This window comes from Varanus komodoensis, unplaced genomic scaffold (assembly GCF_004798865.1).
Source record: "Varanus komodoensis strain SLA01 unplaced genomic scaffold, ASM479886v1 scaffold8, whole genome shotgun sequence".
Lineage (NCBI taxonomy): Eukaryota > Metazoa > Chordata > Lepidosauria > Squamata > Varanidae > Varanus > Varanus komodoensis.
In genome coordinates this window covers 7,857,582-7,929,670 of record NW_025336481.1, presented here as the reverse complement: position 1 = coordinate 7,929,670, position 72,089 = coordinate 7,857,582, and the positions used below count along the sequence as shown (strand labels likewise).

Genomic DNA, 72,089 nt, shown 5'->3' with positions numbered 1-72,089 from the left:
TGCCAGATATTTTGGACTACATCTCCCAGCTTTCCTGATGGAACGATGGGAATTAACTCTATACTGTAGGGGCTCTACTGGAAGAACGGTGAGGAAGTTATTAAGGTTCAACAAACCTGCAGTGAATTTTCCCAACATCCAAAATCCAGGGCAGTTTTTTGGAACCATTTCAAGGCTTATGACCTTCAGCTTGTAAGGAAGAGCACCCAAGTGTGCAGCCCTGGAGCTTCCTTCCTCAGTAATTCTGTTGACAAGAGCTGTATCTGCTGTGAGAACAAAACTGGTTGCCTTCCCAAAGCAGCTTTGCCCCCTCATCTCTCTGGAAGAGGGAGTGGAGCCCATAAACCTATAAAATCCAGGACAAGAATCATTGTTGCCTTTTCTTCTGGGCTTGATGAAATAAACTGACTCATTGCTCAGCCAGGCAACTTGGGATGTCTACAGGATATTCCTCTGAGCTACGCAGGAGGAAATATGGCCACAGAGAAGAGGAAGCAAAGCTTTCTTTTGCTTGTTTATATTCTGCATCAATATTTCATCATCGTATTCAATGTAATGCACATCATCTTTGACACAGGTGGTTTTATTTCTTTCTAAGTATCCTCAAATATAAAGTGAGGTTACTTGGCTGGACCAGGCCTTTGGGGATTGCTTCAAACTCTTAATACCTCTGGAAGGCATCAGGTTGGGGAAGCCTTACAGTCAACACCTTTCTTTTGGAATAAGCTCACCCATTCAGCTGTCAGCCAATAGGAACATCATAATTAGGATGAGGCAAAATTACATGCATTGTGAATCAGTTTCAGGAAGATGGAAACACTTTCATAAAAGACAGAAGAAATAGGAAAAGCTGGTTAGGATCAAAAGCTTAATCTAGCCCTGAATCTTGCTTCCCAGAGGGCCAACTAGATACCTTAATAGGGAGCCCACAAGCAAGACGAAACCCCTGGGAGTGAGGGCTGCTCCTGCTCAGGTATACTGCTTCTGATGCTGGAGGTTCCCATGCAGGATACTAAAGGATCATGGCTACATCCCCTGGAAGTGAATTCCACAAGTTGGGAGAGGAGATTCCCCATTCAGCCACGCTTTGCTGCCACCCAGAGAAGTATTGGTGCCAAGTTTGCAGAGCTGAATGCCAGGACTTTTACTCGCAAGATATTATATCTGCTTACCACCAGTGAGAAAGTGTAGTGTAGTGGTTAAGGATGCAGGATTGGGACTTAGAGAACTGGGTTCCAGTCTGTACTGGGTGGCTACGGGCCAGTCACAGCTCAACCTATCTCCCAGGCTGTTGTTGTGAGGATAAGATTGAACGCAGGAGAAGAGCTATGAAGGTGCCTTCAGTTTCTTGAAAGGAAAATATAAATATAGTCAACAAGCACCACCACCTCAGGTTTTGCTGATCTCTCTGAACTCACTGGCAATGCTCACAGTACCTTGGAAGGAATGGACATTCTCTGCAACATTGCTGTTGTAATGCTTAGTATTTTGGGTGGTTTGGTCTTGAATGGGTAAGTGAGACCCATGAATGATACGAAAGACATAAATAATATGTGCACCCAGGATCAAGACAGCTGCCTGCATTTTAGGACTCTTCTTGGAGGGAAGGGCAATAGGGACAATCCTGATCACAGAATCATGGAGTTGGAAGGGGCCTAGCAGGCCATCAGGTCCAGCAGCCAGCTCAGTGCAGGCCTCAAGTCTCCCATCCAGATTCCAACCAGGTCTGACCCTGCTTAGCTTCCAAGATTAGGCAGGATCAGGCACTTCAGGCTATAAGGAGTCCCTGTCATTCAATATTGACCACTGCTCCCCCTGTGACTTCCCAGTTTCTGATCCTGCAGAGCACGGACTGTGTCTGTGATTTTGGATTCAGCTGATGAGCCCTCCCATCGCTTTTTATAGTGCTAGCCAAAGCAAAGGCTTTGGGAATTGGAGACTGCTAGATCTTCAGGATCAAGGCTAGATCAAAGGTTGGATTGTGGGGAAATACGCCGGTAGCAATCCATGCTTCGGCTCAAGGGAAAGTCAGTGTGCCTGCCCTGAAGTGACCCAAACAATCTGACCTCCAAAAATACTTGCCTTGATTCTTACACTGGTCTTGCGCACTCTGTATTGATTCCATCTCAACAGAGGGAGGTGTGAATGCATTTATTCCCCCCCCCCCCCCCCCGGCACTGAAAGATTCCAGTGCTCTCTTCCACATAGGAAACCGGCTCTGCCTAGATTTTCCAGGGCTATGTAATTAGTGCACTTCATATAGCCTTCCATTCTCCACTTCCACACCTTCTCAATTTAATTTTGATGCAGGCATTATTAAATTGCAGGGCCAGCAGCCCAGGGATCCTATTTAGAAGAGCCTTAAGATTGAGGCACCAAGGCTATTTCTGCGTTATAGATTTCCTCTGACATGAGCAGCACTTTGTTTGTTTACTTCTTGGAGGGTACCAACGGGTGCTCCCAGGCAGAAGCCTTCTTTCTAGCTTTACCAATTAACCATGGCCTGTTGCCATTGCCAGTCAATCTATTTGCATCCCACATTTTCCACAGTACATTTTCCCTCAAAGCCCTCTACAAAAGCAACAACTGCAGTCACCACCATTACAATCCATTGCAAGACAATATTATCTCACTGACAGTTCACTTAAAACATACCCAGATTTCAATAAACACAACCAAATATGTCCATTTCTGTCCATTAACAGTACCCAGTACCAATAATAACATATGTTCACATCAAAGAATTTGCTAGCAGTGCAGTCCTATCACTGCCTACTCTGAATGGGTCCCCACTGGGTGTAAAGGAGCTTTCTCCCAGGTAAGCATCTACTGGAGAACAGCCTAAAGCAGGGGTCCTCAAAGTTTTTAAACAGGGGTCCAGTTCACTGTCCCTCAGACTGTTGAGGGGCCAGACTATAGTTTGAAAAAAATATGAATGAATTCCTATGCACACTGCACATTAAAAATTAAAATTACTTAAAATTAATTAAAATTTAAAAAAAGAAAAAGTGTTTGCTCCGCTTGCTCGGACTGCAGCAGAAGCCCAAGATGAGGTAGGGAAGAGCATGTCTGTATTCAAGGGACATAGCTACAATGTCCGCGATCATGCTGGGGTGCGGGGAAAATGGGCACGATCATGCTTGTGGGGCGGGGAGATGGACATGATCACACTCGTGCAGGGAAGGCCATCTCCCCCCCTCCCCAGCACAACCATGATTGGGCCTGTCTTCCCTGCGCGGCCATCTCCCCACTAAGTACGCCTGTGCCAGCTCTGAACTTTTGGACTCGCTCAGAGATTGTTTTCTGCAAGCGAGTCCAAAACCAATGAGGTGAGCCGGATCCAGCCCATGGGCCATAGTTTGAGGACCCATGGCCTAAAGAGGCCGACAACAACTTTCTTCATGCACAACAAACTCACAAAGAAAAGGAGAAAGAAAGCAACACAGGGAACTTCAAGAGCAGAAAGGGATGCTCGGCTCACCAAGGGGCAACGAAAGGCACCCTCCATCTCAGGACAATTCCCCTCTGGACTCTCTTTTCACAACGAAGGTGCAGCTTTTGCACAACTGTCTCTGCCGCACAGCTCGGACTGAAGCGGGAGAGCACACGTGCACCCCAACGTCCGTCTCCCACCACTCCTGGCTGTGCCCCTCCATCCTTCCCTTGCCAACGGACTCTTCTCTGTCTCCCAGCCATCTCCTGCCCAGGCAGGCACCCCGTTCTCACTGCGTCTCCCACTGCCACAGCAGCACGCAGAGGGCGAGCCCTCCCAGTGTGGGGTGTGTGTGAAGCACTTGCCTCCGTGCAATTTGCGGAGCTTCCTGCTCTACCACTGGGGCAGGGGATTGATCTGGCCTCCAGGGAGGGCTGGCCCTGCTTGAGCACCACCCGCCTGATTGGCCCTTTTGCTGCTGAAAGGGTTTTCTGCCTTAAGAGGAAAGAAATGAAGACACGGTTGGAACAGCTCAAGAGGGTGATGGATGGAAGAGAGCATCCTCTGCAGACCTCATCTCATTCTGCAAATGAGGCTAGGGTCGTGATTGCTTCGTCAGGGCTATCCCCCTGCATGCAGCCCTTCCCAGAACGGTGCTCACTTGTGTTTCCTCTGTGTGTCTTCCTTTTTGCGGTGTTACCAAATGCAGCTTTTATGCCATGATTGCCCCTTCCACTTGGAACTCTTCTGTGTTTCCCCGCCCTTGTTCTGCCTTTTTTCTGTCCATAGAAATGGTTAAGAGGGAAAAGGTGGAGAAGCTACAGAATATCTTTTGAGTGACTAAGAGCCATTCCTCTGGAAGCATCCTCTTTTGGGAGCTCACAAAAGCTGATTTCTTGGAAAGATCAGAACAGCACAACTCCTGCAGCTGTAAATTGCCTTCTCGCCACAGTTGTGTCTTTTGGAAAGGTGTAGTTTTAACGTGTGCAGTTGAAAGTGCCACATCTTTTTCCTTTGACACTATCTTCCACATTACCCCAACAGTCTGCTCCATGTTCATTTTTAACCAGTCTTTACATTTACACTACAATGAGTTTTTGGCCTATATTTGAAGGAAAAAACGTTAAATATTGAGCTTAACTGTAATTGATTTTAGGCTTGAAGAATTTCTTTGGAAAGGCTGGATATAACTGCCACAGCGGGGATGTACCTTTCTCAGCAACGGCTTATTATTTCCAGCTTTTTGCAAATACCATTTAAAAACTTGTGATCCATTGCAGTTAAGCATTATGGAACAAAGATTCAATTTTTAATGTAATCCATTACAGAATTCTCATTCTTGTTCATTATTTGAGGAGGGACTATGCTAATTAAGTGATACTGTGCTGATTTTAAGAAATGAAGATGCTTCTAAAATAGTTTATTGTCCCTTCCATGCACTGTAGAAGCCCCCAAGTGTTCTTCCTTGCCCAAGAACACTTTTGGCCAGTGGCCAGTTACAGGTAGGGTTGGTTAAACCGAAAAAGGGGAATTAAATCTTTTACACTTGGGAGAATGGACAGGAAGGAGAACCAGGAAGAAAGATGAAGACTGGTGGGTAAACAAGGGGGAGCAGGAAGACAAGGAAATTAGTGAGCATGTTGGAAGGACAAGGAACTAAATGTGGAGTTTGTTGGATGGGCCATCCTGAGAGAATGGCAAAGGGGTTATTAAGGCTCAAGAGGTAGTTAGTGAACTTTCCCAGTGTCCAAAAGCCAGGATAGTTTCTCAAAGCCATGCCCAAGACTTCATGGCAGATAATTGCCTTGGAACTGCCTTCCCCAATAATTTGATAGACAAGGGCTGTTTTTGCTGTGAGAACAAAACTGTTTGCGCCTTACTGACGTGGTTTTGCTCCCAGGAAAGAGGAGTTGGTTCAAACTTGTGTTATGTACTGACAGACTGTGCAACAGTGGAAGAGGGGAACTTTATAGAATCTGTGGTATCATTCATTCTCAGCCTGGGGAGAGGCATAGCTGAGTAGTTTGCCCTGGCATGTTTGGATTCTGGTGGAGGATTCTCTGTCCTCTGCATATGGAATGTATATGTTCTAACATAAACATCTTCAGTTAACAACCTGGCAGCTGCATTAGTCTGAACTGGCAATAGAAGTTTTTGAATCTTCTTTAAAAGCAATGTGATTATTATTGTTGCATTGCATTTATATCCCACCTTTTTTGCTCTCCTGAGGAACCCACGGCAACTCACATAGTTTCATTTCATCCTCACAACAACAAACCTGTAAGGTAGGCTTGGTGGAGAGTGACTGGCCTAAAGTCAGCCAGTGGGCTTAAAGCTAGATCTCCAAGTCCCAGCCCAGCATGCTTAGCCATTATTATTTATTATATTTCTATCCCGCCTTTCTCCCATTGTGGGACTCAGGGTGGCCACATGAGGTTCGCAGGTGGTCTCCCCTCCAAGCTCAGGCCAGCCCCAGACCTGCTTGGCTTCAACCAAGTGGATGCCTTATGTGCTTCCAGACCATACTTGGTCAACCATTACACCATACTGGTTCTTTTTAGAGTGCATTGCATTAATATTATCTGAATGTGAGTGTAAATTTAAAGACAATTGCAAGTTTTGACTTCTATAAGAAAGGGCTAATTATCTTCAAAAAAACAAAATAAAACATTGGTTTAGTTTGCACATAACATGGCTTCATGGTTTATTTAACTCTGTTTATTGCCTTACCCAGGGTTTGTCTGCAGACTATTTAATAAACCACGGTTTGTTTTCTTAGTCCTTGAATTGTGTGTTTCCCTTATCCTTCCTTGCCAGTATCTCAAATGCCTTTGTAGCACTGTACCATTGACACACAAAGCAACTGGGATTTTTTATCACCCTTGTGCAAAACAACCCTTGAACAACCATGGTTCTGGAGTTGCATGTAACAACAACCCATGGCACAGTTCACCCCAAGAACAAACTATGGATTCTCTTCTTAAGTTTGTTAGGGCTATATTAGCACAACCACATTTACTCATCACAAAACCCCAAAATTCAACCATCTAAACCATGGATTAGCATTATGTGTGAACCAAACCATTTTGTCTTTGCAAGGACACACAAATTAATTCTCACCATCTCTTGAGCAAGGATGTTAATCAGTCATTGACGGAAGTATAGCTATTTACTGTTTAAATCCAGATGAGTCAATCTTTTCCCAAAATGTGGACAAATGTTGTGCAAGTCAGAAGAAATGTTATTTGCATGAAATAATGTAATTGCTAAAGGGAGAAGACATCTGCAATATTACAGGCAGAATATCCATGTTTTGATTACCTTATTCATAAAATCATACTGTTTTGTGACCATTCATTTCCTCTTGTTTCCGGAATGATATAAATCAGAAGTTCAGGCTGGTGGCTGAGCATGTTTGACCAAGCAAGCCAATCATCCATCACATTTAAAAAACCAGCAAAATGCCATTTTATTAAATAAAATGACCTTTTACTGGCTTATTTAAAAAAAAACAAAAAACAATATCCTTTTTCATCCCAGCACCTTACTGGCCTTCCAGAAGAATAAGTCACGTGTTTTATAATTTAATAATAATAATTTTAGTTTGTAGTTCTTGATTTCATTACTTTTGCTGAGAGTATGTAGTGTGTTTTCCTGACAACATAAATGAGTCTTCCCTGTTTGAGTGCTCTCCAGCAATGCTGGAATACAAAACCAATCAGTCCAAACTGCCCAATAGTCATGCTGTCTGGGGAAGATGGGAGCTGTAGTCTGACATATTTGGGGTGTTCCTGATTGGAGAAATCTGTTCCATAGTACCACATTATAGTGTTGTCATTGTTAATAATATTAGTATTAATATCCCACCAATCCCAGTGATTGGGACTCTAGACGTTCCTACCAGTTTTTATATGTCTAGGGATAGGTGAGAACTGATAGCAGGAAGGACTACTGTATTCATGCCCTTCTTGTGTTCTTCCTTGAGATATCCAATTGTAGATGTTGGAACACTGGTCTGGTGCATTGGTGCAGGGCCAGCTTCCCCGGGGTCAGTAAAAGTGAGCATGCATGAGAGGGTGCGGGCTGCAAAACCTGGCCAGCCCAACGAAGCTGCTGCAGCCAAGGAAGCCAAGGCCATGTGGAAAATGCCCAACTAGCACATGCTGCTGCTTCTGGGGGGGGGGGGGTATCTAAGGGGCCAGTGAAGACTGGACCAGAAACTGGGAGCCCAAGACCTGATGCCGAGTCATCTGAAGGCATAACAAATTGAAGGATCTACCAGTGACTATTAGCCATGATGGCAAAATGGGAAAAGATCTGACGTTAGAGATTGCTTACACTCTGAATACCAGATGCTGGGGACAACTTGCAGCGGAGGGCTATTTCCTTCCTGCCTTTCTTGTAACCTTCCAGAGGAGGTCACTGGGAAGCCCCTGTTGGAAACAGAATGTCAGGGCCTCTTGCCCTTGGCCTTATCTAGGGAGGATGTTCTGATGCTTGGACACTGGTTGTGAGTGCCCACCTTAGGTGTGCAAGGGAGCGTGACAGGACTGATGGCCAGACACCTGCCAGGGGTGTGCAGCTAGCAGTGGCCCACTGACTGGTCCTTTCATTAGCAGGGTGACTCAGTAATAGCAGAGCCTCCTCAATGGGTGCGGAAGGATGTCTGCTGGGAGTAGGACCATGAAACTGAGGCGGGAATGGGATGGAGCAGCCGGAACTGGGATCAAGAGCACCCCATGCCGCAATATGTTGCTGCAGATCCAATGGCTCATGGCTCATGAACATTCATAGACTTTCCTTCTGCAAACCAGTGGCACTGGGGACACTCCCGGTGACTTCTGCCTGTCTGGTGTGCATCTTTCCAGGAAAGCATTTCCTCCTCTTTACCTTACTGAATTATTTTGCCGTGTGGCTTAACCCCCTGGATATGTAAAGCAGGGATTCTCATCTCCAGGACACCACCAGTCAATCTAAGCTCGCTCCCTTAAGTGATTAAAACACTCCCTGGTGCACGTTCTCCTCTTTGGATCCGTGAGCGCTTTGCAAAGACTCTGGGGGGCTTGCTGATTTAAACAAATTGCCCCGAGGTGTGTTCCTTAACTTCAAGCATCCCAGTGGTCTCTCCACTAACTGCACTTTAAAACACTCTGATGAAGTACTTTTGTAGAACAGAAAATGATTCATGGTGCATAAATTAATCATTCTGATTTAACTTTTGTGATGCTTGAAAGGTATTTGGAGGTTGGAAAGACTTGTCCTCTTGAATGTACGGTCCTCTTGTTTTTCCTCAGCCTGCTAATTATTTTTGTCTGCAGCTGATGAAGCGGGAAATGTTGTGATGCATACAGAAGGAATAAATCCCAGACATGTGGCAGTGCAGCTCTTGCTAAGAGCAACAAAATGGGGATTCAGCCACAACTGTAACTGGAGTCGATGAGACTTAGTCACAACGAACGTTCGCCGGCTTCTGCTTAAAATGGAAAGGGGCTGCTTTTCAGTGAGATACCTTGCACTTTGTTCGTTTGTTTCTAACACCCCTGTGATAACATCACACCAGTCACATCATGCATGTTCAGATGTGCATGCTTTTGCCACATCACATTCTCTAATTAAAAAGAAGACCAGATAGGGCACATGGTTAAGACTACAACTCTTCACAAGCAAAGCAAACACAGGTCCCAGTTAAATAGCCATTCCTCACTTTGGGGTGTGCACTGGGCACACTCACCAATTTAAATCAGGGCAAACACAGATGCACTAATCCCATTCATCATTGTGAATGGTGTAAACCATCCCTCTGAGATGGCTGTCTAGTAGCATCTTGAAAGCCTCTAGTTTGGGAGAACACACAACCTCCCCAGATAATTGGTTCCATTGTTGTACTGCTCTAACAGTGAGGAAGTTCTTAACATAGAAACATAGAAACAGAGCAAGTCAGAAGGGGTCTCCCGGGCCATCTAGTCTGACCCCTGGCTCCAGCCGGCTCTGCTTACGACATGCCCACCACCATTCTTCCTAATGTTCAGCCAAAACCCGGCTTCCTGTAGCTTGAGCCCGTTATTCCTTGTCCTGCACTCAGGGATGATGGAGAAGAGATCCCGGCCTTCCTCTTTGTGGCAGCCTTTCATGTACTTCTAACATGCTATCCTGCCTCCCCTCAATCTTTTCTTCTCAAGGCTAAACATGCATGCCCAGTTTTTTCCACCGCTCCTCACAGGGCTTTGTTTCCAGTCCCTGGATCATCCTTGTTGCCCTCCTCTGAACCCTTTGCAGCTTGTCCGCATCTTTCCTAAACTGTAGTGCCCAAAACTGGACATACAGGTGAGGCCGAATTAGTGCTGAGTAAAGGGGAACTAGTAGTTCATGAGATTTGGAAGCGTTACTTCTATTAATGCAGCCCCAAGTAGCATTTTGGGTTTTTTCCAGCCATATCACATTGTTCACTCATATCCAGCTTCTAATCTCCAGCAATTCCAAGATCCTTCTCATTTGCATTAGTCTTAATCCAGGTACCCCCCCCCCCAATCTTGTAATGATGCACTTGGTTTCTTTCTCCTATGTGCAGAACTTGCCATTTAACCCTATTTGATTTCAGGATTACTTTGAATTTTGTTTCTGTCTTTCAGGATGTTAGCTATCCCACCCAATTTTGTGTCCAATGTTGCCACACACACAAATATCTGGGTCAGGGCTAAAGAGAAGATTGTGACTCTTAGCATCTTGGTTGGAAGCCCTTTTCCAGCTGCTCCCATCTGCAGTAAGATATAGTCATTTAGACATGCACAGGGTAGGCATGTCATGAGCAGAGCTGACTGGAGCCGGGGGTCAGACTAGATGGCCCAGGAGGACCCTTCTGGCTCGCTTTGTTTCTATAGTCAGGGCTGGCATCCAGGGTAGGTCACCTGCCACTGATAAGTCTCCCCAGACTTGCCCCTCCTCTTCATCAATGCAATCTGCTTGTTAGCTTGCCTGCTGACAGTTTACTTATTTTTCCCCTCTTCCCTCCCCATCCTTCCTCCTCCTGTGCTATATACTTTTAGATTGTAAGCCTAGGAGTCTCTCTTGCTAATTGATTGTATGGTGCTGCAGGAGTCTTTTTTAGCTGAGGAGTGAGATAAAATACTTTTGAGTAGAAATGCACATGTTGAACCTGGGATTTTCTTCAGGAGAAGTATGTATTCTCCCTCAGAGTTCTAACCCTTTTCTGATCTTAGGGTTCTTCCTGGAATATAGTGCTTGGTACAAATGTCACTTCTATCAAACATCGTTAGCACTACCATGAATTCATGTAACCAGTAATTTGAAATACAGAATGGGCATCAATTTTAATATTCACCTTTTTGCATCGGTGTTAACTTTCCCCAGGCTATTTTCCTTTGCTCAGTTTGGTGTTATTGCTACATTGTTGCTTGTAGTTCTTCAACCACATACAGGAGCTGGAAGTGTTCATTCTGTCCAACAGTATAAAACCTTTGGGCTCTCTTTAAATACAAGTGTGCATAAATAGAAAGTGCTGAATTTAAATAACAATGTGTTGTTTATCACCAGGCCTGGGCAAAACCTCAGCAGGGAAGGATTAAATAAATGTTTCTGGGAAGCACGTTGAGTTAAATTTCACCACACAATCTTCTAAATGCTACTTTTCTGTGGTGTATCACTGGAACTATACAAAAATTGCAGCTCAACATAAGGTTGAGTTTATCCTTCTTAGCTTGTAAACTATGTGTCCATAAACAGGGATGAATTCGCTTTGTTAATCCGCCCTTAATTCTCAAATGCTCTGGGGTTCACATTCAATTTCCAAATTGTAAAATTCAGCATGCAATGTTTGCATTCCGGTTAATAAGCATTAATGTCCCAGTCTGAATGTAAGCTATTGCTTTGCTCTTAATGACTCTCTGTGTAAAAGCCAGCAGGGTCCTTTAAACACGGCTATTATGGTATTTAAGACTGTGTGTTATATTCAGGTACAACAACACCCCCTCAAAAAACAATTAACACCAATCTGCGGCCCAACGCCAAAGGCAATTTCTGTTTAAGTCAAGCCAACTGTTCAGCGGTGGGTGTTTAGAAGGTGGTTTGCAGAGGTGCTGAAAAGCAAGAGGCCCATGGGAAGCTGCCAATAGGACCATCTAACCCAGCATCCTTGGCATGCAGCTGCTGCTGCTTTTTGGGGCTTAAAGCAAGGCTTTCCCCAGCCTTATGTGGAGAGGCTGAGAACTGAACCTGGGCCCTTTCACATGCAAAACTGGTGTTTGATCATGGGTCTACAGCTTTTCCTTTTCAGACCCTTTCCCCAGTCAAATTTGAGTTTCCTGAAAAGAAATAACCATTCCACAAACTCAAACCCATCACATGGATTCTAAACTTAGCAGTACTTATGAACTTGATATTCAGGGTTGGTTAACCTCCAGGATCCCAGTCCCAGGCTCTTGGCCAGTGTAATGTAGGGGTTATCTCTATATACCACTTGTGGGTTGGGTTGTCAGTGACCAACCCAATGAATGAAACCCCTGTACTCCTGAGCCCCAGTCCAACACTCTAACCACTAGTCAGCACTGCTGCTTGTTGGTTGGCTTGCCTCCTTTATGCCCTGCCCTTGAATCAAGAGAGATTGCGAGGACAGGAGGCCTGGCAGCCCTGCTTCTGACTTGCAGGCTAGATCAGTGTGTCCCCTGCTGTCCCCTGCCACCAGCAGCCCTCCCCAAGAAATGCTGCTCTGTCCCAGCGGTGAAGTACTGAAACAGAGAAACTATAAAACTATAAAAAATATAAAACTATATTAAACTTTTGTAATGCTACTAAGCAGGTTTTTATTTATTTTTTACCCTGAGGGTGTTCACATGGCAAAAAAGCCCCAACCCTCCTGCATTTGCTAAATGATCCATGTAAGACGTGACACAAGCAAAAGGGAAAAGGAGGGAGGGAGCTTCTGTTTTAATAGAAATTGTAAACAAGGTGGCAGCAGTGGGGAGGCAGCCGGAGACCTTTGCCTTCTTCATCCTCTCATGCTCACCGGGCCATTGATCCTAGTGGCCTCTGTGAGGAAAGGGGGACCCAGTCCTTCTGCTGAAAGAATCGGATCGTGTCATCTTTCTGGATGCCTCTTTCTCTTCTGCTCTCCTCTCACCCCGTATGCCCAAATCCCTCTCACTGCAGCTTACTGGACACATTTTATACATGCTGCATCCTTGTGGCAAGCAAATTACTTGCTCCTTCCGGGGAGCTGTGCCTCTCCTTTTGCATTCCTGACTTTGACTCCAGTGCTGTATTGGTTTGGTGGGCAAGCTGGGGGTCTTGGGGACTGAGCAGAAGTTTTTCAAGATCTCGAGCAAAGGGTAACCACCTCCATACCCACCTCTTAGCAAAGTTCCCTCTCTTGCTCTTAACTTGAGAGCAGATGTTAAATCATCTCTCTGCTTAGGTGTTCAGTCAATTTGGTTGCCATAAGCAAAGAAGCCGAGCACTCTGGCCAATCAAAGGAAAAACACATCTTCCTGATTTCAAAGACCATCCTGTGATGTAAACATTCTTGCTGATTAGCTCAGGCAGGTGTGTTAAAACAAAAGCACAAACTGACAATGATCCTTCTTCTTTGGCATCCTAATGAAGCTAATGAAGTCTCCGTGATGCACTAAGAACAATGGAACCATTTAAGTTAATAACAAGTTAGGAGAGAGAACAAACTTGGAATCAAGAGGAGAGAAGGGCAGCAAAAGGGGGAGGAACATGGAGACAAATTCATTTCTCACTTCCTGTACAAAAATGTCTCATTATCAGTGATAATGAGCATTCCAGTGCTTTGAGAATAAAGGGGCATCTTGATAGCTTTTGAATATGCTGATGCTGCAATGCAGAGGGATCAAAGGCCTCCTTTTCCTACCCTTTTCATCCCTTAACATTTTGTGGAGGCTGGAAGTGTATCGGTTTGTAAGTGGAACAAAGTGTCCAAGGCTTCTAGCACATAGCTGTTTCTGCTCCTGATTCATCTTCATCCTTTGCAGAGGAAAAGAAAGATGAAAGGTGTCAGGTGAATGCTAGCGTACTACCATTTAAATCCTTAGAAGGCTAAAAACATGAGTCTTGGCAGGATTAAGACCAAAGATCCAACAAGGGGGTTTCAGTAGGAAATGCAGCAATTTAAAAGAACACTAGAGATTCAGTCGCAAGGTCTATCTGAGAAGAATCAGTTCAGAGACAGGGCAAAAACCAGAAGATCAGGAGGGAAGCAGGCAGGAAGACAAATCAACACGGCAGCAAGTAGAAAGATTTTATTTATTTATTTACTTTATTTGGAGAACTTATATGCTGCCCTATTCTCATAAGCCTCCGGGCAGCTTAAGATGGGGAGATGAGGAGGTGAAGGCAGTATGAAGAATTCAGGTAGCCCTGCAGACAGAATCTCATTACTGTCCAGTCAAAGTTCCAACCTGCTCTAAAGCATGTATAGCAGAGATGGGCAATTGATGACTCTCTAGATGTCTTTTGCCTAACACCATCCATCAGCACTAGCCAATGGTGAGGGCTGATGGAAGTTGTAAGCCAGAATGTCTAGAGAGATTCAAGTCACCCGTCCTTAATTTATAGACAGAGGAGAACAATGGAGAGAGGGAATCAAGCTTGAGTCTAAGAGGAGTAGTCCAGTAGTACCTCTCCTTCCCTCTCCTCTTTGCAGCCTGATTCACCCTCAGGATCTCACTACACAGGCTAGAAGACTCCAAGGTCAAGTCATGGCTGATCTGAAAAATCTGACATGGTAGCTGCAGTGGAAATTCTGGCTTTGGTTGCTGCAGCTTTAGAAATCTTCTGTCAATGCAACACAATTAGTACACACAGAGCTGTATATCCAAGGCCAAGCTACCATGTCTTTCTGCCAAAGAGTCCTTTACAACCATTAAGCGCAAGGCTGCATTCAGAAAGGATTCAAAGAGCAAACAGGAACCTTATTGATGCTGGGGGCAAAAATAAAGTCTAACAGGGAGGCAGTACAATGTGAATGAACAAATGAAATGAACTGCAGAAAAACAGGAAGGAAAAAACCATCAGCCATATCATCAATATGATAATCCAAGCAAAGCAGCTGGCGAGGAGAAAGAGCTTGCAGCTTAGCAACTGGACCACCAGAACCTTTTTGGTAAAATTATGGCAGAGTTCCCAGCACCTTGATATTCCACACCTGGTGTAGGCCACAAGTCAGGTCCTTTCTCCTCTAAACCAAATCCTTCTTCTGAGACTGCAGCATGGTGCGTTGGGTGGCAACAACCGGAAGGGAAACGACAACGCCACGGCAGCAACAACGCACACAATCCGCCTCAGCTGGAGACCCCTTCCAGCATCCCTGTCCATCCTCCACTTCAGTCTTGGTAATGTGTAGACTGGCTTTTATTTGCTTGTTTTGGTGATTCGGTTGTTGGGACCTCATCAGCCTGGCCATCAACTCTTTCCTATGGACTGCTTTAAGTTTGGTATGTGAGACAAAGAGGTGTTTCTTCAGCCTTGGAGTTTTCTACCAGCCACAACTCATTCATGCACATAATTTCAGTGGTCATACCATCTGTATGGACCTTTAACATGGCCATGTGTCAGTTGCAACTCTTTTAAGGACCTTCATAACTCAGCTGTGTCGTTTTTAGTTGCGGGGTGGGGGGGGCAGGTTGGCAAACAGAGAGTGGATTTTTGTATAGAATCATAGACTGGTATTGCTGGAAGGGGCCGGTTAGGCCATTCAACCCAGTCCCTGCCGAGTGCAGACCTCCAGATTAAACCACCCCTCTCAGGTGGCTGTCCAGCTGCATCTTGCATGCCTCCATTGTGGGAGAGGGTAATTGCTTCCATTGGCCTACTGCTGTAACAGTACTTTTTCCTGATGTCCAGTCAGGATCTGGCTTCCTATAACCCCATTATTCCATGTCCTGTCAGGTACTGGTCTATATTTCCCAGAATCCTCCTTTTTGCCCATTTAAAACACGTCACTGTTCTGTGAAAACGGCCAACTACTTTTTGCCTGGAACTGCAGAAGAGAGGTGATTGCTTTTTTCCCTTTCTGCCCAAGAAATACAGCTGGTTCCTGTCCTGAGACAAAACCTGTGTGAGGCTGCCTGAGGTGAGGGCTTTATTGCTGACTCAGCTGCTGAAAACTCTGCTCAATCAGATCCCATTAAAGCAGCAGAGTCGATGACAGCTTAAACAGTGGCTTTATGACATAGTAATGCAATGGATACGTAGGCATTTTCAAATGCCAGTGCGCTTTGCTCTCTGGGTGGGTGAGTTAAGTTCTTTCCCTACTCAACATGGGACTTCCTAACCTACCTTTAAAAAAAAAAGTCCAGCTGTGCTCTTACAGCTTTAATTTCCCTGAAATCATGCATCAGCTGCTTATTTTCTTAATGTGATCTTCTCGCAAGCTCCCAACAGTGCCATATCTGTTTCTCATAGAGGAAGATAAAGATGCAAGGAGAAGCCTCCCTTGCTGTGGTGTTCAGACAATTTCAATTTCACAGAAGGGAAGGAGTGGAATTGTCAATCTTGGGTGGGTGGAAGAAACAGGCATTGGAAAGGAAGTTGCAGATTTGAAAGATTTTTTTTTTTTTTAATAAATGTGGGGTGAGGTTGTTTGTGTCAAGGCCTACATGAGACTTTCCAAAAGTTAATTGTACAGGAGCATGCTGCCTTTCAAGCAGAAGGAACATTAGGAAAACTTTTAAAAGCAACACAATTGAGTGAGGCATGAAGGAAGGGCTTGTGTTTCTTTTTATGGAAAACACAGGAACTTCGCTTTGGCCCCCTGCAATACTTACAGTCACACAAATTACCCATCTTTCATAACTGCAAAGAAGCTTTCTGTGATAAGGAAACCAATCAGCTAACATGTATTACAATGTTCTTCATAACAGAAAGACGATCTTGAAAGAAAGCAGATGGAAACAGGTGGGGTGAAAATATTGCCACAGCTGCTGTGGAAAAGGCAAATGCTATGCTAGGCATAATTAGGAATGGAATGGATAATGGAACTGTGCCAAGATCTTGCTCCCCTTATTCAAATCTTTGGTGTGTCTGCACTTGGGATGCTGTGCTCAGTTCTGGTTGCTTTGCCTGAAAAAGGGAATTATTGAGTTAGAAAGGATGCAGGGAAGGGCAACGAATATGAGTAGGGGGCTGGAGCGGCTCCCCTGTGAGGAGTGGCTATGGCATCTGGGACTGTTCACCTTGGAAGAAAGGCAAGGGAGGGGAGCCATGAGAGAGGTGTTTAAAATAATGTATTGTGTGGAGAAAGTGGAGATCATAGGATAGTAGAGTTGGAAGGCGCCATGAAGGCCATCAGGTCCAACCCCTGCAGGTGCAGGACACCAACTTGCACCATCCCACTCAGGTGGCTGTCCAGTTTTGTCTTGAATGTCTCCAGTGTGGGAGTCTCGATCATCGCAGTTGCCATTTTCTGCCTTTTCCGCCTCTGCTGCTTGTACTGCAGCTCCCACTGCTCCAGCAGTCCATGGGCTGTCATCACCACTGACCTAGATCTAATCGAGGGCCGTGAGCTACAGATTCCCTACGCCTGGTTTAGACATTCAGAGGCACCTAAGCAATCTTGTTTAACCAAAGTCTGCGGGGAGGGAACTGACAGAACAAGGGCAGTACAGTATAATCGAGGGTCGGCCTGGAAGATATAAGGAATATTTGGCCCTGAAGCTAACTAGGTGAGGGAGAAATTTTTCTCCTTCTCGCATAACACTAGAACATGGAGTCATCCCACGAAGCTGATTGGAGGTTTAGGACAGATCAAAGGAAGTCCTTCACACAATATATAGTTAAGCTATGGAATCGGCTGCCATAGGGAGGGGTGATGGCCACCAATCTGGAAGGCTTTAAAAGGGGGTTGGACGGATCCTTAAGGGAGGAGGCGATCTGTGGCTACTAGCCTGGCTGGCTATGGGCTACTTCCTTCACCAGAGGCGGCCTGCCTGCACACACCCGTTGCCGAGAAGCTTGGGCTGAAGGTGGTCTCGCATCCATCCTGCTTACAGGATCCTGTGGAGAGCTGGTTTGCCACTGGGTGTGTGGGGTGCTGGACTAGATGGACCCTGCGTCTGATCTAGCAGGGCTTTTCTTATGCTCTTACAAGCCTGTAAAGTGAACCCACTTGTTCAGTGAAAGCACACAACACTGTCTATGTGAGGCTGTTATATCAGAAGGCAGGTTGGGTGCTGCCTGAATGCTCATTCGCATGTTCCTGTGGGCTGAAATGCGTTTCCTGATTCTAGGAAAAGATGCAGTCAGAATGCATTTTTCCAGGGGGTGCTAGGTCTGGAGGAAAGGATTTTTCTGGGTGATAAGATGTCTATGGAGCAAGACTAGATCTGCTAGGCTGTAGCTTTGCCTTGGTCAAGAGCACAGTCTCTGCACATACCGTTCCGTTTTGCATGAAAACAGCTTGGGAAATCAGGAACTAGGCACAAAGTTGCTGGTGTGGCCAATGCACAAAGCAACAACTGATTAATGCAACACCTAGAGCAGGGACTATAAATGCTTTTAGATTTTTTCCATCAGTTTATTTTACTGGAAGTCTGGGATTCACCCAGCTGTAGCCTCTCCTGCAGAAGACATCCCCTCAGGGTCAATCCTCTGCATAAGGGGAAAATCCTACAGCTTGTAGTCCTTTAAAGAGACTTGTGGTACCTTAAGGACCAGCAATGGTTGGTTGGGTGGCATAGGATTTTGCCCATTGTATCAGATGCATGCATTATTATGCTGCCCTTTAAGTTTATATACAGTGCATATAATGTATGGAATGGGGCAGGGGAGTAAGTATTGTAAAACAGTGAGGTCAAAAAGTGACAATCACATGATCAAAAATCAACATTCACAATGCAGTTTCTGTTTTGCATTGTGTACCAGGATGGAGTGTATCTCCCATGTCCCTTTGTACAAAATCAGCATCTGTTCACCCCAAACCTTCTTCATTTCAGCAAAATAACTCAAGGCAGGACCCAGACTCATTTTGTTTCTGTTATTGTTAATAACTGGGAGTCACAAATCCTTTGCTGTTCTGGTGCAAGTCACCTGGCATTCCACCAGCAAATCCAGATGCATCTTCTGCCCACTCTGATGCGAAGAATGGTTGCAGGGCTCATGCCCAACAGCAGCCAGGAGAACCATGTTCTGCACTGGTCCCGTTCGTCATTCCTTCTGGTTGTCAAACCAAGATCCTTTGAAATGTGACTCTTTTGTTGAAATGTAGCAGATGCCAGAAAAATGTTTGCTCTGCTAGCCTTCTACCAAAGTGGAGGGAGAAGCATCTGTCCATGTAAAGAGAAGTCCCAACTGGAAAGTGCTGCTCTGTCCCTCCTGTTCAGAAAAGCATCTGACTTCAGCCTCAGGGTGGCTCTTGCTGCTTGAGGACAAGGCAGGGAGAATGAGCAAGCCCCTTGTCCTCAGCAGCAGCTTTCTCCGTCGCCAGCTTACTGGGTCAAAGACTGGGTCTCACATCTGCTTCCCTTCTCATCCTGAAACCCTTCCATCTCTTCCAAAGCAGGCCAATTCTCACACATACGCAGCCCAAAAACTTCACTATGTACACTTGACATGTCAGACTCCTCACCCCTCTGCCTCCTGCTCGGAATCAGGCAAATCTATGCGAACAGTGTGCCATGAGCAAGCAATGGGCCTGTCTCTATAAGCCAGAGTTCGTGTAAAAGCTATTATGGTGGGCGAAGCAGCTTCTAATCTTCGTACGTACCTAGATGCATTAATAGAACAGTGTTCCCCAACCTGGTGCCCTCCAGATGCACTGGGCTGCAGCCAAAGCTTGTGCTAGTTAGGATGTGTGGCCCAACACATGTGGGGCTAGGCGAGGCTGCTGGAGGGCTTTAGAGAGGAAGTGATAGTACAAGTAGGCAAGCTGAGCAGAGAGGTCACTACACCTGTTTCCTTTGCTGCAAAATTGAAGTTAGATTTCCTACATAAAGCATGTATGATGTGCTCATCATTCCCAACTCACAGTTGTTTATGGATTCCTTAGGCAACAGTGTGACTCTCCAGTTTGCTTCTGTTGAACGTACTTTATGCAAGTCTGTTTAGAGCCAGGAAAATATGGTATCATTTGAAAAAGTAGAAGAAAATACATTTTTCACATATGAATTTGCACAATCTTGCACAAGGCTCCTTATTTACTGCATCTGTATGCTGTCCATTCCCCAAGGACCCTCTGGGTGACCCCTTAGAGGTTACGTGGCAAACAACAAGGAAGGGGACGCTCTTTGTGTAGTCCCTGAATCTCAGTTCTGTACCCAAAGTGAATGTAGATACAGCGGATTAACACCATTGTGTAGAAAAGCACCAAAGGTTTGATTCTACCTCCCTACCACTAAGGGGAGCTGGTCCATCTTTGTTCTCTGCTATTGGGTATAAATATGGACTGGTCACCTCCTAACCCAGAGACAGCACACAGTCAACACAGGAGAGGAACCATGTACATCCCACAAGCTTTTTATTAGCTACTTATTGCTACATACATTATACTAATGTGTTCAAAATGAACTGACCAATCTGTGAACACTTAACCTTGTAGCTCTGAGTGTTGTCTTCATCCCAGAAATAAAGGATGATGGGAGCTGCAGTGCAGCTTCCATCTGAAGTGCCATTTGGGGGTAGAAAGGTGGGGTACACACTAAACAAACAAATAACCATCATCTGGAGTGACAACGTTCCCCCTTGTCTAAATATTTGCCTTCCAGTCTTCCCTGAGATGAATTCATTTTTTCATGTATTTAACTTCCACACTACCCAATAATAAAAGCTCTCTCTGGTTGACTAGCTAGAAAGGTGTGTGCTTGCCTGGGGAGGCTGAGTGGGTGGAGGAACCTGATTACTTTTTCATGTACTTACAAATACAGCTGCTGTGACTAATAGGCACCTAATCTTCAGCAAATAACCTCATTAGATAGGCAAACCATAGGAAATGTTAGGATCACACATGTCTGCTCAGTAGCTTAAGAAGTTCCACGGGGACACCCTGCCTGCTGCTTCCATCTTTCCCCAGTTTATAGCAAGAATGTGCAGAGACAGAATGGAAAGGCTACCTAGCTTGTTCTGACTGTGCTCTCAATGGAAGCATTTAGCTGTATAAGAAAAATAATTGGGGATCAACATAATTTACTGAAAAATCAGCAAGCTCCCCCTCCCCCTCCCGGCCTCAACAGATGTTTGAGGATGCATTGAAATTGTAATCTGATAACATCTACAGCTGTATTCCATCTGTGTCTGGGAGTTGTAGTCTGATATGTAATGTCTGTTTCCCCATCCCTGAATTACTGCACCAGTGAGCCTGCAGGGGTTTCATCTGTTGGACCTTAACAGCAAGGTGGATTTCTTTAAGTGTATTATTTATAGGGTGTATGTTGCTGGAGAGCAAAATGGGAAGGCAGGTGGGAAACATTGCTCCCGCTCTTTCTCCATCTGTGCTTTCTTCAGTAGCCCACCCTCGGAGTGAAGAAATTGTTTGCTGAGCCCGGCTAATGTTCAGTCTGTCAAGGGGACTGCCTGAAATGGCTTTGCTAAATCAAGTTGAAGATGTCTGCTTCCATTTAGCTGTCATTGGAAAAGGCCTCCACTAAACACACAGGACAAGCTTTCAAAGAACAGAAACGTACAAACATGTGCACATATGCATCATGATCTATCAGCTTTGGTACCCAGAGAGTTTTTCAGGCAAGAACTGAAGGTAAGCTGGAGCTTGAGCCAGGAAGCAGTCCAAAACCAGACTTCTGCAGGCAGGGTGATGTGAAAAGCAGTGTTCTTCTGGAATTGCCTTTGGGCAAAAAATCACAGAGGCACATTATTAGAAACATAGAAACAGAGTGGGTCTTCCAGGCCATCTAGTCTGACCCCAGGCTCCCGCTGGCTCCACTCATGACATGCAGGCAATGTCTGGCATCAGAGGCCTCAAAGTAGGGTTCTTAGCATGCAAAATATTATGGATTCTACCATCATAGCCCATTAGTCTTGCGCCCTTAGAAGACGGGCTTGTACTCTAATGCACTTCAGCGCCACCTCTGCAGATGGCCGGATGGTGGCATTGCAGCTACTGGCTAATCAGGAATTGGGCGGCGCAAAAGGCCAGTGGGGTACCATATGCTTGTCTAAAGCGTTTCACTCTGAGTGGCCTTCTTGGGCACAGAAGAAGCTTTCCTTAGTTTTCCCTGTTTATGGCTCAGCTGCGACCTTATTTTCAGACGAACAGCTCCGATGGGTCAAAAATACAGAAATGGAAAGATAATTTGATTATCGAAGGCTGGCTGTTCTTTGCGTGGAAAGATATTCATTATAATACAGTGCTAACAAATTAAAGGTGTTCTACAGACCATATCAGTCTTGTAGTACAGCTTTTTCTGGCTCTCAGTGACTCCACCAAATTTGAATCAAATATTAATCCAGGCTTTATTCATACTTACTCACAGCAGCTTTTAAAAGATAGCTGAGAAATCAGATAATGAATACATGCCAAGTATTATTATCTTTATTATCTTGTTCAGCCTTGAAGATTGTGAGAATACTCTTCTTGCTCCAACAGTCATGTTTTGGAAAAGTTGTTTTTCATTAGAAGCAACATCTTCTGTAGGGATTAATTTTGAAAAGCAAGCAACTTCACCCAGAAACGTGCTGATCATCCTGCATGTTTTGTTCTGCATGCGTCACTTAAGGTCTGTGTGTTTTCCTCACTAAAGAGATGGAACAAACATATCCTTCCACCACAGCCCACCCTGCCTGCCAACTTTGGTCTTTCTAGATGCTGATTAAAAGCAAGTGGGGAGGATTTAGACTGGGGTCCTGGTGGAAAGGTAGGGATATTGTAACCGTTCTTCCCCAGACCATTTACCCAATGGAAATCATGCCCTCTTCAAGTAGCTGTTAGCCATGGAGGGGAAAAAGTGTACTTGTACCATACCTGCCACTTGGCTACAGACAACGTCAGTGGAATTTAAATTGTGGTGTTTGTGCAGAGGGTATGTTTCTCATCTCCTCATCTAGGAAAGAATATTGTAGATTTGGAGAAAGGCACAGAAGAGAGCAATGAAGAACACAATCCTAAATATGTCTGTTCAGAAGTAAGTCTAATTAAGTTCAGTGGGGCTTACACCCAGATATGTAGGTATAGGATTGTGGCCTCAGTTATTGATTCCATAAGGCAGGAACATTAACTGCAGAGAGTGTTGTGAAATAATAAAGACTAACAAGTATATTATAATTTAAAGGAAATGTTATTATCCATGAATGGAACCTTAAGTATGTCAAAGTAATATACCTATAAACTTCAGATGCCAGGAAAACACAATGAGCAAGGGCTCTTGTCCTCAAGTCCTGTTCATAGACATCCTGGAGGTATTTGTCTAAGCCTGTTCTGAGAATCTAGTAAAGCTCTTCCTACACTCTTATAAGTGAGCAAAAACTGGCTTATTTCTTTCATTGTTCAGTTATTGTTAGTCCAACATTTTTAGCACATGATCAAACATTCAGACACTGGGACAAAAGAGCTTAATTTTGACAGGATCATGTCCATAATTAACTATGTTTGATAGTTACATATGTTTGATGTCCAAAGTCCATGTTTTCTACTTGTCAGGAGTGAGAGAGGGAGAGAAGGGAAATTTCCTTAACAAGGGAAATTTCATGCTCCCTTGCGAAGAAATGCTGTATTTTCTATCCATTTCTGGTTTGAAACATTTGTATTCTGTGAGTGACCTCTGTGTGATGTTCCAGTGTAACAGAGTAGGCCAGAAGCCTGGCGTTGCTACTGAGTATTGGGCATATCACAGCAGTGGCTGCCTTGGTTACGGTTACTATGGAAAGGATGCTTCAAGCTGACAGTTTCAATATGACAAGGAGAAAAAGCTGCTTTGGTTTAACTATGTACCAGGCAGGTTGCAAAGTACTGTTTGGTCAAAGGGTCAACACACTGAACTGGTGATGAGAAGATCCATGATCAGGTCAGGGATTCTGGCCAGGATCTTAAGCAGAGGTCAAGGAGACAAAGGGTACCTGGTGGTTGGTTGGAAGAGAGTAAGGAAGGGAGTGAGCTTTCCAATTCAGGAAATAGTTCTGGGAGAAGAACTGGAGATGGGGGCTGGTTGCTGAGGAGAGGAGGAAGCCACTCTCTGAGGATGGGGTTGTGGTTGTCCTGGTCTTTCTCCTCCCCTCCTCCTAAGTAGACTGACCAGCCAGACTGGCTTTAAAGTAGGAATGAAGAGTGTTGCAGAATTCAGTAACTTAAAAAAAACAAGCAAAGTTAGAATACTGGCATTAGAGAGAAGTGGCTTACGAAGTGGATTGCAAACGGAATTCCTTTCCTTCCTTTCAAAGTGAAATGAGGAAGCCACATCTTCAAGGTTGGACCCTCCTGCATAAAGGCCAGGTGTTTGGAGTATATGATGCTTTGCAACTGGACCACCCCCTTTACTTGACACTGTACCCTGGGATTGCTCACTCTTAAATATTTTAAATATGTTTTTGTCCTCAGTTGCGTGTTATTATGTTATATTTATTAGGTGTTTTATATTGTAAGCCGTCCAGAGACAAACCATAATGGATGGGTTAGAAATACCCAAATAAATAAATAAATAAATATTCAATCCCAGCCTTCCAAATTTAATCAGACTGAGTTCAGTTTGATGTACATGACTGAACCTGACTCCATCCAGATCTTTCTGATGTAATCCATTTGTTCCCATATGGATTTTATAAACTATTTTTAAATTATGCTAATCAGGACTATGCAGAGAAGGGCAGGGTTGAAAATTGAAGTATACATTTAAAATATATGTGGATTTTATTGTGCTGTAAACTGCCCAAAGAGCTTACAGCTACTGGTGGGGGGGGGGCATATAAATCAAATAAACAAGTACACCTTGCTTCTCTATAAACCATGCAATAAACATTAATATAAGAAAATACTTTTATTACATTTCTTACAGACCAGTGGCATTACAAGAAAAGCTTACAACTGAGATTGGACAAATGTGCAAAACAGCAGTTCTTCTCCTTAGATATATTACGTTGTTTCAAGAAGGCAAATTTTGTTAATCCCTACGCAATTTGCCCCTGAAGTGAGAGGCCTATTTCCGGGGACAACAGTTCACGCAAAGGACAGAACATTAGACACAGTGCAGCCCAAAGCATATGCATCAAATTAAGAAATTCCATGGGGTAACTGGATTATTACAATAGTGCATTAATTTGTAGCACTGATCACAAAACACGAGGTATATTTATGACAGCTAAACAATGGTGTTAGTGAGTCTAAAAATTAAGTGCTCTAGAGCAAGAACACACTTCATCACATACATGTGTACTTACAATGATCAGATGAAAGAACTCTTAATTCCTTCCTGCCAGTTGCTAATTTAGAGCAATTTGGATCTGAGTACAAATTGCACTTAATATTATCAGCCTGTAGTGGAATAGCAATTATGATATATATGTAGCTTTATTTTTGCAGCCTTTTCCAACCTGCTCCCCTCAAATGCTTTGAACCAGAACTCCCATCAGCTCCAGCCAGCCTGCCCAGGATGATGTGAATTGTAGTCTAAATCATCTGGAATACACATGGGTGGAGAGGGCTTGCAGAAAACCATCTTATGTTCTTCCAGTGAGCAGCATACATGTATCCTGGAAAGGGTGTGTAGGTACATTAGCAGTCCCGGATTCTGAGGGCTTTTGCATGCAATTTATCTTTGGACTTACTGAGTAGACAAGACTAAGCTGTGTGGCCAGCATGTTTGTGGTTGTAGGGTTTAAAAGGGCCTTTCTTTCTGATGGTGATGTACTTCTCAAGCTAGCGGTATGTTAAAACATGCATGGAACCAGGAGAAATGCCACAATTCAGTGGCCAATTGTATGCCACCCATGTCAAAGGTCCCAGCGTGCAGTTGCCCAGAGAGGCCCAAGAAACGCTCCTGCTGAAAGCCAGAGAGCTGCAGCTGGTCACTGCAGACCAGCTTCTCCTAACCTAGCCCTCCAGCAGCTTCCCAACCAGCATGGCCAAAGGTCTACCTGCCAAACTGAGTAGACCATTGGCTTCGTACAAGGTAGCTTCTTTCTCTCCCATGTGGATGTATCATAGTAGCTGCATCAATGAGCTAAGGGGAAAGCGGATATCCTTTCTATTTTTTTTCAGCCCCCATTGGCTGGCAGCCAGCAAATGTTGTGGGAGTCAGCTGACACAAGCGGTCCAGTGAGGGTTGAACTCAGCAGCCGCCACTTGTTAGTCACATAAGTTTTTGCAGTTTGTTGAAAGTGTGGTCGTTCTGGAGTCCAGCAGCCAGTGGACCTCCTCACCTGATTGAGTTCCTCTGAGTGCTTACTGCCTGGCGACTGCAGGAATGGTGGGGAGAATGAGTTGTCTGGATCAGCACAAGTGCTGTTTTGTCACTGCATCAGGTGAAGTGGAAGGTTTATGAAAACTGTGAAGACGAAGCCTTGATCTCAGAATGCTGGACCTGGGCTGTTGAGCTGCAGAGCACTTGAAGAAGCATGTTGGATCCTTTGGAGATGAGAACTCACCAGAAATTCAGCAATGGGCTGAACTGAGCAATGCTCTAGCTGAGCAATGCTCTAGTGATCAACCAGACAGAGAGGAAGCATCAAGGTGTACCAGTGCAGGAAGCTTTTACAGGGTCCAAACACGGAAGGCTGCCTTAGTGCAGGCAATTTGTCCTTCTAGCTCAGTGGCACCCCATGGTCTCAGGCAGAGTCCAATCCCTGCCAGCACCAGGTGATTGTCTTACCTGAACCTCAGCAATTTTGTGTGCAAACCTTGTGCTCTAGTACTGAGCTGCGGGAGTCCTCTGAGCCGGTGCATGAGCACTCTCACTCATAAAGCCAGGCACAAAGCTCAGGTCTGGAGGACAGGGACAAGGGCTGCAAAGGAGGCTGGTGTTGACAGAGTGGTGTATCCACTCTGCATCTTAGTCTGAGCTTGGAGGACTTAGCAATAATTCTGAACTCTAACCCTTGCACAGTGGGTTCAATACCATGGATAGCTCCTTGAAAGATCTGACAGATACACAGCCCCTCTGGCCAGTTTCAGGAAAGGGATCCTTGCACCCAGTCTTTTGCTTCAGTGGCAAAATTGGTGATTAGAGCACTCATGTATACATCTCCCCATCCCCAGCAGAAAGAGGAAATTCATGTACCTAAAAATTAAATATCTGTTGATCTGTACAGATGCAAGTACAGAAAGGAAATGGACTGCATTTGTACTGTTTTAAATCCAAGATGAATTCTGCTTACCATAGAGGACCTTCAGCTGCAAAGTAGAACGTGTGGATACCCCACTCCAGTTCTGCCTTTCTGTTCATCCCCTCCCCAACACACCAAACACACAGTGGGCAAAGACACACTAGGAGCATACAAGCCATCCATTCTCCCCCAAGGAATGCTGGGAGCCGTAGTTCTGTGTTGGAGAGCTCAGATTCTTCAGAGGAAGCCCCAGTAATGAAACTGGTGGAAAACAGCTAACAGTTTGCCATGCAGGTCTTCCCTTGTAATGATGCAGATGACAGGCCCTTGCTGGCAAAGGTGGGATGGAAGTGGAGGAAAAAAATGGAGCTGTGCTTTTGCAACAACCGTTGAGCCTTTCTAACATGTTGGAGGAACGGAAGCTGGCATAACTCTGTATCTGCCTCATGTGATAGCAGAAGAGCGGGACTGGGGTACACTGGAGTGCAAGCTGTCCAGTAGGATTCCAGTGCCGAGCTCAGTCTGCTTGCTGGGGCTGGCATTAGCCGCACCAGCTCAAGCATCAAGGGAAAGCTTATCCAGATGTCAGAGTTGCTCACTGCCTGATCCTTTTCAGCCTGACTTACAGGATCATCATCTGGTTAACATACAGTTAGATAATTTTAAACTCTGAATTTAATGGGGGAGGGAGTTGCTTTGATTATAGCATGTATTACTCTATTTGTTTTAAAAATCAGAAAGTAATTTTGGTCCCTTCTGCTCAGGGGGACCTTGGCTTCTGCCTCCAAGTTCTGCCTGGATTGGACCAGAGATAACACAAGAGGCAGGTTGGGAAGGGAAAAGAAGCTTTGAGCAAATGGGAAGAAAGTCAGTGTCTTAAAACTCTTGTAGCAACAGCCTTCCTTATTTGATATTTGTTTCTTTTAAGTGTTGACACGACTCTTGCACACAGAAGAATGATGTTTTTTGAAAAAACAAAACAAAGGCATTGTTAAAAGCAAGTCTCTCCTGGAAAATGCCTGTTTTAAAAGGTATCTGTGTTGGAAACGAAACATATGTCTGTATCTGGTCAGTATGACTAGCCAGAGCAAAATGCATCCAGAGGCTGAGAAAACAGTTATTAATGTTGACAAATGAAAACGGTTGCTTTTCCCCAAAGGGATCTGCATGCCGATATTCCTGCTTCTTTGCCGTACTTAAAACAAACAGCTTTAGGCCCGCACCAGGACTTAATGACACCTCTCATATATTTCATCCTTCAATCTCCACATGCTTCACCAAGAGAATTGCTTCAGAACAGAACTGTAAAATTTGCCCCCTGAGGCAATATAATAGCTAAGACGGGAGTGGGAACTGCATTCAGCAAAGGACTCAGTCTCTTGGGTCCTTTTCAGGAAGAACCAAAGGCTAACCCCAAACCACCAAACATGCCAGCGTATTTCAGCTCTTCTTGCCAGCAAAAAAGCTTCATGATAAGCTTTTTGACTTTTTAGAAAGCGGGGAGAAGGCACAAGTTCCTCCAAATGACAGCTAGTGAGGGAAAGGGGTATGTGGCCATCTGAGGAACAGCAGAGAACTGGGAACCCAGATGGGCCACCTTTGGTTCCAAGGAGTGAGGTTCCCCACCACAGGCCGAGAACTGGTACTCTTCGGATTTGGTCTTTGCTCTGCTGCAAACTTGCTAGGTGGCTTCCGCAGAGAAGCCCTTATCTTTCCACTGGAAACATCTACCACAGCTTCTCATTCTACATTTTTTAGGTGAAGCCTGGATGGTGTAGAGCTAGAACAGGCAATTTAAAGCCCCCCATCATCCTTCACTGCTGGCTATGCTGGCTGCAGCCAATGGGAGTTAATCTCCCACAAGTTTTGAAGGACATCATATCCCTTCAGAGAGCCAGTGAGGTGTAGTGGTTACAGTGTTTGACTGGGGACTCAGGAGATCTGGGTTCTAGTCTTTGCTCAGCCATGAAATGTACTGGATGACTTTGGTCCAGTCATGGACTCTGATCCTGAGCTACTGTGCAGGGTTGTCGTGAGGACGAATTGGGGAAGAACCACCAATTAGTGATCCTTGGAGGAAAAAAAGGCAGGGATACAAATGTAACAATAAAAATTCACCTTTATGGCCATGGCTCAGTGGTAGAGCAATTCTTGGCATGCTGATCCCTGTCTTCTCCAGGTAGAACAAAAAAAATCCTGCCTGAAACCCTGGAGATTTGCAGCCAGGCAGTGTTGGCAATGCCGATTCAGCATGAGGCAGCTTCCTATATTTCTTGGGACAGAGGATACGAAACTGTTCCCCCCACACCCCAAACCTGCCTCTTAAGATCTGAACATGACCAGGAATTGACTTGCTGAGTATCTGCAGGTTTTTGCAAAATGGTAATACAAACAAAGAAATGAGCAACCTCAGCTCCCAATCCTACTTTTCAAATATGGGTCTAGAGGGCCAGTGGGAACAACAATGGTGGGGATTCAAGGGGGAAGAAGCCAGCAGGGCTGAGATTAAATCACAGCACCACTCAGTGAGTGTGTGCACATACATGCGTTCGCATGTGTGCTCCGTTCAAACGTGATTGCCCCAAGTGTAATTTCGAGGTGGTACGGTCCAGGACTGCAGGTGGCGCAGTGGTTTAAACCGCTGAGCTGCTGGGCTGGTTGATGGAAAGGTCGTCGGGTCGAATCTGCACAACGGAGTGAGTTCCCGTTGCTCCGTCCCAGCTCCTGCCAACCTTGCAGTTCGAAAGCATGCAAATGCAAGTAGCTGAAAAGGTACCACTTCGGTGGGCAGGTAACAGCGTTCCGTGCACTTCGGTGTTTAGTCATGCCGGCCACATGACCACGGAGACTGTCTGCGGAAAAATGCTGGCTCCCTCGGCCAGGAAACGGAGGTGAGCACCACCCCCTAGAGTTAGGCATGACTGGACTTAATGTCAAGGGGGAACTTTTACCTTTATGGTCCAGGACGAAGTGCACCCCAAGAACATTCTGGTGCTACTTGTTTCATCCAGCATTGGAAAAAATTTCTGGAGGGCTCTTTGCTCAAGAGAGGTTTTGGACATCTGATTTTCATGTCCAAGTCATTCCAATATTTGTGAGGCTGGCAAGTGCTTTGACAGAATGACAGACTGGCTGATTCACTCTCACTTAAAATGTATTTTCCTGAACTGATTCCGGTGTCGTGGTGCAAGATCAGGGGCAGTCACACACCCAAGCAGGAAATCTTCCAACCAAAGTTAAGGTCTTGCAAATCCATTGATGTGTGGGAAGGGAGGGGACTGAACATGTGCAGTCAACACAACATATGTATTTTCTTATTGAAGCTTCAATCCCGTACAGCCTTCCCTGAGAAAAGGTCCCACTGAACTTAATAAGGCCAACTAATGTTAATTTATTATGTAGGTTTTTTTTTAATTTTTAAGCTGAGATGCACCGGGTTTTAATATTTTTATTGTATAATTTTTAAATGCTTATGTTTGTTTTTGTTGTGAGCCGCCCTGAGGCTTTGTTGTGATGGGGGCGGCATAGAAATGTTTTAAATAAATAAATAAATAAATAAATAAATAAATAAAATAATGTATGTGTAGGATTATTCTCTTGGTAGGTAAGTCTATAAATGGCATTGATGAGTCATCTCCTCAATCCCTGAGCTCAACTGCTGTCTTATGCATGCCTACTCAAAAGTAAGTCTCACTAAGTTCAATCAGCACACTCCCAGTTAACTTACTTGAATGATTTCTACTGTACCTTTCAGCATGCCCAGAACCTAAATTGTAGTCTTTTAAAGTGCCTGGTTTGGGGCTTTTCTACACGAGACATGAGTCCTTTACCCAATTTGTTATCCCCCCAGATGTCCCCCGTATCTCCCAGCTATTTTCCTGGAGTACCCCATCATTGGTGAAAGAAGCCTTAAGCCAAGTCTTAATTCTGCTCTGTACCACACTGCCACCTTGGGTTGTGTAATGAGCTTACAGGAACATGGAAAGAGGAAAAAGGAGCACGCTTGGAAAAAACACTTTTGTGTAAGGGACTCTCTGATCCTCCTGCAAAAAAGACGAAAGAAGTCTCAGTAAAGAACCGGGTTCAGTGCTTCATGTAGCGAAGCCCAATAATGCACTTATTGTATTTACTCCTGCAACTGGTTAACAGTGAGCAAAATTAGGATGTGGTACATTTGTGGCTGTTTGGATACAAGTTCCTGGGGCAGGAGAAATTTGACCATTGGAGAATGAAAAATCAGTTGTAAATTGCAAGTTTCGATTCATGAGAGATTTTTACTAAGGCTTCTTTTTCTGTTTTCATTATGGGAGGGAAAATGCATCCTTTACATGGCTCTCTTCCCTTTGGGGTTGGTATTTCTCCGCCTTTCTATAGGTTCACTTAACCAACCACAAGGTGGCGCTCTGAGACAGCTGCAATAGGGCGTGATCCTGACTTTATAGAGGCTTTTGTTTGGGTTTGAATGTTAATAGCTGGCTTTCCTTGTGCTAGAAAAGAGTTGATGAGATGGCTCTGCAACACGGGGAAGCCCTGGAGGGCAGTGGAAAGGCCCTACAAATTTCTGTGAGTGAAGGGTCACCAGCAGAGAAGCCCTTTGCTACCTGTGCATGTGAAAACTGGACAGTGAAGAAACCTGGCAGGCAACACGGGTGTCCTCAAAACCAGGGACTGGAGGAGAGCTGTGCAAATATCCTGGAGCAACAGAGAGACAAACAAGAGGGTCCTGGATCAAATCAAGCCAGAACTGCCCCTGGAAGCAAAATGCCAAAACTGAGGTGGTCATATTTTGGGCACATCATGAGAAGGCAAGACTCCCTGGAGGAGACAAATTATGCGAGAGACAGTCAAATTCCAGAGAAGAGTAAGACCGACCATGAGATGGATTGACTCCACTAGGAATCCAAAGGCTTGGCACAAAGCAAGAAATGATCTGATGGCACAGAACAGCAGAGACGTTTCATAACAATTATGATTATGATGTTCTTTTACGAACTCTGCGTCATTTATATAGAATTGGCCCAAAAGGATGTGATCAAATATGCACGGCTTCAAAGAATTGATGAAACAGCTTACACAAGTGCATCAATCAATCAATCAATCAATCCAGTTTGCAAGCCAGTTCGTTCTTTTTGCTTCCACTGCCCTGATATGAATCTGAGCTGCCCATGGAATTTTCAGTTAGTTACTTGTTAGGTATGAATGAAAAGAGAAACTTTGCATATCAGATAGCTCCTTTACATATCACAGGAGCTATGAAAAATTAATAATATTCCAGTCTTGCCCCATCCCTAGCTAGTTGTGGGAACAAGCTATGATTTAAGTTTATTTCTTTTTTTAACTTTTGAAAGTTTGGGAAGTAACAGCATTTTCCCAGAGATCCCTGAGGTGGCCACTGGATTATGTTGTCACTCTGCAAATGGGTAAACCATATGCAGTGAAAAATGTTATAACATAAGTGACCCCCATATTTTATAGCAGGCAGCCCCAGCACTGGTTTCTCTCATCTCTGGGGTGGATTAATGTCAGTTTAATTATGTAGCATAAATTGGGGCTGAGCAGACTTCCAGTTTCTGGGATCTGCTTTGTTTTGCTTAGCTGTAATCACACCACCAAGATTCACAGCCTGCAGCCACACGCCTGCCTGGAGGCTCAGTGAAGGAGTGAGATGCTTGAGATTAAAGAAGGAACACATTTTTGGCCAGGAGGCTGGAACTCAGCTCTCAACATTTTCATATGAAAATATGACCCAAATTCTTCTCCCCACTGAGTTTCTTTTGTTTTAGTAAGCAGGCAGAGAGAGAGAGAGAGAGAGAGAGAGAGAGAGAGAGAGAGAGAGAGAGAGAGAGAGAGAGAGAGAGAGAGAGAGAGAGAGATTGGAATTGGTTAAACTGCTGGAAGTTGGAAATCTAGGCTGATCTTTGAGAACTTACCCAGATATCTACCAGAAACTCCCAAACTAGTTCTTGCTGCTCCATGGCATAAAGCTTTGTTCATAATATTTGTGGATCTGGAGAACATAAAGGCCTTTCCAAACCAACTGATTATTTATTTATTTATATCCCACCTTTTCCTGCAAGGTACCCAAGCGGGATGATATAGTCTTCTTCCTTCTCTCCCTTGAGGTAGATTAGACTGAGAGTGAGTGACTGGCCAGAGTTACCTGGTTGGCCTCACGCCAAATGGGGACTAGAACCCGGATCTCCCAACTCTCAGTCCAGGGCTGAACGTAACTTTCCTCCTGCTCAAGCCAGTGTTCAGAAGCAATCGTGTGCCCATAACCTTTTCTCTTAGCCCTCCTGACTTTTTCTCTCTCTCTTTTTCTTAACCTGGGTTCAAAAGAGTATTTTTGAATTTTGCAGCTCAGACCCAACTTGTGCCTTATACTTAGGTTCTTGGGCAAGTTACTTTTCTTGTGATCTCACCAGCACAGTGATAACTGCATGAATGGGCAAGCACCTTCTTCCCTGCCATGGCAGCCATTTTGCAAACCCATCTCTCAAAATTCCAGAGGTGGCCAGCAGCCCCCAAAGAGTAGCAACCTCTCCACCAGAGAGGTCCCAGCCCTGGCAGCCCTCAGAAGCAAACACATACAGAACACTTTGACGGAAGCTGCTCTTTCTAACCTGCACTGGTTCAAACCAGGTTACTTCCAGCATTTCTGGAGAGAATTGTGAGGTTGGATCTTCAATTTTTTGGGGCACAAGAGTTTAACAAAAGCTCTCCTGAAGCTGTAGTGGCAGAGTGGGTAAAGGATTGGATTGATGGCAGAATTGACCCATAGAAGCCAGAAAGATGTCTCATACCAGAACTCGGGAATGCAGTGACCATGGCAGGCGGCTCGGATAATCATAAGAAGTGTGTACGGAGCCCAACAGAGGCCAAAAATTCCCACAATGACGGCCAGAGATTTGGCTACTTTTTTATCCCTGTTGAGCCTAAAACGTGTCATGTTTTGGGAAGCCATCTTCATCTGTTTCTCCAAAGAATGCGTGGACATCAACTCCTTATCACTCCTTTTGCTAGAGGGTTTCCGTTTGCTGTTGAGAGGCCCAGTGCTCTCTGTGTTTGAGCCCTCCAAATATTTTGCATCCATGTCCTCCTGGGCGTGTTCCTCTTGAGCCTCCCACTTGGGAACATCCAGGGTTTCTGTAACATCTCTCTGCTCCCACTTACAGCATTTCATGGAGAACTTGGATTCTGGACTCATTTCTGTCTCTTCCATGAAATTCTGGCTCTGTGGTGCATGTAGCACATCAAAGCGGACCTTAGTGCGTTTCTGGATGTTCAAGTAAATGCTCAAGTTGAAAAACAACACGCTGATGAAGGGGGTGAAGAACTCAATGGTGGACGCTGTGATGAGAAAGTACCAGTTGTAGAAAAACTCAGCATAGCATTCCCCATCAGGTATGATGCTTTGACCAGAAATGTATTCCCAGCTGATGATTGCAGGTCCATATAACAAGAAGGCTAAGAGCCACACCATCACCATCTTGAACAGGGCTCGCTTGGTGTCTCCTTGCTGAGCTCGGTAGGAGACCTGCAAAGCATGAACACGGAGGTACTATGATTAGATATGACAGATCACATCCACCAGGAGAATCCCAGAGATAAAAACTCCAAAGACAATCCGGAAATAAAGCATTGATTATCCAGCCAAAGACGATCCCCACCCTCTGTGCCTCCTATATTAAGCCTTCCTGGCACACCCTCAAACTTAGCCAGTCTCTGTACTGTTCCCGTCCACTCCCATCCCCTAGCTGGCTCCTTCTAATTTGGCAGATCTCCTAGGATTCTAGGAGGCTGGCCAACCTTCGATTCATTCATTGGTCACATTTATTTATTTATTATTTCATTCGATTTCTATGTCACCCCATAACCTGAAGGCTCTTTGGGCAGCTTACACATGCTAATACGGCATAAAATACATAGAATACAATAAAACGATTAACAATCATATAAAATAGAGAAAGCAATAAAAGAATAGGTAACATTTCATAACAGAATATACCCACACACCCTAATAAATACAGCCAGTAAATTAACCAAAAACTAAAAATAAGTAATCCACAACAAAGTATAACAGCATTAAATTACATTAAATTATTAAATTAAATTGACCAAAAACTTGTTTAAATAAACACACACGCATGCGCACACACCACCAGCCAGCCAACACTCTCCGAGTGGTCCATGACAAGAAGCTTCTTTCTGATGTGATTGTTTTCTTCACGAAGGGCCTCTTGGCAATGCATTCAGTGCGCAGAGCTCTGCATTTATTTTTTTAAAACTGTTCTACACCATCCCTGACCGTGGTCTTGCATCGCGCAGCTCAGTTCTCCTGAAGGCATAAACTGGGCTCAGCAGGACCAGTGAGAGAAGAAGGGAACCAAAAGAGGACCGGTCTGCTTCTTACAGAATGCTGCCCTGTGGACATCCTCACCAACGGTTCCTGTTTACTGGGGACAGTCACCGTTTTGCAGCCCCAGCACTTTGGGGAAATCAATCTGCAAATAAACTCTGATGTGCAACAGTCTTCCAGGGTCTCAAGAAGAGGTTTTGCCATCGCCTGCTTCCTGGCGTCAACAGGAGAAGCCAACAGTCAACTCTCGGACCTTCTGTATGCAAACCACGTGTTCTGCCACTAAGCTATGATCACTCCTTTAACAGTGCAACCTTCTTCTGGTTACATGCACGGACTTCTCTGAGAAGGAAGCCTCAGTTCTTACACACCCAAAAATACCCCACCCCTAGAACACAGATGTAAACAGGTTCATATATGATGCATTGGCCCATCTGTAGGGGGTTTGCCTGTGCAGAGACTGTATGAGCAAAGCGGATGGCTTAAGAACAGAGCCGTTTAATTTCCCGAGATTTCTGGAGCAGACTCTGCCCCAGGAAAACTCATGTTCTGTACTTAAATAAATGTTTCAACACAATGCATTTGCATAAAAGCAATGCTAATTGTATCAATGGTTTAAAAAGGCTTTTAGCCTCCTCTGAACTACTGTTCACCATTATTAACATTTGGCTTTTTGTAGCTCAGTCAATTACTTCATTAGTTCCTATGCTTAAATGCATGCTATTTATATAATATTATATATATGATAGAGAGAGAGAGAGAGAGAGAGAGAGAGAGAGAGAGAGAGAGAGAGAGAGCGCTATTCTGAGTAGAACCTGGCCAAGATGAACTTTAAACTGCATGTCCTTGAAAAATAGCTCCAAGTAGGGGGAAGTTTGAAATGCCTGTTTTCATTTAACACATTTAGGCTACAATCTTATACAAGTTTAGGGTCTACAGTTGTTTAATGTCTTACAAAAAGAAGGCCTACAGTTTCCAGCCTATCCCAGTCAACTCCCAGTCATGGTCGTTGTAGGCCATTTCTCCATCTGAGTATTAAGACTGTGACTTTATTCTGACCTAAGCTTTCAGGGACAGCCACATCATCAAATGCAGAAAATCTGCCCCTCTCCAACATGTTAGACCGAACATTCCCTTTGGCATCAGTGTGAATTCTTTACCCAAAAGTGCTAGTCGTGTGGGGTTGATTTTCCTTCCAGTTGGGCCAGGTCACATTTCCTACTTGTGCATCACATTCCAGATAAGGGTAGCACCCTGATTCCACCCTCAGAATTGCAATGAATTGCAGTAAAAATACAGGATGCAGCTTCATGGCATGCGAAACAAGCATTCACTTTGGCCCCCAGAAATTTCAGCTGCAGAGACAGTGAGGGTGAGCCCTCAGTGCCCCCTGAGGGGGAGGGACAGGACTGCAAGGATGCCCCACCACTGGGCAGAGTGAGATGGGGGCCACAAATACTGGGAGAGGCCATGTAGAACGCAGGACAAGGCCGTATGGAACCCCCGAGCCACCTCGTTGGCCTGTGATGCTGTGGAGGACATTCTCCCAATCTCAGTGTGGAATTAAGACGCAGCTGCCTTTCCAACCAATTCCCAGAATTAGGGGTGGTGTGGCTCCACCTGGTCCTTCACATTGGACATGAACTGCCTTGGGAAAGCCCTGTGAAAAACAGTGGCTGTCCCTAGTAAACAGGAACCGTTGGAAAGGATGCCCACAAGACAGCCACCAGTAAGAAACCAGCTGCATCATTTTCACAGTGCAGAATGCAAACAGCTCTGTTTCCAAGCCATGGGTTATGCATATTCTGGAGCCAAAGGTAGGCAAACCCACCACCCATGGGCCAAGAGACCAGCATTTATCTCTCTGTTCTGCCCCTCCATATAAAAACTGTTCTGCTCTGCAGGGTGTTGGGTGAGCTTATCTGGGGTGTGAAAGATCCCAGGCTTAATTCCCAGAAAAGCTCATGGAAGCAGCAAGATTTAGGTTGCATCTTCAGGGGAGCAGTTATAGCTTCACAGCACAGTATATGCTTTATTTATATGCTGATTTGCTTCCCTAAAGGGTTGGGCTATGAAATAGGGAATGTCCCTGATAAACAGGAACAGTTGGAGATGATGCCCTCAAACCAGGTCTTTTTTCTCCTCTTCTTCTCTCCCGTCCCTTTGTTGAGCCCAGTTTATGCATGCAGGAGATTCAGGCTATAGAACATTTCTCAGGCTGTAAAATGAAGGCAGAGGCCCTCAGGCTAATTTTGTTTAAAAGTCCTGCATATAAGCCAGTGAAAGGCATAGATATTTCTAGTGAAAGGCAACACACATACGGACAGTTTTTAGATATTTCTGCTTATCTACTAGGGAGATAAGGGAGTAGCAGATACACAGCAATCCATCTTAAATACCACATTTGCTATTTTAAATCCCTCTTTACTTTTTTAAAAAAGCAGCTATTCCACTTCCATGACTTCTCTCATTTTGTTAGCTTTAATTTTGCATGGCACCTGTTACATTAATACTGTGTTCTCTACCATTGAAAGTGTTCTTCTCTAGCAAAAGAATGGAATCTAATTTCTTGCCCAAAATATATTTTACCCAGTTAATACTGTTAATCCCAGCAACTAGAAAGTTAACCAATTAATTAGCTAGTCCTCACAAATATAGAGGAAATGTTGAAAATGGCTAAACAATTTGTCAAAGACTAACAAAACCCAAGGAAGGCGTGATGTAGGGTATATGATTCGTAGGTATCTTCCTCTGTGCTTCCACTCCCGCCCCACTCTATTTCCAGTCTCAACTTCTTCTTCGTGTGCTAAGTTGAATAATTTATTGGGATGGCAAGATGTTCAGAGTATTGGCTCATTCAGAATTCTAGACTCCCATCACTTCTGCACCTCCTCGAACACACACACACACGAGAGAGAGAGAGAGAGAGAGAGAGAGAGAGAGAGAGAGAGAGAGAGGCAGATTCACATCAAACAAATATTGAATCTTAATTTTTGAAAGTGACATGTCAAATGTGGCTAGAATTATAGGAGATGTTAAGATGTCCTCCTTATAAACCCATCCCCGAAAGGAAAGGCCTGCAAAAGAACAGCGTTTTCAGGAGGTGCAGAGGCGGTTGACCACACTGGGTCCGACCTAGCTCAATATCATCCACAATGACTGGGAGAGGTTCTCCAGGGTTTGAGGCAGAACTTTTTGTGAGTCCAAGGTTTGAGCCTCAGACCTTCTGCCTGGAAAGCAGCTTCTTCACCACAAAGTAGAAGAAGGGAGAAGGAGTCCTCTCCCAGGCACCCACAGAAATCTGCCTTCACAGCTTTCCATCAATTCCTCTCGACCTGGATGGGCTATATAATAGGAGTTGGGCATCTCTTCCATCGCAAGAGCCAAACTCTGCTTGGGAGAGGCTCTTGGGGACTGTATTCCAGTAGTGGACAAAGACAAAGAGGAAAGGGCAAAGGGCAAAAAGGGTTGACTCCCCCAAATCCTCTCCTACTGTAGCTTAAAGCACATCCTGCCGGTAAATAAATCTTTGGGGAGGCATTTCAACCTTTTAATTTGGGGTGGGGAGAATTGCACAAGCCAGGAAACCTCCATTCGTGGTTGGGAGGGAAGAGCGACCTCTAGAGATTCTTGCAAGACCAGGTTTTGTCCCTGCCCTGAGGTTCCCCAGCCTTGGTACAAGTGCTTCTAGAGCTGGCCAATACATTGACTTGATTTCTTGTTTTCCAGTCCATCTTTCCTGCTCTCCCTGCATCCATTGCCTGTTAGGTGCCCTTCCCTTTTGCTCAGGCTCCATTTCTCTCTGGTATGCACTGCCAGCTCTCTACTAGGGATGGGAGAGGAATCAGTTTGATTCTTGCTTCAGTACAACCTTACCTAATTCCCTACTTTCAAACCAAAATTCAGTGATCTTTAGCCATTAGCAGTCACCCAAATTTTGCAACTGAGTGCTCTAGATCCCCCCCCCACTCAAATGTGCAGAAAAACTGGAGGCCACATGTACACAAAAATGTATATATATTACTGAAAAGAGCATTTCTGATGCATCATTATCAGGCAGAAATTGCTTAACAAAATGCACATATTAGTCAAAGTGCATAGCTAACCTACATACTGGGAAAAAACGTGACTATGTATTTTCATGGGAACTTGAGAAAAGGTTTGAGAAAATAGAACCAAGACTGGACAAGTTCAAAACTGAGAGAAACTTAAAGAGTCCTTGGTTTGTACTAGGCTACAGTTTCAACTATTCCTGACCTTGGTTCTTACTATCTGTAGGACTTGTCACTGTACACCAACAACTTGTCCCAACTTGGTCTTGGGACAACCAGTTTTCATACCCTGGCTTGGAACTTGTCCTAAAGCAGGACTTCTAGTCCTTGTCCTCAGAGGACACCAAACAATTGTCCTCAGAAGAAGAGACTCCAGGGTTCATGGTTCGAGGAAAGCATTTGCCAGTTCCCTGGCATTCCACTTCCCCAGAAGGACTCCAGGGGTCAATTTCCCTGCATCAGGAGAGGTTGCATTGCTCTCTTCTGACTCATGGAGACTCTGCCAACTCTGCCTCTCTCACATTCTTGCAGCTTGAGGCTGCTAAAAAGACCAGGCCTCCTTAAGACCAAAAGACTCAGTTAAAATGACAGCACAGCCAAGCAGCCTAAAGAAAGCCGTGCTCCTATTTCAGATTCTGTCTTGACCTGCTCCTTGTTGCAGCAACACAGTATAAAAGCAGGAAATGTTCAAGCTTTGAACAATTTCTGGTGAACTAGGCCTGGTTGGAAAGTTACCATGTATGTGCTGAGAATGGTCATTAGTACATGTTCTTTAGAAGGCTCGGGATGCTGTAAATTACACTTCTTTGGGATAACCTCAGACAGCCCAAGTGTAGGCTAATATAGCAGCATATAAATTGAAATAATAAAATAAAATAAGTAATCTGTGTTTGTTATATCTCACATTTTGTTTTGACACATGATGGTATCTGTGCCTCTTATAAATAAACATTGAAGCAGGCAGAAAAGATAAGTGTTTGTTAATGGGTGCATCTGGGATTATTGCAGCTTGCATTCCATAGTTTCAGGATAGGTTGCCATTTCCCTCTGCATAACTGAGGCGAAGGAAGGAAGGAAGTTTTCTTTGTGGGGAGAAATAACTTGTTGCTGGCGGGGGAGACTCTGTCAGTGTCAACTCTGTCTCCTGCAGTAGCTGGTGCTGAGTACTTTCCTAAGCCTACTTGCTTGGATGGATGTAAAAAGTTCCATTTCTTGTACAATACTAACAACCCAGAAGGTGACCTGCAGGCACATAAGGCATTCACCATGCTGAAGCTAAGCAAGCCTGGGGCTGGCTTGGGCTTGGAAGGAAGACCACTGGGGAACTGCATGCAGACCCCTTGAGTTCCTTGACGGGAGAATGGCAGGATAGAAATATAATAATGAAAGAAAGGCTTTCAAATGGTCTCCAGGCGAACACTTCTCATTCATTACGCCAGTCTACCTCAGCCCTGTGAAATCTGCCCTTTCCAGACCCCAAAGAGAGAAGACCTGTTTTCTACGAGAATCCTGCACTTAAGTGACAGTAATGCCTAGCAACGGGAGCCGCCCCAGACGTCAACGGGACCCACGGAGCGATTCAGAACTACACACCTCCCTTTCCGCCCCCTGCCCCTTCAGATCTCTTTCCTGCCTCTGGCCCTCCCCAGTCGAAAGCCTTTCCAATTCCTCCCAGGAAACTGGAGGAGGTGAAAAGAGGTTACGGCTCCAAACCATGCTGAAGGGGACGGGAAAGATGCTCCGTCTGCTCTTTTGCACTCACCGCTCTTGTCACAGAGAGGAATCTGTCGTAGCTGATCAGCACGATGTTGAAAACCGAAGTAGTGCACAGCAAATAATCAACCACCAGCCAGAACTTGCAAAAGCCTCTTCCAAAGGTCCATCTCCCGATCAGCACATAGGGTATGTACAGGGGAATACAAAAGGCACCTGAAAGGAGAGGGCTTAGTTTACATTTACTTTTCCAGGCATGTATCTGCTGCCCATCCCCCCCAGCATAAAAGGGCACAGGCTGAGTAAAGCTTAGCCATGGTTTTCAAACAAAACAGTAAACTTTGGCTGCCTGCTGGAGTATCACCTGCCTCAAAGGGGATGGATCAGTTATGGGCATCTTGATCATCTCTGCAAATACTGTGATGGATGCAGGAGCTCATTTGTGATGGAGGAAGGAAAAACGCTCATGCAGGACTGAGAGAAAGAAAGGCAGTTTTGTTGTTCTGCTGAAGGCCAAGAGGGAAGGATGGACTCAGAAAAGCATCTCATGAGGACAAGCGTCTTTCAGGGTTACGTTCTTGTGGTCATATTCAAAGCAAAGCAGATGAGGGAAAACAGTCCAAGCCGAACTCATAGGCACTTTAGTCATTTCCCAGTTTATTCTTTGCACAGAACCAGTGTGCAAAGCGGAAGCACAGATTCTCCTGTTGTTCATCCTAAAGCCCTTCACTTCCCCAACCTCCTAGCAAGAGCACAAAAAATCTTTGGAGAATAGTATTTATCTAAAAGTCTGTCTAGATAAATCAGGGGTCGGCAACCTTTAACACTCAAAGAACCATTTGGACCCATTTCCCACACAAAAGAAAACACCAGGAGCCGCAAAACCCTTTTGACATCTAAAATGAAGATAACACTGCATATATCATTTTTTACCTTAATGTTATGTATCTCTTCATTATGATTTAATGAATGATGAGCAGCTCGTGTTCAGTCACTAAAAACTGTTACTTTTAATCTTACATTATAAACTAGTAGGACTCCTTTCATATATTTTGAATAGGAGAACAGCTTCCTGAAGAGTCAAAGTCAGTGCTCAAGGGCTGCATGCATTAAACAGCAAACCCCATAAGTTCGTCAGCAGTAAAAGCAAATGAATCTACCCACGTACCATTAAACATTTGGTTTTCTTCAGAAACTTTTCTTTTCTTTGATTGAATAACATGGTTGGCCTGGGGGGGGGCTGGGGGGGGGACTCAATAAATCTGTGTGGATCCACAGATGTAGGTGTGTTTAGTGACTGATCAGCAGATAAACAGTCAAGTGTTGTGAATTGTGACAGGTCCCAAGCGCAGCTTTTAACATTCAGATGAAAGAGATTACATTGGGACAAAGAGAATCCTTTCAGCAGGTTACAGTTTTGTGTAACATGAGAGCCTGCAGGAAGCTTGTTTAGCAGAGGAATGTAGGGGTTTACTTAACTAGCTGATTTACTTAACTAGCTAGCGCTGAGTGCAGCTTCAAGCGGACCAGCGGCTGTGCGGGTGCGTATTTTGACTGATGGAGCCGCAGCAGAGGGGTTCAAGAGCCACATACGGCTCCGGAGCCGTGGGTTTCCGACCCCTGGCCTAAATCAAAGAAAAAAGAGTTGGCCTCCGTCTCCCCTCCTTTCCCCTCTTTCCCTCATATAATGAATATGTTTAAGAAACCAAGGAATAAAAACCAAGGAATTCAAATGCACTGAATGTAAATCAAAACAGAATAACCAGGATAACTCATTGGCAGTAGCTGAGTAAACTATGAATATTCAGATTTCACAATTATGAAAAGATCAATAAGTAGCTGACTGCATCAAGAAATTAATCAGGCTATCATGCTGTGATCCTGATGACACATCAGGCGCCAAGAAACAAAAAACACATTTCCTGAAAAATAATATTTTTCTTTTGTTTGGTGGAGTCTGTTTGCTTTGTTTTGTTTGGAGGGCTTGTTCCCCTCTCCATTTTTTCCACGTATTATTATATCGCTTATGTTTTGTTTAACTGCTAATCTCTCTCTCTAAGATAAATGATCTTTTGGTAACTCTGGGCCATTGCTACTTGTTTTATTGATCCTGGTCGGCATGAAGCTATTATTGTTCATCACTGGCAAATTCTACAGTGAAGATTAAGTGAGATTAGGGGCTCCAATCCAGTTATAGTCAGTCCACAGAGAGACTCCCCTTGCTCTTGTTTAAATGCTTTTTGGCATCAAAAAATACCTTTAAGGTGCAATCTTGCACAAATTTGGGCAGAAAAAGGCATATAACTTCTGGCAAGCCCTGGCAGATTGCTGGAATTGTCGGCCCTTCTTTCAGTTGAATTATGCATAGAAGTTCATTCTTACAGTATCTTAAGGCTTCAGCCTTGTACACCCTTACTGGGGAGTAGCATTTATTGAACTCAGTGGGACTTACTTCTGAGTAGGCATGCACAATTGCACTGGAACTATATTTGAAATTATGAAATCATTTTAAATCATTGTTATCTTAGTTGCTGCATTTCACTGTGGTTTTATGTTTGAGCATCACCTAAGTGCATCGTGGCCCTGAATGTGTGTGTGTGTGTGTGTGTGTGTGTGTGTGTGTGTGTGTGTGTGGAGAGAGAGAGAGCACATTATCCGATACATTTGACACATTACAGGATTTGTGTTTTTAATTTCTTTTCATTCGCCATTACCCAGAATACACCTGTTACAGGGATGCTTGATAAATGTAATAAACAAAATTAACAATAAACATTATTGCTACTGACATCCAATTGTTTTCAGTGGAACCTACTGTAGAATATTATTATTACATTGCATTTATATCCCACATTTTTCCCTTCTGAGGAACCCAAGACAACTTATAGAACTCCATATTATCTTGCAACAACAACCCTGTGAGGTAGGTTGGACTGAGAGTCTGTGCCTGAGCTTCAAGACCAAGCGAGGACTAGAACCCAGATCTCTCAGGTCCCCAGTCCAACACTTCAACTACCACACCACACTAGTTCTCTGGGATAGGCATGTTTACTCAGAAGTAAACCCCACAGTGTTTGAAGGAAACTTACTGAGATGTGAATTTACATAGGATTACAGTTTTAGACTGTAACCACAAAGACACTTACTTGGGATTAAACTAAATTGAGTATAGCAGGACTTATTGCTGAGAGATATGCAAAGGATCATGCTGTTAGTCACACAATTCATTCCAGTTGTTGTTGTTGTCCTGTTACATGGATAATTCACTTTTCTTCCTCTTGCAAGGAACTTGAGGCACCTTGCAAAGTTTTCCTCTTCTCCATGCTATCCTCCCAAGAACCCTGTGAGGTAGGCTAGGCTGAGAGTATGGCCCAAATTTATCCAGTGACCTTCACGGCTGAGTGAGGACTATAACCTCAATCTCTCAAACTCCCATTCCAACACTGACTCAAACTAGATTGGCACTGTATCATAATAATAACAAATATTAATGGGTCAAGTTTCCAGGTTTTCTTGGCAACCATTATTCCTATTCCTCTCCAAATCCAAGTGGCTTGCATAGGCTGCATTGCTAATTAGATGAAAGCAGCAGCTTCAGGAATTAATGTATTTACCAATCAATATGGTTTCAGATTAGTGTCTCCAACCATTGTTAATGCAGAAGTGCAGGGATGGAGCTGAGCTGGGACGCATTATTAAGCATTGCTTTCCCAAGCAGAGGTGGTGTTGCAGGATGGAGCCCTCAATCTCTGGAAAGCCACCAGCATCACTGCCCTGCTGTCCACGGGCCCCTGCTAAGATAAAGGTCCAGGGGCCCAGATGGTCTCTGTGGCATCAGAGCCGCCAGACTAGTGGCTTTTTGCCAACTTATATTTCACCCCCTGCTGCCACCCTCCATCTTTCTGCTGAGGTTTTTCCGAAATAACATGCTTTTCTCTCCCCTGTCCAAATATCTCTTTTTACAAATGGGGTATTCTTCGAAGACAGGGTCCTTTAAAGACACATGGACTTCTTTCAGTCATAAGAGAGCCAGTGTGGCGTAGTGGTTAAGAGCATGGGACTGGGACTCAGGAGATCTGGGTTCTAGTCCCCGCTCAGCCATGGAGCCAACAGGGTGACTTTGGGTCAGTCACAGACTCTCAGCCCAACCTACCTCACAGGGTTGTTGTTGTGGGGATAAGATGGAGGAGGAGAATGATGTAAGCTGCCTTGAGCCCTTTGTAGGAAAAAGGCAGGATATAAATCGGAAAAAAAACAAAAAAACTTACGAGTAGGTTCCAGATCACCCATCATCCTGGTCATTCTCCTCTGGACATGGTCCGGTCTGTCAGTGTCCTTAGTGCAGTATATGGCACCAGGCCAGTAGAGTGGGGGTGAAAGTACTGAACTGAGGACCTCAGAGATCCGGTTCGAGTCCCTCTCAGCCATGAAGCTCACTGGGCAGCTGTGGGCCAGTCAAAGACTCTGAGCCTAACCTACCTCATAGGGTTGTTGTTTCAGGAATAAAATGGAGGGTTGGCAAACCTCGTAACTTGCTTTGGGTTCCGTGCATGAAGAAGAAAGGCAGTGTGCTACCTCCTTTCCAGAGGTGACATGCTTGCGTACACCAAGCAGGCAGGCAGAGGTCTTGCACCCATCCTGCTGGAGGGATCCTGTGCACAGCTGGTTTGCCACCGCGTGTGCAGAGTGCTGGACTGGAAGGACTTGCATCTGGTCCTTCCAGATGCAAGGGCTCTTTTTCTGTTCTTAATATTCAGTGCCTCAGAGCATGCATGAATAACACGGGACCCCAAGCTGAGCACAGCCATGAATTTGGGCCTATCCTGACAGATGCTCAGTGACCCTCCTGTTTTTGCTGTTCCAGTTGGGCAGTGGCAACAGGAGACTTCAAGTCCTCAGCATGTAGAGCCTGGATTCCGCTTGACCTGGTGGATTACAGGTTGTGTTAAAGACTAGACTGAGGGCAGGTTGCGATGTTGTGCTACATGAAATAAGCAGAGGTTCCCTACTAAGCTCCCTGGGTGGAGGAGAATGCCTGAAGGCCCCCACACTTGACTAGTATGTGAAGAGGCGGTGCAGGTAGGAAGGGGTTGCAAGGCCCTGCCTGGATCTTGCCACCTTCCTGGCAGAACAAAGCTGAAACCTGAAGAGACCTCTGAGGAGGAGAAGGATCCTGTGGCTGGTCCTCGTGGGTTGGGGGAAGTCGGAGGATGCTTCCAAGATGCAACGTGGCACTTTATGAAGCCTGGGGATTTGCAGACCTGAAGCCACTGGAATGGTCCTCTCCAATGCTCCAGACCTTCTGTGATCACTTCCAGGACCCAGCAAAGGTGGAGGCTGCATGTGTGGACAGAAGCTTGGAGCCAGAGGCATGGTGCCTTTCCAGCAGTGCACTGCAGGTCCTGTTTGCAAGAAGGAAGCACGCTTAGGATCAGGGTCCCTAATGACAATCCAGGGAGGAGTGTGGCATCAGCATGCCTTATACACTTCCGCAGTTGGGACCTGTTCCTTGCTGAAGCAAGGCCTGTCTCTTTTGGGATCTCTGCTGAGCAGCTCCCCTGCTAGCTGGCCTTTCCAAAGCTTTGAGCCATAGGCTCCTTCTAAGGCAGCTATTGGCCTGGATGGCCAGGGTGGGACATCACAGTGATGGGCAGCTTCCCCTGCCCTCACCATCTGTACAATAACATGGATGCTCCGAGGCTACTTGAGAAAGTGCCTTCTCCTTATTGACCTGCCTAGTCCCTGAGGTCGTCAGGCAGCTTGCTCCTTGTGGTCCTTCCTGGACCTGAGACCTCGTTGGAGTCCTCCTGGAGAAAAGTGTGGCAGCTCCAATTCTGGAGGTCAGGTAGGCACCAAGAAGGCCAACGGAAACTGTCTAGAGTACTTTGGTGGAAGAAGGTGCAGAATGGCGCTATATGATAGTTCGCAGCTAACCATGTAAGACCCTTCCAGCTATCCATCTTTTTAATATAGGGATTTCCTTCGGATTTGAAGAAGCTTGTTAGCGAACAAAATGTCATAAATGAGCCAGCCAGATCAGACGGGCTTGCTAGATGCATAGCTGGAGAACTTCAGTATGGCTTCATCCATGCTGACATAGCAGGGACAGGGTGACTATGCTCCTCTTGCCTGCTTTTCGTCCTCATCTGTTAGCCCTCTGCCATTGCCCAACTGCTGTAATTGATCAGGGCTCCAGATACGCCACACAACAAGTGAGGAAGAGGGCTGGACACACAGGAGGAGACATGGCTAGGTATCTCCTGCCATACTGGGAACTAAAAGGTATCTGACGCACATATGACTACCTTGGAGTCAGATCACTAGTCCATTAATCTTGGTACTGCCCGTTCTGGCCAGCAATATTCCTCTGTGGTCTCTGTTTAAGATATTTAAAATCTCAAAAGAGAAAGATCAGCTGTATTATACCAAGAACGGAGCCAAGACTTTGCTGTACCCGCAGGCCGTCCATCCCCTCATTCAGCTGCAAGGTTCAGCATCCCGGATTCAAAGTCATCCACTCATCTGGGAATGTGACAGTATTTTGCATGGTGAAATGTGGTGGAGCACTTTAAGAATTCCAGCACACCTACTCATGTTTATTTTAGGTTTGATTTTAAAAAAAGAATTCTTTGCCTTTCAATAGCAACACTCCCTGCCCCCCGGGCTCAGAACATTTTTAAAAGGACGGCATACAATCATGTCGCAATAATACAACTATTCATCAGAGAACTAAAAGAAGTAGGAGTGGTAGCAAAACAAGCTGCAGCAAAAGAATAATGAGTAAAACAAGCACGGCAAAACTGGGATGCCGTCACTGCTGCCTGAATGCTGAGAGAGAGGGAGCCAACCAGGCTTCCTGAGGGAAGGAGTTCCAGAACCTTGGTGCCACTACAGAGAAGGTCCTGCCATGAATCTGAAGCAGCTGTGACTCTGAGCGACATGGAGGACAAACTCCATGATGGGATGGTGAAGCTTAGAGAAGAAAACTGCCCTGCAAATAAACTGAACCCAAGCTGTGTAGTCGATCAAAAACACCTCACAGAAGACTCAGTAATCAATTTCACCAACGGAGCCTTTTAGCAGTATGGCTGCTATGTTTTGCAAGAGCTGTTTCCAAACACTTTTTATAGGTATCCCCTTTAGAGCAACTTGTAGTAACGTAAGGTGGACATGACCAAGTGACTTTACCATGGATAGGTTTGCCTTCTCCATGAGAGTGTATAGCTGGCTACTAGCCAAAGCTGGGCAAAGGCACTCCTGGCCACAGATGCCATTTGGGTATCCCAAAGCAACACTAGGTAAAGCTGCACCCCCAAACTGCACACTTGATCCTTGAGCATATCCCCATTTAGAGCAGGCTGCACACTGAATAATGAAGCCGGGGTCAGACTAGATGGCCCGGGAGACCCCTTCTGACTTGCTCTGTTTCTATGTTTCTATGAAATAGCTTTCCTACTAACCAACAGCAGCTTTGTTTAGTCCAAATTAATTTTCAATTCATTTACAAATTAATGGATTTGAAAGATGGTGCTGGAGGAGAGTTTGGCTGAATACTCCAGATGGACAGAAAGATGAACTGGTGGTTCCCAGATCAGATCAATCCAGAACTTTCCCTAGAAGCAAAAATGACAAAACTGAATCTTGGGCACGTCCAGTTTCACTGGAGAAGGCAATCATGCTAGGGAAAGTCAAAGGCAGAAGAAGAGGAGAGCCAAAGACGAGATGGATAAGTTGTATAAAGGAAGCCCTAGCCTTGGCTTGAGCAGGCCTGTGAAGGACAGGGCATTTTGGAGGCTGCTCATTCATAGCGTTGCCATAAGCTGGAGATGACATGATGGCACAACACAACAATAGCCTATTTAAAACACAGAAAGGTTAAAAAAAACCCGTATAATGCTGAAAACCACATCTGCAAAGGACGAGAATTATTAGCCCTTTACAGATCAGGGCACTGCACACATGGATGAAGTTACAATATTCTTAGAAGCAACTCTGTATGTTCTCAAATCGGCTGGGCATATCTGGATGTTCTCCTGTACAGGCACCCTCCAGTCAGCCTGATGGAAAATAATGCTCTGGCAAACAGTAAATTTGGTTAGGAAAAGCTGTATGTTGGATGAAAGCTTTTCTAGGAGAGAATAAGAGAAAGAAGGGTGTGCTCTCCAGCTGAAGGTGCTGAAATAGTTCAGGTTCTCCCTGAACTGGATTTTGAACTTAGCACACAAGATAAAGTGGCCTTGGTATTATCAATGTAAAGAATGCACACAGAGTGGTTTAAAAAGAAAAAAGAGATAAAGCCCAGTGCAAATCTCTTTATAAGAGAAGGAAGATGAGGCATTCTTGCATAATTAGACTGCGTTGATCACAACAGGTTTGAGAATGGTGAGTTGAGTCTACAAGGTTTATATGTCCAGTCGATTCTCCATTTCTCCTGTGTTCTTCTAAGCTGGGCTCTGTATTAGGCAGACGTGCCAAAGGCACAGAGAAAGGGAATTGTGTTGATAACCCTGCTACGGATATAAACTTGCCTTGATTAGTCCAATGCATTTGCCATGGGTCTGCCCCCTGGAGATTATTCAGAAACCTCAGCAGCCAGATTAAGCACTGGACCCCACTGGTCAGAATCTCTCTCTCTCCTTTGGTGGCTTTCATTCTGTTCCTGGGCAGTGCTGGTTTGGAACCTCTGCAGTTTGGGGTGAGGATATCTGAATCTCCTAATCTTCTCCTTAATTAAGATCCTTAACCAAGACCCTAATGTGGGTACCCTGCCTTGGGAGGTGAGGCAGGTGATGGTCAAAGACAAGGCCATTTCCACTGTAGCACCTGGGTTGTGGAGACTTCTTATGCAGTCACACCTACTTGGCTGACTTCTGAGCACCAAAGGGAAAGACATTTCATTCTCCCTTGAGATGGTATTAGAAGACATTTTCAATTTCTGGCTTGCTGTTGTATGGCTATATCGATATTTCCTTTTATTTCTGTTTTATATACTGTGGATAGTATCTCAGTATTCTAAGTTCAACCTTCTGGTTTTAAAAGCTAGCTAACTTGAAAGCTTGATTGTTTAAATATTTAACATGAAAATATAGTTGTTTTGAGATGCAACATGTATGCATTCCTACATGGTCTTTTCTGCCTCTCTTTGCTCTACACCTGCTCTGTACCATCCAACTGAAACCTGACACAGTACCCTGATTCTGATGTGGCCTGATTCTGCACAAGCAGAACAAATGATTTACTTGGCAGTCTATTTCTGATGGCTCTTTTATACATAACACAATTGTGTGCAGACAGAAGTCACACCGGAGAGCATAAGATATGAAAAAGCAACTCCCATCTGTTTTTTTGCATTTATCCTGTGTTAATAGTATATTCCTCCATGCCAGAAAAATATATTATTTTGTTAGGCTTGCTGCTCCTGAGCCCCCTTTATGCTTGTAAATAACTCAGCAGGAAGTTAATCTATCTTTACCCTTCTGGCAAGCATATAATCCACTTTGGCACATTGTCCTGCTAGTCTGGAATCGGTGAAGAATCTCCACGGACATCCACTTTGTATAATCCCCATTCCCACAGGCAGACTGGCAGAACCATCAATCTGAATTTCAGAGGCTTCTACCAGGAGACTAATCACTGCCATATGGAACTCCACCTCATGGTACAGAAAGACCCCCTTGAGATCTTAGCCATCATTACGGGGTGGTCAGACATGGGCAAAATAAATAGAAAAATGAGATAATCAAACAGATGTGGTGAGCAGTCAGTGGAGGGGAGATATTTCTCCTTGTTGGGAAGAGGAGGAGGAAAATAGCACTTGTTCCCCACCTACATCTAGAAATCACCCCAGGAATGAGTCACTATTTTGTGGTGGCTGCCATGGATGTCTGTGCCATTTCATCTGACATCTCTGGAACTATAAATCCAATTAGCTGCCAGCATGTTCATGTTCTGACAGGCTACCATGCCAGATCCTCCATGTATATAGGATAGGATGCTGGATCTACCTTCCATGGGTGAGGACACCTTCCAAGAGGAGGTGGGTTCTCCTCACAAGAGGTTCCTCCACCCCATTGTAGGAGTTCTCCCCCTCTTCCCCATACAAAGCTCCACCGATTCAGGAGGGCATCTTGATGTACTGCGTAGCATTTTCAGGTGGTAGAAAGGAAGAGGTGGAGAAGTCCACTTCCATAAGTGCAATTTATCCAGCATAATCTGGACTGAACTCATAAGATTTAAGATGATGGCTTGAGTGACACCATTGCAACAGGTGGTCAACAACTTCCATCAAGTGAACCACAAACATCTCCACATGCAAATATGAGACAGTGGCAGAGTCTGTCTCTCTTTGTCCAGAGCTGCTTACCTGTACCCTAGCTACCTAGCTTAAGTATTATTGAGCTGGGGCGGCAAAGTAGAATCACCTCTACCCTAATAGTGGGACAGAATGATCTGTGCCTTCTTCCCCTCCAAAAAGCTGGCAGGAGCTGGGTGGTGGTGGTGTCTATGTGTGGTACAAAGAGCAGGTGCAACCCCTCCCCCCAGTCTCCAGGGCTGGGAATTCAGCAGAACAAAGGGAAGCAAGTAACCGCTGGTTTGCTTTGCTTTAGCCTAAGAAAGGGGGCTTGCAAGATGTGGCTGTTTTGGTGCATGCACATTAAGCTGCAAATGACTCCATGCTTCTTCCACGCCCAGTCCACACCCCTGATTCCTTCACTGGCAGGGCCTGGAAATTCCCTGTTCCCATTACTCGTGGTTAATTACTTGTTAAGATATATTTTACACACCCATGCATTTCCATAAGTACCTTTAATATTTGGCTAACATTGCAGTTTCTCATTTAAAATTCCTAGCTATAACCAAGTCCATCTCTATTTGGAAACAAGTCCTTTTGACACTGACTTTTAAGCCATTCCGTTTGGGATTTTGTATGGAGAACCATGTTGCCACTGGCTTAAAATCCAATCCATTTGGCTGAAATCAGTTGTGAGGTGGACAAAAAGTAGCATTGCTTCCTATATTCTGGCTGTATTGTGGAAGGAAAGTCTCTCTTCTGCAAATTGATCTTGATAGCCACAATGCCATGTTCAGTCCCTGGAATTTTCCAAGCAGGGCTGAAAAAAAAAATCTTGCCCAAAACCCTGGCGAGCCTTTGCTGCCAGTCAGTGTCGACACTACTGGGCTTGATGGATTCATGGTCTGAGTCAAACAGCACAGCTTCCTGAAAAGCATTTGGCACTCTGCTGTTGCAAAGGTGGTGGAGGGCTGTGGAGGGTGGGGAGGTGGATTAGTTTTGGATATAAAATGCATCGGCATTTTTCAAATGTGAAACATTTTTTTAAACATATTGTAACTGTGCTCCAATGGGGAGGGAAACAGAAATTCTGCTTTGGGACCCTTATTCGCCTCTACCTGGAAAATTATTCAAAGAACAAAACCCAGCAGCTTCTGCCAGCCCGCTTTTCCCACACTATCCTTTTCCTAACTCAAGTTAGACCAGAGGATAAGAGGTGATCTGTGGATGAGAAGAGGGGAACCGAAGTGGGGTACTTTACCTACTAGGAAGTCGGAGATGGCCAGGTTCAGAAGGAAGTAATTGTTCTGCGTCCTCAGACTGGAGTCCACCACGAATGCCAGCATCACCAGGGCATTTCCCACCACCGTGGCCACGATCAGCAGAGCCATGAGGACCGCCAAGGCGATGGTCCACATGGTCGAGAACCTCCCCGGGAGCTGATCTTCGACTGCCTTCTCTTGGCTCGCCGAGCCGTTCAGGGGCCATGCTCCGGAGGAGCTGTCCATTTCAGCACCGCGGCGTCTCAGAGGCTCGGGTGGCTGCAGAGAACTGTCCGCATCACTTCCAGCTGGGACTGGGCTGCTACACCTGCCGACGAGGCTCGATTCCTGGCGGGCAGACTCAAAGCCAAGAATCTCTGCATTGTACACATAGCAAGCCCCCTCCCACAGGTCTCAGCAGCAGTCAGAAAGCTGCATTGATCCCCAGGCAGTTGGATTCCTTAAGCGCTCCGTTGGCGACGATAAAACAAAACAAAGAGATGCTGTTTCTTTCGTCCCCTTCTGGATGAATTCTTCCCTGGATGAGGCTGTGGGTTGTTTCTCTGTGACAGCAGGTGCTTCCTGCTGACTGTTTCTACTTCTTTTTCTGAGAGCGGGAGAGAGGAGAGGGGAAAGCGAGAGGATAAAGTAAAGGGCAACCAGCTTGTATTTGGGACTGCTGATCCTTCCTCGGCATTCAGAAGGAACTGCTTAGCTCCTGGCAAAAAGGAAGCTTTGCTAGGGAAGAGTTCAAGGCAGAGGAGGTCCAGCCCAGGAGTTATGTGGATATCGCCAAGCTGAACGGTCATTGGCTCCCATGCGCCAAACTGTGCAGCCTCTCTCTTCCCTTCCCTTCCCACCTGCTAGTTAGGTGTCTTTCAGACACAGCCTTGTAGATGCCACTCGGAGCCAAAAGGCAGGCAGCGTGGTGCACGAGGGAGCTTCGGGACAATGAGCATGAATGATCAATCAGTGGATCCATGGAAGAAAGCGACCATGGAAATGAAACTCTTGTGTTGTGTTATTTCTGCTGAAATAACTTACCGCTTTGCAATAACATCTGTTTCCTTGATATTGATATAAATATTTTCACCCATCTCCAAATGGCTCTGTAAACAAAGGCTGTTTCTTTTCCTGTTTGCCTGCTAAGTTTTATTTATATATATGACACTTTTATCAATGCCCATTACAGCATCCTTTTTGCAGAGCTGGAAAAGGTACAGACAAGGGCAACCAAAATTATTATGGTACTGGAATAACTCCCCCATTAAAAAAAAAAAAAAGTCAATGCGTTGAGGACTAGTTAACTTAGTGGGGGTGGGGAAACCAAGAAAGGGGGAGAACAAATGATAGAGTCATATGAAATGATGCATGGTCTGTAAAAGCAAATAAGGAATCTTTTTCTCTTAATCTGTCATATCACTACATCTTAGGGTTATCCAGTGAAGTAGAATGATGGGAAAATCAATGGGAAAACAAAAGGACAGGCATTCCACTCAGCTCAGAGTTAAACTGTGGAACTTATCACCACAATATTTGATGGTGACCAACTTGGACAGCTTTAAAAGATTAGACACATTTATGGAGAATAAGGCTATCACTGACTAAAAGCCATGCTGGCTGTAGATTATATTATCTCCAGTATCAGAGGGCAACATGAGCTGGAAGGTGCTTGTGTTTGTATCCTGCCTGTGGACTTCCCTCTGGGGCATCTAGTTGGCCATTTAGGAATAGAATGCTGGACTGCGTAAGCCACCTTCTCTCTTCTTGCATCATTGTTTCCATTTTACAGGTGAAAGTCTGAGGCTCAGAAAAGGTGTCTTGCCCCTACAGTCCACAGCAGTACCAGGACCTGAACCTATGTCTTTCTAACTTTTAAGTTTGATTTCTTGGATGATAGTTGATATGCAAATGCTTCTGAGATCCTACTTGAGACAAGCAGAATCCAAAGCAGGTCAAAGAATGGTGCAGTCTTGTAGATAAGCAAGCCATTTTGCTGCCTACATAGAACTCTTCTACAGGTGGAAAAGACAACTTCTATTTGTTCCATCTATGCTGAACATTCATGATGCAACAGAAGCCTTCAAAAGTATGGGCACCGGGGCTGCCACAACATGTCTGGCAGAGAAAAGAAGAACAGGGTACATGGTATTACAGGATGCAGTGAGGAACATGAAAGAGAATCAGAGAGAACTGCTGGTCATAGGCAAGCACAGTGTACAGCTGTGATAGCTCAGAAAAGTGTCTCTTGTGTTTGCATTGGCTGCAAGCCAAGCCAAGAAGCCAAGGTGAGTCAAGTCAGGATCCAATGGCCAAGCCACAGCAACGGGCTCCTGAGTCAACAATGTCCTGATCCCAGTGGATGACATTGTGAGCTACTGTGGCTTCTTAAAGGGATAAGGCCTGAATGGCTAGCTGGCCAGCCCCTTTAGCAATCTCTGGGGTCTGAACTGGGCCTTTAGTCAATGCGCCGGGCAGGCAAGCCCTGCCTTGCTGTGTGGACCTATTTCTAATCTCCCCGCCACAGTCCTTCATCTGGATCCTGCACAGCTCCCCCTGCACGGTCTCTGACCACCTCCTTGCAAAGGTTTTGCTAGGATTAAAAGCTTGATGTTTTTGGAGAGAACCTGTGCTGGACACCTGAGACAAAACACAAGAGCTGAGCTGAGCCAGGCCAAGAGTCCATCTAGTCCAGGGATGGAGAACCTTTTCCAGCCGGAAGGTTGCATTCTACTTCACAGAACGTCTTGCCATCCGTGTTGCAGTGGGTGTGGAGCAAAAGACAAAAAAGGATGAGGCCAAACCCTGGTATATTTTAGTTTGCTGCTTTCACTACCAGTAACTTAACCTTAAGAAAGGCATTTCAGCCTTTTAAAATGGGGAGAAAACTGCACAAAAGCTGGAAAACTACCAAATACGAAGCAGCAGAGAGAAGGGAGTAGAGCCGGAGAAAGGAGGTACGGCCTGGCTCTGAAGTTCTGAATTCCTGATCCAGTCTAGCTTTCCATTTGCATATATCAGTGATGCAACGCACGAGGCTTGATGCTTTTCATTAAGTGCCTCTTGCTTTTTTAACTTACAGAATTATACATAAGTTTCAGGTCTTATCTTCAGATATGTTTTAGGAGTGACAGTAATGGATTTTCAACTTGGTTCTCTCCTCACAAAAGGCTGACTAGCGGTGACAGTGACAGATTTTCCAACTCTTTTCAGAGATGGAGGAAATAATGCTAGGAGTGGTAGAGAGAGATCTTGAGTTCTACCAGCTCCCTATCCTTCTCCAGTTCTGCAAAAAAATTAGCAGTTTAACTCTTAACAGGCAAAGATTAAGCAGGCATTGGTCTGTAGTTTGCCCCTGCAGTATCCCTTAAGAGTTAAACCATACCTTGTCTCTCCTGGTTTAAGAACATAAGAATTCAAACCAAGGCTTAAGCTACTGCAGCATGCTATTCACAGTGACCAGCCAACTGTTTGCTCTCTGTTCTTAGACCTTGCCTTTGGACCTGACCCTGACTAATTCCCTGGAGACCTGTTGTTACACCACTGCAAGCAAGCCAGGCAGAATGAATGAGCTATCATGGAAAGAACTGTAGCTCAGCAATTCAGTGCAAGCTTTGCAAACATAAGGTTCCAGGTTCCATCCTGGCCTCTCTTCCATAGAGAATTGTAGGTATTCCATTCACAGAGGGGAAATGGAGAGAGGACTGCTGCTGGTCAGACCAGACTGTTCTGTTCTGGGCTAGCTGGTCCAATGGGTCTTAAGTATAAGTCAGTTTCAAATATAAGAGGGCTCTATAGTGTGCTTTCCTGTACATGATTAATATGAAATTTGTGCTTTTATTTACCTGGGTCTCCAAATACTCTTCTGGAGCAGAATTTCTATGCTACCTTCCAAGAATCACTGGAAAGGAGTTATTCTTTTGGTGGTGCAGCCAACAGGGGTGAATGCAGACATTATGGAATGTTACTGGAACAGTAACTTGGTTTGCACTCGCTTGTTCTCCCAGCATTGACTGATGCATCACAATTGCTTGCATGCTGGATGAGACAGGATAGATCTGGCAACATCCTTGGCTCTGTGGCCACCTGAAGTGCAACACTTTACACAGGAGTCCATGCATCGATTTGGCTGCTGATTGCCATGTAGAGCAATCGAGCCCAGAGAATTGCAATGCTGCCTTGTGCGTGAACTAACCCAGTGTTTCTCAAGTTACCACAAAATATAGGTATTCAGTTCCCAAGACAGTGGAGAAAGCAGCATTGGTATTCACCATGGAACAAAATCCTCACTTGCATTCTGCTTCTCCCTGGGGTTTTCAGTCGCAAAAAAAAAAGCAAAAGAAAAGCATCCCTATATGCTTTCTACTGCCATAGAAATCCTGGACCTGTAAAGGAACGCTGGAAAGGTCTTCATCACCATGCTTGACACTAAGCTGTTTAAGTCCACCTCAACTTCATCACTTGAGCAAAAAAGCCAGCCTTCAGGTCCAGCGTGACTGGGGAAAGGCAGTTTGAGAAAGGCAGTTTGAGTGCTTTGTTGTCAAAGGCACAAGAGTTTGTAGCAACAGTTGGAGTTGGAGTGAAAAGGATTTGATAGTTGCAGTTTATTGTTTGAAAGGAAAATGAAGGTATACCTGTTGTTGTTGTTGACTTTAAGTTTTTCAGAGTTGTTGTTGTTGTTGTTGTGACTTTAAGTTTTTCAAATACAAAGACAGACATAGGAACAAAAGAAAAAGAACAGCAATCACATCAAGTTTAAAACTATTATTATTATATTTCATTCCTATAACAGCCAAGAGCTGAAGATCTTTGGGTGGGTGGTAACCATTCATCAACAGAGGCACAAGAAGAAATATGGATGACAATAAAAATACAAGTACAATAAAATGCAGCATAACATTCCAATATCCAGAATCTAAACCAGTTTAGACAAGTAAAGCAACTTCAGTAAAAAAATAGACTTAGTCCAGGAGAGCAATTGCAGAAACAGTTAAATTAAAATTCAACTCTCAGATTACCTGTGAACAAATTAGCCTACTGATGCCTGAAACTACCTCAACCATGAGACCCATTGGGCCGCCTAGCCCAAAAAAGACTAATAAATGCAAAGTGCAGTCTATTTTATGCTATCTGGGGCATGCTGGAAGTTGCAGGCCTTTCTTCAGTTGAAACTTGCAAAGGATTGCCCTGTTAGGGTACAACAGTTAGGGTACAACATTCCCCTCTTTCACTTACAGACAAAAATGTTTGTGGAATGCATTGGCTCCTTGTGTATTTTCCTCATCACAGAAAATTATATTTTCCACAGAGAAAAAATATTTGACAGATGTTGCTGCATATGCCACTGATTAGCAAAAGAAATAAAATCATCTTATATTACATGAAAAATCATATCTGTAATATGTCATATATTTTTCATGTTCATTTTAGCCTTTAGCTAATTTAGTTCATTTTAGTCTTTAGCTAATTAGCCTTTAGCTAATTTAACCCAATATATTTTTCTGCCTGGACTATTTGCTGCAGCTCCATGTGCTAAGACTTCATTGTGCAGAGTTTAGCATGCATGCATCCATCAACTGTAACAGGATTTAAAATACTTAGGTCCATGCTGGACTGTAGCTCCACCCCATCTTTGCTAGGCAGGTGAGTGGAACTTCTGAATGTGGGCAAAATGGGAAACGCTTGTGCAAAGAGAAGAAGAAAGAGGCAGCTGCAGAACCTTAGGGGCAAGGTCAAGAGAATGAATCACACATCAGTCGTGCCATTCTTCTCCCTCTGTAAAGTCTAGATTGTAAATTACTTGGGCACAGTTCTATGCCCCAGTTCCTTGAACTTGGGGGTCTTCTATTCACCTTAAGCTTGGAATGAAGTGCAGTTAGATAGAACAGTTTTAAGCCATATAGATAAAGCCCTAGGGAGTGGGATGGTAAAATTCCAGCAGGAATCAGTGTAAGTCCTTGCCCCACAAGTTCCAAGAAAGAAGTGAGCAACCGAGAAGAGTTCAGACTTTCTGTGGTCATTTTACACCTTGGACAGTGGGTGTCGCTGTTCTCCTTTACCACCATAGGAGTTTAGGCACATAAGCCAATTAAAAGGATTGGGGAGAAATAAATAATCGTAAATGACTAAGAAAAACAAACTGTTTACAAACCTTGTAACTGCTGGCGAATAACGCTCCTTGTGTTGATGTCAAAGATTCTCATCAGTAATGAAAAGCTATGAAAAGGATTTTAATTAATGAGGTGTTGTATGATTTAGGCATTTCTTTGTCCGAACACAGCTGGGGCTCTGTTTCGGAACCAGTTCTCACTCTGTGCCTCATATCTAGGGACACACCATCCAGACAGAAAATGTGTGTACCATCAGTAATGTTCAGGATCACATAAGTTAAGAATTTGGCACATGTTTTTAAAGAGTTTTCTATTGCATTAAGATGTTAATTTTGCTGCTTTCGTGAAAGGCGGAGCAGAAAAAAACCCAAATCAAGGAGATATTTGGATATTATGCTTTTAGAGAATCATTTAGCAAAGCACAAAGTGTTTCTAACCAGAAAAGCAAAAAAGATGTATATCACCTTAACCAGAAAAACAAGGATGCTATATATAAAAGTTAAAGGGGAGGGCGGAAGGAAAGTGTACAAATATAACTTTCAATTTACATCAGAGATGTTGAATCTTTTCCAGCCTGAAGCCAAATTCCATTTCAGAGGAATGGATTCGGAGATGCATTCCAGGGTAGCTGGACCAAAGAAAAGGGGCATGGCCCATAATATCCATATATTTTAATTTAGAATTCCTATTTCCAGGAACCTAGTATTAGGATAAATATTTCCTTTTAGAATGGGCGGGAGGAAATGAGCAGATGGAAGTGGAAGTGGTGGGTGTGCAGCCAACTAGCCATGCCTCGCTGGCCAGATTTGGCCCCAGTGATTCTGAACCAATTACACCAATTAAGTAAATGACTGATCTGTCATCATCAGCACGTGGGGTGTGTGAGAGACTCCCTTTCCTGGGTGGCTGCTCTCTGCCCTGCTGCAACACCTCAATAACTCCAGCAATCCCCAGAGTCCCTTGCCCAGTTCAAAAGTCTGTTGCTTTGCAGACTGGAACTTCTCCATTTCCTCCAAACGTTTTGGCGTCCACTGGCCCTTCCTCTCTCCAAATCGCATTTTTCCCATCCCCCCCACACACACCTGCTTCCCTTCTCAGTTTCCCCTCAAATCGCTTCTCCCTCTTGCAGATAGTGGTCACTCCCCACAGGCCCTTCCTTTCTTGCCCCTCCAAGCAATATGCTCTCACTGAAGCTACACTTTGGAAGCTACACCGAAGCTGAATTGGGTCGTTATCAAAAGCAGGCACGGTTGGGCCCCTAGCATCCGTTTCTTAGGAGGAGGACGCTAGTGGAGACTTTAAAGTTTACTTATGCATATAGAGATATAGATGTGAGCCAAGCATAAAACGTTTCATTGTAAGAACACTTCAACAGATTCTTGCCCTCCACCTAGAGGCAATCCGTGTGTCACAAGATTTCCTGCAGAGAACAAAGACGTTTCCAGGTCAAATTCCAGAAATACACACAGCAAGTTTCTATTGCTGCCACCCCAGACCAATATGTTTGGGCAGGGCATTTTTGGAAGGCATCCATCCATCCACTGTAAGTCAGAGACAACCGGATGCCACATAAAAACAGTAAACTCAAGAATACTATCCTTTAGACAGCAGGGAGGGAATGGCAGATGATGAGTCTCCACCCTGGGGGAAATGTACGTCTGTGGGGACATCCCAGCTCTCGTTGTTGTTGTTAGTTGCAAAGTCAAGTCCGACCCATCGAATACCATAGACAGCACTCTTCCAGGCCTTCCTGTCCTCCACCATCCCCCGGAGTCCACCTAAGCTCACACCGACTGCCCCAGGGACTTCATCTACCCACCTCATTCCCTGCTATCCCCTTAAATCACACCAAAGAATGTCAATACCTCATAAGCACCCCATAGCTCTACTTAAAGAGATCATAGGACCAAGAACTGCTTTGTTGGAAGGGACCCAAATCTCTCGGAAAACATGAGTCATAGGCTGTGAGGCACCCCTGAAAAGTAATTTAGACAAGCCTCCAGAACATTGCAATATGTTTGCCTGGCAAGAGGTCAAGATTAAGCATTATACTGTTGTTGACAGGGATCTGGCTTACTTTGTGTGGTGTAGTGGTTAGAGTACTGCGCTGGGGGAATCCAGGTTCAAATCCCACTTGGCCTTGAGGGTTTAGACCAATCGTGGCTCTTCACCCAAATCTACCTCGCAGGGTTGTCAGGGGTAAACTTGCCTTGGTCTCCTTGGAGAAAAAGGCAAGATATCAATATAAAAGTTAAAATATGTGCAACGTTAAAAGTATCTTTAACACTTTGGGCATGAAACATTTGTCTTAACCTTATGCAGAGCTTATTTAAGCATAGGTTCACCATTTCTTGGATAGATTGGGTAAAGCCTTACGTTCAGCGTGGCTACTCGTCCTGCCCTGCATCATCTCTGCTGATAGCGTCCCATCCTCTTCTTCTGTGGGGAAAGTACTTGCTTGGCTTTTCTTACGCATTGCTTACTGCCAATATTTAACTCCCTGTCAATTCATCATCAGCAGAAAACATCAGGTTCTGCAGACTCAGCAGGTTCTGCAGACCAAGAAAAGGGCTGCTTCCCTTCTCCAAGCCATAGGAAGTCATGGGGACAGCTTTCCAGGATCATGTTCCTCATGAGAAAAGCCTTCTTTGAAACTCTTAAAGCTTTCTGTAATATGCAGCTCATTTACAAAGGTCAAGGGGGAGCCAATGCAATGAAACACACCGAAAAAGCTGGAAGTACCAGCCCTAGCATGTCACTCTCTAGGCCATTCTCCCCAACTTCATGTCCACCCATGTGTTGGGGGGCTGGCTGGGGAAGACGGGAATTGTAGTCCAACACCTGGTTTAGGGAGACTAACCTAGCAAACTGTCTCCCGACCCTTCCTCTCCTGCACACAGTCAAACTGCAAACCATTTCTCTTGTCCACATTTTCTCATGAGAAACAATGCCGAACAGACAATAACGAACGGTTTTCCTTCCAATTCCTCTTTTTTGTGGTCCCCAACTGGAGTTTGCATTTGCCTTCATGAAACCCCTTCTAGGCAGGGCTTGGTTTGATGGTACTTTTTATGACTTGCACAGACAGACTTACCATTTATCATCCATCCTTGCTTCTAAGTTGAATACTCCTTTCTCCCCTGGAAAAAGCAAGTGCGCAGCCTTGCTGCAGGTTTGACATCACAGATGGGCACATTGGGGCCCTGGCCAAGGACCCATAGCCTAGCAGGGGCCCACTGTCAGGGGCTTCAGGACTGCTGCTCCTCTTCATCACTGCACGCCTGTCACCTGCCTCTTACTCTGGCCCAGAGGGGAAGGAGATGCCTGGTGAGAAGGGACTTAAGTAAAGGAAGGGGGGGCATTGTGGGCTCTCGCCCAGGGGTCCTCAACCATTTGGAGTGGGCACTGCCAAGCCTTCTCTCTTTAGGAACAGTATTCTCATTGGAATCAAATGTTTGAAGCAAAGGAGGAAAGTGCTCCTACTGTACGTACCTCTTAGCAACATAAGAAGGCTCTTTAGATCAGCTCAGAGCATCTGCCCATCAGGCCTGACTGGCAGTGGCTCTTCAGAGTCCCCAGCAAAGCTCTTTTCCATTTCCTGCCACTTTACGTGGCATGTTCTGCCTGTGAAGCCAGGTGTAAGCTTTGGGGCGTGGACAGCAGGCAGCTAAGATAGGAATGCCGGAACCAGGACACGGGGGCAGGGAGGAGTCTTGAGGCAGGTTCAGGGAGCCAGAAGCAAAAGGCACGTTGGTGTAACAGTCCAAGTCAGGCCAGGAAGAGAAAAAGTTCAGGTAACGCAGTGCAAGCTTTCACAGTCCAAAAGCACAGGCCAAGGTCAGGTTCTGGGAAGACAATACGTTCTGGAGCTGGCCAGGGCAGGGAGGATGGGGCAGGTACCTGGCAAGACAGGGTCAGGCTGGGGACAGGACTGGGGCAGGAGACGGGCGAGCAGTCCAGGGGGGCACGTGGGTGGGCAGGCAGGGACCAGGGTTCAGGCGAGGCAACGCAGGAGCCAGATCGTGAGGGAATCACCAGGACAGCTCGTGTTGCTGTGGCAAAGAGCAGCAGTGTAGGGAGGCCTTTGATGCAGCTCTGCAGGGCTTCCAGCTGCACTGCACAATTGCTCCTCAGCTGCTCCACACGAGCACCTGGTTCTGCAGGCACCTGCAGGGTGACTCAAGCCCTGATCCTGACACTAGAGTGCTACCCTTGAACTGTGATCCCCCCCCCCCTTGCATTTGATCACCTAGTTTCTTAGGGTGCATCTCTATTACCAAGACAACTGGTTCAAGTAAGCCAGCGGATACGCGGCAAGTATCACAGGCAAACAGCACGTGTCCATTTAGTGATCTGTTCCTCCTACAGGAACATACGAGAGCAGAGCAGGGGTGTCAAGGAAGGTGTAACACCCGCATGGAACTATGGCTGCTTGGTGCTCCGTGTAACACTGCACTAGTAGAATACAGTGTGACACAGAAGTCATTTTCACACATCTCTGGATGATGTTTTTCCTCTCAGTGCCAGCCTGAATATTCTAAGGGTGGCAAGTTGTGAAGTGCCAAAGAAAGATGACGTGCAGCACTAAAAGACGGCACAAGAGCAGATGCTTATTTGCATAAAACCTGATTATGCTGACCTGTATAGATCAATGCATTCTAAGTAACAATTTAGAAGTTATTGCTATAATTTAAATAGAAATACAGTGCATCTCACCACTGCATGGAAGGCAGTAACCTCACGGGCCTTCCCAGGCTCAGTCCAGATGCTGCTGAAGGTCAGCTTTATTTTAAACCAGACTTGGGCTGGACAGCCCTTCAAACAGGGAATGCCTCAGAGCAGTGGACAGACATCTGGCAGCCCCATAGTTAGAGGACTGGGCACTCACTGCTCTGCATGAGAGGACACATCACCAACCTGGCCCAGTGGCTTCATTGGTCTAGCTATGGCCAGAACTCAGGGCTGAAGTCTAGGATCCCCCCCATGGCTACCCAGTTAGCTGCAGGTGGGGCATGTCCCCACTCCCAGTTTGGTTCAGTTCACCATAATATCCTTTCTTCCATTGTATTTTGGAAATATTTTGTAGCTAGGGGATGACTGACTGACTGTGGTTACAGATACTCTATATCCTTCCATCCATCCATCCATCCATCCATCCATCCAATCTTCTCCAACAAAATGGTGCTTATTCCCTAGTAAATGTGCTTAGCAATGGGGCAACAGAAGCGCACTGCACTCTATTCCCATAGCCATGACAGTGCAATGTTTTAATGTTCAAGTTTATCAGTGCAAAGCCTTTCAGCTTCTGGTAATACCTCTTCCATAGCAAGTAGATTTGGGAAGGCAGCAATGAAGAAGCTAGAAAAGATCAAGTGTAAAGAAATTTCACTGAAGACCAAGGCCAAGGCCATCCGCATTATTGTTTTGACGTCACTGTGTATGGATGCAAAAGCTGGACAGTGAACGAGTGTGATATGAAGAAAACTTACATTTTCCTAAGAAAGCATGGTGCTGGAGGAGAGCTTTGTGAACACCTGGATTGGAAAAGGAAAGGAACAGGTGGGACTTTGATCAAATCATCCCAAAATTTGCCCTGGAAGTAAAAATGATGAAACTGAGCCTGTTGTACTTTGGCTCAGAATGAGAAGGCATTTCTCTCTGGACAAAACAATAATGTTTTGTGAAAGTCAAAGGCAGAAGACGAGGGAGATTAAATATGAGATGGAATGATTCCCCAAAGGAGCCACATCCTTGAGTTTACAAGAGCTGAGCATTGTGGAGGGATTGCATTCATAAGGTCACCATAAGTCAGAGACGATTTGATAGCACATAACAACAGCCGTTGTGCTCTCCCTGCACGCCTGTATTTATGTAGGGACCAGCATTTAATTTCTTGTTCCAGAAATACACCTAAGGAATGCTATCAGCACTGTAAAGACGGTCCATTTTCCTTCTTATCAAAAGCATGACTTTTCCTTACATCGAAAATCAGAATGGGATGACAGACATATGCCACAACTTCCTGTATGTTTCAGCATGCAAGGGCTTGAGGTCCCCCGCACTCTACAACTGCCTGTTGCCATGAATCCTTTCCCACCAATTAGGTCTGAAGGTTGTTTGCAGCAACATTGTCTTCTGCCCCAGAGATATGTAAGTGGAGTTTCGGCGGCTCCCCATTTCGGAGGCAGCCTCAAAGCAACCTGCTGACGGCACAGTAATGAGCAGAAAAGGGAATGTGTGACCAGAATTGGTTCTGCCACTTTTCCAGCTGCAGGAAGAAGACAAAAGCTCAAAAGAGGTTGATGCTAGCTCTTGACTCTTGCAGTGATTACTCCTCTGCAGAAAGTGAACTCGTACTCTGGGGAAGATTTTCATTTATTAACTACTGAGATTCTCAAGAAAAGCAAGGATAGGAATGAAGCCAATGCCCCGCAGTGAACTTTTCCAGACTTAAACTGGGTGACCTGGAGTGGAAAGGAAGGTTACACATTAAGGGAAGCTGTTAACTCTTACGTCAGTGGCATTCTTCATTCACTGCAGACTTTCTCTTCAGCTTTATAGTGATGAAGTTCACTCCTTGGTGATGAAGCTATTTTTAAGATGGTGTTCAGGACCATGGACAGCTCCTGTGAAGCTCAGAAGAAAAGCTGTCATGAACAAGACACAGGAACCAACAGCCAATCTTACTTGTGTTCCATCCATCTTCTCCATCACCTGTTTGGGATCCAGGGGTGGTGTCTGTGACCATGCTTCCCCACCATGGCTTGGCAGCATTTCTTCCGTCATAGAAATGATCCCATCACCTTGTTTGCTATTGCATGTCATTAGAGTACAGACGGGAACGTTGGTATCCCTGGGATTTTATGAGGGGGTCTTGTCTTACTGTGAAGCCAAATCTAGGGAGGGAATGCTGCTAGGCCTCTGCTCCACCTTGGCTTAATGAAGACACATTGCTGTTCAGTGCACAGTGTCTCTGGGGACTTGAGCACCTCTGCAAATCATAAGAAAAAGGTACAGGATAGAATACAGGATTGTGGCAACCCACGTAGGCATGGCACATCCAGGTTGTGCCTTCACAATCCCGGAATTGCTGCAATTGTCCTTGGGTGTACCTGGACCTGATACTGTCACATGCAGGTGGAGGTGGTGGGTGGACATCAAAACTGGCCTTCTAAAAAGCTGGTCTGCTGCTGAGTGAGCCACAGTTAATCAAAAACTGACACAAACCCATTCAACAAACCCATGGAATCTGAAATGCAATTCACAATGCTTCAGTTGATGAACTCTGTGTGTGATAATGAGAGGAAGGAGCATATAGGGAACAAAATTTAAAGGTCAGCTGCCCAACCTCCTCCTGGGCTCCATTACCCCAGGAATCCCAGGAATCTGAAACCTTATCAGCATCTTAATAAAATATTTAAAAACCTCCTGAAGTAATTAAGCAAATTATTTTTCTTTAGCATGTCATCCATCCCTTCTGGATACCAAACATTCATTGTGAAAAATTCTTTGCTGCCATAACTGTGGCCAAATTTACAGGGGTGTTCCTTTTCCCTCCCAGCCCTTATGAAATGTAATTAGGTGTTCATTAGGAGGAGAAGGAGATTTGTTAGCTCTGAGGGTCGGAGGCAACATTCACAAACTATCCTATGGCCCCTCAGAGAAAGTCTAGGGGCCATAGGAATGTATCCTCCTATTGGCATTAGGCTGCAGCATCAAGGACAAAAAGAAGAGAGACAACGGAGGTAAAAGGCAATAACCAAGCTGTTCCTGAATTTGTGGGAACCCATCACCTTTCTGAAGAGGGGCATCTAAGGGTGATGTGTGAGTTAAGGCGGGAAGGCCAAGTGCATGGAGTCTAAGAACTTTCCCATCTCCTTGATGCCAAGGTCCTTGACTGCAGGGTATTTCATCACTGGGGCCTGCTGGTTGTTAGACAGGGTTTTACAGGGACTTTTTAACATATATTTTTGTTTTTCTGCTTTTATTTGGTTTTACATTTTTTTGCTACTAATTTTTATGCTGTTCCAAAACATTTTAATTGGTATATTTATATTGTTTTTAAATAAATAAACCAATTCTTTTATAAACAAGCAAACAAACTTCAGTAATGGGGGAAAGCACCCTTTCGCACACAAAAGAAGCACTTCATGTAAGCTGCCAGGATGCAGAACACCCCTGACACTTGGGCAGTTTGCTAACAGCCCTCCTTCTGGAACTCAACAGGTAACCTCACCTTGGGACTACAGACACTTAACACCAAACTGAGCCCCAACAACAGGTGAGAGAAGGGGAAAGACCATCTAACAAAGAAAAATTGCTGCAAATATTTGCATGCAAAATGTTCCAGACTCAGTCCCAGCATCTCCAAGCAGAGCTAGAAGATACTTGCCTGAAGCCCTGGAAAGATGCTACCAGTCAGTGTTGACATTGCTGGCTGGATAGACCACTGGCCTGACAAAGGAAAGGCAGATTCCAATGCTCCTCTCTTCCATGTCTCCCCACCCGCCTTGTTACATAAGTATATAGGGGCCTTGTGTGAACTGTATTGCACTTCCCACAAATCTCACTACAATAGGAGCAAGATTATTCTAACTCTCAGCCAGCCAGAACGGTTTTACAAGTGCTTAATAAAGCAAGGATAAAATAACTGTTACACATTACACAGTCTGCCCACTTTCCTGTCTCCAACAGAGTTCTTTATAAGCCAATTAGTCTGCAACTTCAAAACTAATTTATCTGCACTCTGCAGCACCACTCAGCTTGCAAATTAGCATGAGTTGGATTTGCTTTGGCTTGACTAGTGGGTTCAGTTCTTGGACAATGTAACTGCAAGTTGTGTTACTCAAGTTTGAGTTTCTGCACAGTTCAGCTCTAAGTTCTTGCAATATATACCTAGCATAATATTTACCCAAAGAGAAGTTACATTTTCTAGTTAACATTAAAGCATCACAGCTGAAAAAAGCATCTTATGTATGTTTTCAGCATATATTTAGGAAATATTTTGGAAGAAATGCAGATGTTAAAATAACCAACTATGTTCAGGGCCCAGAAATTGCTCTGAGTAGTCCTACCCTTTTTAGACATCAAAATGTTTTGGGTGAGATTTCACTAAGGTGATGTAGCCCAGTTCTATGCTTAATTAAGCTCTTCTAACTTCAGTGGGCCTTACTTCCAACCAAGGAAATCTAGGGAAGCACAGAACAAGGACAAGGACACAGATACATATTCCCAGCTCCAAGGTCAGAGGCCTTGAATTCAGGAATGTGGATCCATGCTCTGCTGTTCCTCCTTGCATCATGGAAAGAACTACGTATCCTGGCTGCCTCTCTGAGGTCAGGATCCTGGCCACAGGGAGGCAGTGAAAGGGTGTTCTTTGCAAGAAGAAAGTTTGGATGCAAAGTTTACTGCCATAGATATCAATAGACAACTTTTAAGAGCAGTGGGATACAGAGCGGCTGTTCTTCAACAAGCTTCCCCCAGAAGTATGCTCTTTTCTGCTGATTAACAAGGCAGGGACACTAGCCATTCTGTACAGTTGATTTTCAACCCCATTTATGTCGTCCTTCAACAGGTTTTCTGCCTCAGCATCCTGAGAAAGGTGACTGTCCACTGAAATTTGAAACATGTGTCCATAAATTGGCAAAGCAGCTATTGGACAGCTTGCTTTTTCTTAAGAAACAATTCTATACAAGCTCAGACCAAAAGAAACACTTCCGTTTAAACTTGCATAAAATCATGCCTTTAGCAGCTAAACTTAGAAAGAACTTCATGAACATGACGGTGGGGGGCGGGATCAAAATATCTAAATCCTGCTGCTCTTTGCCTGAGCAAATCCACCCCCCCCCCCCCCACAAGAACCATCCTGGTCTTTCGTTTCTTTTGCCTTCAAGGATAATCTGTCATGGTTTAATGTCTATTTTACTGTTTTATTATGCTGCGTGGTTGGTTGAGGCCTTATTGCTTGGAAAAGGCTGAGTTCTGTGCTTTGCTGCTCCGGTCTGTGCTGCAGCAGAGACTGGGCAAGAGGAAGCATAGCTCTCCAAGCTGAGCCTCATTGCAAGGCTGGTGGAAGGCACGGCTCACTCCCTGCCGCAGCTGTTGTTCCCTGCACACCTGCATCTCTCTGGCTCAGCACTGCCACTCAGTACGTGGGGCACTGCCTGCCCACAGGCTTCTCTAATGAAGACCCTTTCAAAGCCATTTCTCTGCCAGCTAATGGCAGCATGGCACTGAGCTTTAGATCCATCCATCTAATGAACAGAGGGGGATAATTACTTTGTATTGGGCTTCTGTGCTTGCTAATGTGAGTTTTTCTATTAGCTATTGATCTGAGTCGTGATCTTTGATTCTTCATCTATTCAGATTCTCCTTTGATGTTTGGTGCACGCTGGGCTAAGACGGAGAGGGAGAAAGCAGAGGTGATGCATGGCCCGCAACAGAAAAGAAAGAAATGAAAGGGAAGTGGCTGCCAGGGCTCAGACCCTTTGGAAACGATAATTTCCAGCAGAAGACAGATTAGATTTCTTTAGAACCGAGCTGGTGGTTCTGCCCATTTAAAGGAAGGCCTTACTAGGCAACTGCAGGGCAATTCTTCCCCTGGCCCTTCATTTTTTGGGTACCTCAGCTTTGCCAGTGTCAAACCAGATCTTTTACTTCTCAGACTGTCTGGGCCCTATGCTGCACCGGGGGCGGGGGGGGGGGGACCATGCACTGTGTCTCCCAGTAGGGGGTGCTCTTATAAAGAACACTCAGACACCCATTTCATAATGCTACTCAGCTAAGGCCAGGATTAGAAGTGCGCTATACAGAGTGGCTCTTTATGAAAAAAAGAGGAAATGCATCACCAAAAGAAGGAGGCAGAAGAGGACAAAGTCTATGTGACCTGCATAAAATTTGCATCTGCTAGTGCAGACGCAGATGGAAAGTATTATTCAAAGTCAAGTAGAAATACAGTACCTCTCACCCTGATCCGGAAGGCCGTGTTCAGCTGAGCTGTCCGCCTACCTATTCACCCTGCTCTAGATGTGCTGACTGTTGTTAGGTTACAGTTCTGATGGCGCTTTACCTTTAAATTGGAACGGGGCAGACCTGTTCATGGAGAGGGTGGCCTACTGGCTGCCCTTCAGATAGAGGACTACCCTCTGCGAAAGAGGACACGGGGATCCCCGAGCACTAGTTAACATTCAGAAGAGCACCAGGGCACAAGCCAGCAGCAGGAACACACAATGTAGATATTTTCAGCATTTCTTCACAAGCCACTCTGCACTGCAGACTCCCAAATTGTATTTAGACCCTCCCTGAGTTTGGAGAAGCATTTGTAGAACAGTATTAATTGGCTACTATTTTTATTGCCCTTCCTGCCTGCCTGCCTGCCTGCCTGCCTTCCTTCTGTCCATCCGTCCTTCTTTTTTCCTGTGGCCATTTATTTTCCATCACAGTTCCAAACCTTTCTTGAAAGATCAAAGAAATAAAACTTGATGGCTCCTTGCCATATATAAGGAGGGAGAGGCTGGACTGTAAAATTGTTTTGTATTGCATGTCTCTTGACGGCAACAGAAGAAGGGGGTGGCAGAGGATGAGGTGGCTGGATGGAGTCACTGAAGCAGTGGGTGCGAGCTTAGGTGGACTCTGGGGATGGTGGAGGACAGGAAGGCCTGGAGGAGTGTTGTTCATGAGACCGTGATGGGTCGGTCGCGACTTCGCAACTAACATAACATAACATAAAACATAACATAACAACTGCATGCCCCACACCAAGAGAAGCTAGGTGGGTGAGGATACAATACAGGGTCTTTTCTGTAGGAGCAGAAACTATGGAAGTTCAAACTGAGAGGTCAAGTTGCTCCATTCCTAACAAATGTTAAGTAGGAAGTATAAACGGAATGGCTCCACTGGACCCTCGATTCACTTTAGCAATCTCCCTGCTTGTTTTAAAACCAGCTGTGTTTCTCCTTTGAGTCCATTGCCATTCTGTTGCTGTTTGTTTTAAAACTGCATCACCCACTGAAGGATCTAAAGGAAAGAAAAACCATTGTATGGACACTTCTAAACAAATGAAAGACTGCGGCTTGTGAGTTTGCTCTGCGCTGTGATGTGCTCTCACTAGCAGTGTCTTGTCTGATCTCAGACACAAGCCTTTCTTATTACAGGCTACGCGAGGTGGCTCTGTATCTGGGGCAAAGCCTGTCCCGGACCCACCTGTGACAGAGAGATCCCACAACAAAGAGGTGCATCTCCTCCAGTGCACAACTGATGAGCACCCTGCGTGATCTACTGTTCTCCATTGGCCCTGGAAGCCTCAAAGGGCATGAGGGAAGAATTCGGGCTACCAGAATTCCCTAACTGTTAACTAACCAACCCTTAGGTGGCAGTTCCAAGAGTGTCTCCAAAGGCCCTCTGCATGCAGAGCAGGGTTTTATCCTTCCTTCTTTCCTGCATGCACTGAAAGAACCTCCCCAAACATCACTGCACCATGTAATACAGATTTCTTTGAATTAGTCCACGAGATAAAGACAACTGTGGTTATTATCTGTATGAGGCCCGAGCAGCAGGGACATGTAGTCACGGAGCTACAGCTCGGCACACCCACCAGCCACTGCAGAATGAGGCCCCATCATACAAACCACATTTGCTAGGTCATCTCCGTTATGTCTCGCTTGAATCAGCCCTGCAAAAATTGCCTGTTAGATGGGGGTAAGTCAAATGGAAGTCCCATCACCACTCAACTCTTGCGTTCTTCCCTTTCTTTAAGTGAAACATGAGATGGAGCAGGGTGGAAATAATCTTAGGAGGATATAAACTCAGGTGCATGGTAAATATAAACAGCATCTGCAAATGAGGACCAGGTGGGTGTCAGGGAAGAGGTAAATTCCTTTGTGTGCTTTTTCACTTGAGGAAATGAAGTAAAATGGCCTGATATCCCTTAGCTTGAAAGGGATCATTCAGACAAACTGAAAGGACTAGAGAAAAATACTTGTCTCTGTTTTATCCTATTCTCATGTTTTAGGGCAAATGTCTAGCTTTAGATGAAGCTAATTAGGGCAATGCAGCTTATGCTATACTTTTCTTGAAGCATGGACTAAAAAAATGGTCCAGAAAACCCTTCAACTAGAGGCCCCCTTCAAAAAAAGGATGACCCTTCCAATAGAGGACTGTCCGATGTAAAACAAGTCACATGGCCACGACCACATAGAGGATGCCACTAAAGTTCTTCCTGTATAAATGCCATGTGATTGTGACGATGGTATTGTAAATAGGGCGAAGTAATGACATCATTTCGAGGTGTAACCCATGCTTAAATAAACACTGTCCCGTAAAAATATCACCTTTAGCTGCTGCTAAGAGATACAGGCTGATATAAGCAGCCATCTCCATCCCTGTTAGAGGGCCCACTTACACATTGCCAAAAATGAAGTCAAAGGACAGCACATTTTTTTAAAAAATGTGGCCATTCTACTATATGGCTTTAAAACAGAATTCTTCTCCATGCAAAAGACCACACAATTACAAAGCTACCCTTTGTGTCCAAAGGATACTCTCAAGTTTTTGGGGGGATTTTTTTGGTCATGTTCAGTGTCTCTGGGCTTTGGGAAAGAAAACAGAAAGCTTTTTTCTTTTATTTATTTTTCCTAGGG

The 72,089-nt window shown here is 44.9% G+C and overlaps 1 protein-coding gene across 1 annotated transcript; it reads right to left on the bottom strand.

Moving 5' to 3' along the window:
• Window positions 1-33,308: 33,308 nt before the first annotated feature.
• Window positions 33,309-52,588, bottom strand: HRH3 (histamine receptor H3). Its single transcript, XM_044455482.1, has 3 exons — window positions 52,342-52,588; window positions 40,839-41,005; window positions 33,309-34,202 (listed from the first exon to the last, which is right to left on the bottom strand). The coding sequence occupies exons 1-3, from the start codon at window positions 52,586-52,588 to the stop codon at window positions 33,309-33,311; spliced, it is 1,308 nt and encodes a 435-aa protein (XP_044311417.1).
• Window positions 52,589-72,089: the final 19,501 nt, after the last annotated feature.

Coding starts and splice junctions, on each gene's coding strand:
- HRH3 (XM_044455482.1), bottom strand. CDS start 52,588: ATGGACAGCTCCTCCGGAGCATGGCCCCTGAACGGCTCGGCGAGCCAA. Junction 41,006..52,341: donor CATCTCCGACTTCCTAGTAG/GTAAAGTACCCC, acceptor CTCTCCTTTCAG/GTGCCTTTTGTATTCCCCTG. Junction 34,203..40,838: donor TCCTCTCTGTGACAAGAGCG/GTGAGTGCAAAA, acceptor CATGCTTTGCAG/GTCTCCTACCGAGCTCAGCA.